The 71,607-nt window shown below is 44.6% G+C and overlaps 5 protein-coding genes across 7 annotated transcripts in view; all 5 read right to left on the bottom strand.

Moving 5' to 3' along the window:
- LOC130293614 (cornifelin homolog) overlaps positions 1–10,236 on the bottom strand; it is a 56,914-nt gene extending 46,678 nt beyond the window's left edge. Inside the window, exon 1 of the mRNA XM_056542495.1 lies at positions 10,066–10,236. The gene's annotated coding sequence lies outside the window, so the exon portion shown is untranslated. The remainder of the gene's footprint in view (positions 1–10,065) is intronic.
- A 13,457-nt stretch (positions 10,237–23,693) lies between these two features.
- On the bottom strand, positions 23,694–27,878 carry LOC130294160 (cornifelin homolog). The gene is made up of 3 exons (XM_056543663.1): positions 27,617–27,878; positions 26,074–26,210; positions 23,694–24,417 (listed from the first exon to the last, which is right to left on the bottom strand). The coding sequence occupies exons 1-3, from the start codon at positions 27,720–27,722 to the stop codon at positions 24,325–24,327; spliced, it is 336 nt and encodes a 111-aa protein (XP_056399638.1). The 5' UTR covers positions 27,723–27,878; the 3' UTR covers positions 23,694–24,324.
- An 8,012-nt stretch (positions 27,879–35,890) lies between these two features.
- LOC130293715 (cornifelin homolog) lies at positions 35,891–46,350 on the bottom strand. The gene is made up of 4 exons (XM_056542741.1): positions 46,218–46,350; positions 40,516–40,627; positions 37,790–37,926; positions 35,891–36,317 (listed from the first exon to the last, which is right to left on the bottom strand). The coding sequence occupies exons 1-4, from the start codon at positions 46,323–46,325 to the stop codon at positions 36,225–36,227; spliced, it is 450 nt and encodes a 149-aa protein (XP_056398716.1). The 5' UTR covers positions 46,326–46,350; the 3' UTR covers positions 35,891–36,224.
- Positions 46,351–54,311: 7,961 nt separating this feature from the next.
- LOC130293716 (cornifelin homolog B-like) lies at positions 54,312–58,029 on the bottom strand. The gene is made up of 3 exons (XM_056542742.1): positions 57,909–58,029; positions 56,423–56,559; positions 54,312–54,590 (listed from the first exon to the last, which is right to left on the bottom strand). The coding sequence occupies exons 1-3, from the start codon at positions 58,012–58,014 to the stop codon at positions 54,501–54,503; spliced, it is 333 nt and encodes a 110-aa protein (XP_056398717.1). The 5' UTR covers positions 58,015–58,029; the 3' UTR covers positions 54,312–54,500.
- Positions 58,030–69,635: 11,606 nt separating this feature from the next.
- LOC130293755 (cornifelin homolog B-like) overlaps positions 69,636–71,607 on the bottom strand; it is a 22,167-nt gene continuing 20,195 nt past the window's right edge. For all 3 annotated transcript variants that reach the window (XM_056542817.1, XM_056542819.1, XM_056542820.1), the window contains exons 3-4: positions 71,407–71,543; positions 69,636–70,228 (exon numbers count right to left, since the gene is read on the bottom strand). In XM_056542817.1, coding sequence (XP_056398792.1) covers positions 70,136–70,228; positions 71,407–71,543 — 230 coding nt within the window. In that variant the 3' untranslated portion in view covers positions 69,636–70,135. The remainder of the gene's footprint in view (positions 70,229–71,406; positions 71,544–71,607) is intronic.

Raw genomic sequence — 71,607 nt, forward strand, 5'->3', positions numbered from 1 at the left:
GAACGCCATTTTGTAAATTTGGGGGCTTCCATTTCTACACAGTGCTTTTTTTTGGGTAAAAATGACACCTTATCTTAATTCTGTAGGTTCATACGATTAAAATGATACCCTACTTATATAGGTTTGATTTTGTCGTACTTCTGGAAAAAATCATAACTACATGCACATGAATGAATACGTTTAAAAATTTCCTTTTCTGACCCCTATAACTTTTTTATTTTTCCGCATATGGGGATGTATGAGGGCTCATTTTTTGCACCATGATCTGAAGTTTTTATCGGTACCATATTTGTTTTGATCGCTTTTTATTCATTCATTCATAAAAAGTGACCAAAAATATGCTATTTTGGACTTTGGAATTTGTTTTTTTATGTGTAGGCCACTGACCAAGCAATTAACATAATATTTTTATAGTTCGGACATTTACGCAAGCGGCGATACTACATATGTTTATATTCATTTTTATTTACATAGTTTTATATATATATATATATATATATATATAACATTAACTATAACATTGCATACTCCCTCTGATTTCCTACACTGAGCACTGCCATGCAATAGCATGGCATTGATCAGTGTTATTGCTGCTCGACTGCTCCTGCCTTGATCTCAAGCACGGAGCAGTCATTCAGCGATCGGACGCGCAGGAGGCAGGTAGGGATTCTCCTCGCGTCTTGCAAGCTGTTCGGAATGCACAGCAGCGGTCCTGAAAAGCACCAGTGAGCTGCCGGGAAGCTTTCACTTTCACTTCACACACGGTCTGAAGGGTTCACACTTCACACTTTGATCGCTGCATCTGAAGGGTTAATAACGGGCATCACCGTGATCGGTGATGTCCGGTATTAGCCACGGGTCCCGGCTGTTGATGACCGCTGGGACCGACCCCATATGACGTTGGGTCACCGTGTGACCTCGCATTATATTGTGGGAGCCGGCGCAGTAAATATACGCCCTACGTCGTTAAGGAGTTTTAACCAGGAGTTTGTGGTATGGGGTGTGATGAGGGCAGATGTTGTTACCCTAGGGGCAGATGGCATTAACCCCTTTTATTCGTGACACCAGGGTGTGGTTTAGCCTAAAACCACCCGAAGGTATACCGCTGGATCCTGGGCTAGGCACGGGGCAATAAAGACTACGAAGCCAAGTTACAGACAACGGTAGCTTTACTGAGGGTAGACAGTTGGTAAAGTCTATACAGTTCAGCCAGGGCCCAAGGAGGTGACCAGTGACGCAGAGACCTTAAGGGCTTGCTGGGACTTGTAGTAGGCAGGGACTGACTTGACTTGACTCAGAAAAATGTGACTTTATCTTACTTGACTTGACTTTGAGGTCTACAACACTCTGGACACACACACTAGGCGACTGCACTGGACCTCAGCAGAAGAGCAGAGCTCAAAGAGAGAGAAGCTCCACCCAGGGCTTATATGGGAGAGACTAGCAGGGAGCCCATAGGTCACATTTGGGATCACCTGGTCACTGATACCTCCTGGGTAACAATCACATGACATAACTCTTAAAGATACAACACATTTTATAATATAATACACCGCAGAACATATGTACAGGGGGAAACAGGTACAAGGGTCTGGGGCAACATGTCCCGTACTGGGCCACCACAAGTTATTGGGGCGGTCAACCGGCCATGATTACTACATATCTCCCTATAAGCAAACAAGAATAAACCTATCGATCAAGGCTGGTGGGGTGGAGAGAGGCCGCTGGGAACCACCATGATGAATCGTGGTTCATGCAACGTGAAAGTGATGACAAGTTCCCTTCAAAGTGGTACTCCGCTTCTAGACATCTTATCCCGTATTCAAAGGATAGGGGACTCATCGCGGGGGTCCCGCAATCTCAGCTGTGGCACCCCAGACATCCGATGCACCTAATGAGCTTCGCTCCGTGCCGGATGACTGGCGATGCAGGGCGGAGGCTTGTGACATCACGGTCACACCCTGCTCATAATGTCACGGCCGCACCCCCTCAATGCCGTCACGCCACCTCCCATAAACTTGCATTGAGCGGGTGTGGCCGCGAGGTCACGAGCGGGGTGTAACCGTGATGTCACGAGCCTCTGGAGCTGCACCCGATGCTCTGAAGGAATGCCGGGTGCAGCAGGGAGATCGGGGGGGGGTCCTCAACAGCAGGACCCCCGCGATCAGACATCTTATCCCCTATTCTTTAGATAGGGGATAAGATGTCTAGGGGCGGAGTACCCCTTTAAAGACTGAAAGGTTATCCTAGTATCCACAGTGGATAGTTATCTGCAAGAAGAGTTTATGATCAGCAGATTAAACAGTTTGTGTTTCCAGCCATAAAATCATCTACAAATCTAATATACAAATTGTTGCCGTGGGATCGAGCAATGTCCGTTTGTGCAATATATGTGTCTTTTTCCCCATTATATACCGGTGTGTGTGATGTAATGACAGGCCCTTTAAAAACCCATTTGTTTAATAATGCGATTACATTGCCTTAGGGTATTATGGGTTTGTCGGCATTACTCATTCTGTAGCCTTATCTTCAATCTTCTTGCGGAAAATGGATAATTATTTAGAGAATAGGACTGACTCTCACTAATCCCATAATTGTAAATGTGGAGCAGGTCTGAAATCTACCACTATTTACCATTCCGGGAGATAAAAGTAATCCTCTAATAGGTCAGTATAGCGAATCAAAGTGTCACAAGAGAAGGGGGGTTGTGTCTGTGTGACCCCCCCTGTCATGGATGTTCAGCTACACCATATGGAATGCTCTGACCTTTTCCTTTTGAAAATCGATAGGGGGTCTGACCCCCAGATGTGACCTTTTGACATGGACTTCACAAGTTAGGAAACCACCATTGCAGCCTGTCACGATGCCGGCTGGCAGGTAGTGGACCCTCTGTGCCAGAGAGGGATTGGCGTGGACCGTGCTAGTGGACCGGTTCTAAGCCACTACTGGTTTTCACCAGAGCCCGCCGCAAAGCGGGATGGTCTTGCTGCGGCGGTAGTGACCAGGTCGTATCCACTAGCAACGGCTCACCTCTCTGGCTGCTGAAGATAGGCGCGGTACAAGGGAGTAGGCAGAAGCAAGGTCGGACGTAGCAGAAGGTCGGGGCAGGCAGCAAGGATCGTAGTCAGGGGCAACGGCAGAAGGTCTGGAAACACTGGCAAGGAACACACAAGGAACGCTTTCACTGGCACTAAGGCAACAAGATCCGGCAAGGGAGTGCAAGGGAAGTGAGGTAATATAGGGAAGTGCACAGGTGAAAACCCTAATTGGAACCACTGCGCCAATCAGCGGCGCAGTGGCCCTTTAAATCGCAGAGACCCGGCGCGCGCGCGCCCTAGGGAGCGGGGCCGCGCGCGCCGGGACAGAACAGACGGGGAGCGAGTCAGGTAGGGGAGCCGGGGTGCGCATCGCGAGCGGGCGCTACCCGCATCGCGAATCGCATCCCGGCTGGCAGCAGGATCGCAGCGCCCCGGGTCAGAGGACGTGACCGGAGCGCTGCAGCGGAGGGAGTGAAGCGAGCGCTCCGGGGAGGAGCGGGGACCCGGAGCGCTCGGCGTAACAGTACCCCACCCCTTGGGTCTCCCCCTCTTCTTGGAGCCTGAGAACCTGAGGAGCAGACTTTTGTCAAGGATGTTGTCCTCAGGTTCCCAGGATCTCTCTTCAGGACCACAACCCTCCCAGTCTACTAAAAAAAAATTTTTCCCTCTGACCTTTTTGGCAGCCAAAATTTCCTTGACCGAGAAGACGTCCGAGGAGCCGGAAACAGGAGTGGGAGGAACAGATTTGGGAGAAAAACGGTTGAGGATGAGTGGTTTGAGAAGAGAGACGTGAAAGGCATTAGGGATACGAAGAGAAGGAGGAAGAAGAAGTTTATAAGAGACAGGATTAATTTGACACAAAATTTTGAAAGGACCAAGATAGCGTGGTCCCAACTTGTAGCTAGGGACACGGAAGCGGACATATTTAGCGGAGAGCCATACCTTGTCTCCAGGGGAAAAAACGGGGGGAGCTCTTCTTTTCTTATCCGCGAACCTCTTCATGCGTGAAGAAGCCTGTAAGAGAGAATTTTGGGTCTCTCTCCATATAATGGAAAGGTCACGAGAAATTTCATCCACAGCGGGCAGACCAGAGGGCAAGGGGGTAGGGAGGGGGGGAAGAGGGTGACGGCCGTACACCACGAAAAATGGGGATTTGGAGGAAGATTCAGAGACCCTGAAGTTATACGAGAATTCGGCCCATGGAAGGAGATCTGCCCAGTCATCCTGGCGGGAGGAAACAAAATGTCGCAAATAATCACCCAGGATCTGGTTAATTCTTTCTACTTGTCCATTGGACTGGGGATGATATGCAGAGGAAAAATTTAATTTAATCTTGAGTTGTTTACAGAGAGCTCTCCAGAATTTAGACACGAATTGGACCCCTCTATCCGAGACAATCTGCGTAGGCAACCCGTGAAGACGAAAAATGTGTACAAAAAATTGTTTAGCCAACTGAGGCGCAGAAGGAAGACCAGGAAGAGGGATGAAATGTGCCATTTTGGAGAATCGATCAACGACCACCCAAATAACGGTGTTGCCACGGGAAGGGGGTAAATCAGTAATAAAATCCATACCAATCAGAGACCAAGGCTGTTCGGGGACAGGCAGAGGATGAAGAAAACCAGCGGGCTTCTGGCGAGGAGTCTTATCCCGGGCACAGATAGTGCAGGCTCGCACAAAGTCCCCAACATCCGTCTCCAGAGTCGGCCACCAATAGAAGCGGGAGATGAGTTGCACAGATTTCTTGATGCCCGCATGACCTGCGAGATGGGAGGAGTGACCCCATTTGAGGATTCCGAGGCGTTGGCGTGGAGAAACAAAGGTCTTTCCTGGAGGAGTCTGCCTGATGGAGGCAGGAGAAGTGGAGATCAGGCAGTCAGGTGGAATGATGTGTTGCGGAGGGAGATCAACTTCTGAGGCATCCGAGGAACGAGAGAGAGCATCGGCCCTAATGTTCTTATCGGCAGGACGAAAGTGAATCTCAAAATTAAATCGGGCAAAGAACAGAGACCACCGGGCCTGGCGAGGATTCAGCCGTTGGGCCGACTGGAGGTAGGAGAGGTTCTTGTGGTCGGTGTAGATAATAACAGGAAATCTTGATCCCTCCAGCAGATGCCTCCATTCCTCAAGTGCTAATTTAATGGCTAGAAGCTCTCGATCCCCGATGGAGTAGTTCCTCTCCGCTGGAGAGAAGGTCCTAGAGAAAAAACCACAAGTGACAGCATGCCCGGAAGAATTTTTTTGTAGAAGAACAGCTCCAGCTCCTACTGAGGAGGCATCAACCTCCAATAGGAAGGGTTTGGAAGGGTCAGGTCTGGAGAGCACGGGAGCCGAAGAAAAGGCAGACTTGAGTCGTTTAAAGGAGTCTTCTGCTTGAGGGGGCCAGGACTTGGGATCAGCATTTTTTTTGGTTAAAGCCACGATAGGAGCCACAATGGTAGAAAAATGTGGAATAAATTGCCTGTAATAATTGGCGAACCCCAAAAAGCGTTGGATAGCACGGAGTCCGGAGGGGCGTGGCCAATTTAAGACGGCAGAGAGTTTGTCTGGATCCATCTGTAGTCCCTGGCCAGAGACCAAATATCCTAGAAAAGGAAGAGATTGGCATTCAAACAGACATTTCTCAATTTTGGCATAGAGTTGGTTGTCACGAAGTCTCTGAAGAACCATACGGACATGCTGGCGGTGTTCTTCTAGATTGGCAGAAAAAATTAGGATATCGTCCAGATATACCACAACACAGGAGTATAACAGATCACGAAAAATTTCATTGACAAAGTCTTGGAAGACGGCAGGGGCATTGCACAGTCCAAAGGGCATGACCAGATACTCAAAGTGTCCATCTCTGGTGTTAAATGCCGTTTTCCACTCGTCCCCTTCTCTGATGCGGATGAGGTTATAGGCGCCTCTTAAGTCCAATTTAGTGAAGATGTGGGCACCTTGGAGGCGATCAAAGAGTTCAGAGATGAGGGGTAAGGGGTAGCGGTTCTTAACCGTGATTTTATTAAGACCGCGGTAGTCAATGCAAGGACGTAGGGAGCCATCTTTTTTGGACACAAAGAAAAATCCGGCTCCGGCAGGAGAGGAGGATTTACGGATAAAGCCCTTTTTTAGATTCTCCTGGACGTATTCGGACATGGCAAGAGTCTCTGGGGCAGAGAGAGGATAAATTCTGCCCCGGGGTGGAGTAGTACCCGGGAGGAGGTCGATAGGGCAATCATAAGGCCTGTGAGGAGGTAGAGTCTCAGCTTGTTTTTTGCAGAAAACATCCGCGAAGTCCATATAGGCCTTAGGGAGACCGGTTACTGGAGGAACCACAGAGTTACGGCAAGGGTTACTGGGAACCGGTTTTAGACAGTTCTTGGAACAAGAGGACCCCCAACTCTTGATCTCCCCAGTGGACCAATCCAGGGTTGGGGAATGAAGTTGAAGCCAGGGAAGTCCAAGGAGAATCTCCGAGGTGCAATTGGGAAGGACCAAAAGTTCAATCCTCTCATGATGAGATCCGATGCTCATAAGAAGGGGCTCCGTGCGGAAACGTATGGTACAGTCCAATCTTTCATTATTTACACAATTGATGTAGAGGGGTCTGGCGAGACTGGTCACTGGGATGTTGAACCTGTTGACGAGAGAGGCCAAAATAAAATTTCCTGCAGATCCAGAGTCCAAGAAGGCCACTGTAGAGAAGGAGAAGGCAGAGGCAGACATCCGCACAGGCACAGTAAGACGTGGAGAAGCAGAGTAGACATCAAGGACTGTCTCACCTTTGTGCGGAGTCAGCGTACGTCTTTCCAGGCGGGGAGGACGGATAGGACAATCCCTCAGGAAGTGTTCGGTACTAGCACAGTACAGGCAGAGGTTCTCCATACGGCGTCGTGTCCTCTCTTGAGGTGTCAGGCGAGACCGGTCGACCTGCATAGCCTCCACGGCGGGAGGCACAGGAACAGATTGCAGGGGACCAGAGGAGAGAGGAGCCGAGGAGACGAAACGCCTCGTGCGAACAGAGTCCATATCTTGGCGGAGTTCCTGACGCCTTTCAGAAAAACGCATGTCAATGCGAGTGGCTAGGTGAATAAGTTCATGTAGATTAGCAGGAATTTCTCGTGCGGCCAGAACATCTTTAATGTTGCTGGATAGGCCTTTTTTGAAGGTCGCGCAGAGGGCCTCATTATTCCAGGACAATTCTGAAGCAAGTGTACGGAATTGTACGGCATACTCGCCAACGGAAGAATTACCCTGGACCAGGTTCAACAGGGCAGTCTCAGCAGAAGAGGCTCGGGCAGGTTCCTCAAAGACACTTCGGATTTCCGAGAAGAAGGAGTGTACAGAGGCAGTGACGGGGTCATTGTGGTCCCAGAGCGGTGTGGCCCATGACAGGGCTTTTCCGGACAGAAGACTGACTACGAAAGCCACCTTAGACCTTTCAGTGGGAAACAGGTCCGACATCATCTCCAGATGCAGGGAACATTGGGAAAGAAAGCCACGGCAAAACTTAGAGTCCCCATCAAATTTATCCGGCAAGGATAAGCGTATCCCAGGAGCGGCCACTCGCTGCGGAGGAGGTGCAGGAGCTGGCGGAGGAGATGACTGCTGAAGCTGTGGTAGCAACTGTTGTAGCATAACGGTCAGTTGAGACAGCTGTTGGCCTTGTTGCGCTATCTGTTGTGACTGCTGGGCGACCACCGTGGTGAGGTCAGCGACAACTGGCAGAGGAACTTCAGCGGGATCCATGGCCGGATCTACTGTCACGATGCCGGCTGGCAGGTAGTGGACCCTCTGTGCCAGAGAGGGATTGGCGTGGACCGTGCTAGTGGACCGGTTCTAAGCCACTACTGGTTTTCACCAGAGCCCGCCGCAAAGCGGGATGGTCTTGCTGCGGCGGTAGTGACCAGGTCGTATCCACTAGCAACGGCTCACCTCTCTGGCTGCTGAAGATAGGCGCGGTACAAGGGAGTAGGCAGAAGCAAGGTCGGACGTAGCAGAAGGTCGGGGCAGGCAGCAAGGATCGTAGTCAGGGGCAACGGCAGAAGGTCTGGAAACACTGGCAAGGAACACACAAGGAACGCTTTCACTGGCACTAAGGCAACAAGATCCGGCAAGGGAGTGCAAGGGAAGTGAGGTAATATAGGGAAGTGCACAGGTGAAAACCCTAATTGGAACCACTGCGCCAATCAGCGGCGCAGTGGCCCTTTAAATCGCAGAGACCCGGCGCGCGCGCGCCCTAGGGAGCGGGGCCGCGCGCGCCGGGACAGAACAGACGGGGAGCGAGTCAGGTAGGGGAGCCGGGGTGCGCATCGCGAGCGGGCGCTACCCGCATCGCGAATCGCATCCCGGCTGGCAGCAGGATCGCAGCGCCCCGGGTCAGAGGACGTGACCGGAGCGCTGCAGCGGAGGGAGTGAAGCGAGCGCTCCGGGGAGGAGCGGGGACCCGGAGCGCTCGGCGTAACACAGCCATAGACACTCTTCTTACCGTGAATACAAGATATTATTTAGGGAAGCAAGATTAGAAAATCCAATAGAAGGGAATTTATTAGGTAGAGGTAAAGGCTTTCCATGAGGTATTCTCGTCCTGGAGAATCCAGTCTGACCATTGATTTCTTGCAATGCTTCTTTTTTTCCTGTGGGGGCACTGCAGTAGAATTGGACACTTACTACTAGGCTAGCTCATGAATTACAGCTGATTCTTGGGAATTCTTATGGATTGACAGCCTGTAATCCACATATTTTGGGAAGACCCTCCTAGCAATAGGTTACAGCTTTTAGTTTTAAAACTCTCAATGGCCTCATATGCCCTATGCACCAGAGGAGGGCCCTGTCTTGGCCATGACACTTAGATAAAGGACTGGGACAGTGAAGATAGCTGAGTTCAGGGACAGCACCGTACTTGTCTATATTCGTCAGGCCCATGGAGTTGATTGAAGTGGCTGTGCATGTCTAACCACTACTCCATTCAAAATGGGGACATGGGGTCCTGTAGTCCCAGCAGTGGAGAATCTAACAATCAGACATTTATCACCTTTCTTGAGTGGGAGATGAGCGCTGCTGGAGGTAAAAAATAAAAAACCCTGTTGGAAAAAAAAACACGGCCTGGTGGCTATTTTATAATTGTTTTATTGATATAACAGCGTTTAAAGGAGTACCCCGCCCCTAGACATCTTATCCCCTATCCAAAGGATAGGGGATAAGATGTCAGATCACCAGGGTCCCGCTGCTGGGGACCCCCGGGATCTACCATGCGGCACCCACCTTTAGCGGCTTCTGGAACCGCTGGAGGTCCTCAGGCTGAGTCCATCTCGCCCACGGGTACGCCCCCTCCCATAGATTTGCATTGAGGGACGGAGTGTGATGTCACAAGGGGGTGGAGTCATGACGTCACGATCTTCCGTACCCGTGGTTGAGATGGACTCAGCCTGAGGACCTCCAGCGGTTCCGGAAGCCGCTAAAGGTGGGTGGCGCATGGTAGATCCCAGGGATCCCCAGCAGCGGGACCCCGGTGATCTGACATCTTATCATGTCTAGGGGCGGAGTACCCCTTTAAATCAGCAAAAATGTCCTTGCTCCTGTTAATAAGCCTCTGAGGCAACAATACACCTAGTTCTGGGAGTTCCGTTACTCCCTATTAGGTCTCATGTATAGCATATAACTCAAGGGAAGATAGCATATGTGGTGTGAGTGTGATGAGGGCAGATGTTATTACCCTAGGGGCAGATGGCATTCTTGTGTTCGTGACGCCAGGGCATGGTTTAACCTCTTCACAACCCGAAGGTATACCGCTGGATCCTGGGCTAGGCACGGGGCAAATAATGACTCACACACCAAGTTATGGAACAACGGCAGCTTTACTGAAATAGACAAGTGTAACAGTCTTAACAGCTTAGCCAGGCCTAAGGGACCAGTGACTTCAGAGACTTTAGGGCTCACTGGGACTTGTAGTAGAATTGGACAATTTGATGCAGGGCCACGCTGACTTGACACAGATTAACCTTGACTGACTTGACTAGACTGACTTCACCCGTATGCTGCTTACCAGGTTTTGACGTTCACCTGTGGGGCAGTAGACTTGTGGATGCGTGGCTGCGTGGTAGGCTTTGGGCCTCCTCACCAGACACTCTCTCTCAGGACTTGACCTTGCTGCACTCTGTAGAGAAGAGACTGTGAGACTGAACTAGCTCCACCCAGGGTTTATATGGGGGAGACTCTGGAGGGGTGCCATAGGTCACTCTATAGGTCACATGGTCACTGGTACCTTCCTTGGTTACAATACTTGACAACAGTATTTAAAGGTATATGACAAGTTATATACATTACATTGAATAACATAGGCACTTAGTACTATTTATGGAACATAGGTAAAGGGGGGGGGGGGGGGCCCAAGGGTCACTGAATGGAGTCGGCCTGACAGGGCAACAAAGGTAGAGGGGTGCAACTCCTGGTGCTTCGGCCATCGCGTCCAAGGTGTTGAGCAAGAAGGTGATCTCAGCTCTTACCATGTCTGTATCTACTATCAAGCTCCACTTTGTATTTTGTATAAAGATATCATGAATCTTCAAGATGAATAAACAAAGAACAAGAAGCGAACCATCTGTATGGTAAGTTACTACCCAGCTGGGTCTTAGAAGTAATGACCTGTGTGGTATATGCTATCTTCCCTCGTGTTGCATGCCCTACATTTATATAGCACCAACATATTCTAAAGAGCTGTACAGAAAATGTCATGATTCATACGAGTCCTTGTCCTAAGTGGGGCTCACAGTCTAAATTCAAAATTGATCCATCACTGTGCTTGTATGCAGGGCTCAAGTCTTGCAAGAACATGTGGGAACTGAGTTACTGCACTTTTTCCACAGCAGGAACACCGTTTCCATTAGCAGGAGTCCTGCAGGACCAACCCTTATGTGGAAGAGTTCCCACACTTATTTTTTCCATGACTTGATATATATTATTGTATATTATGTTTGTATATTATATTTTAGATGTTGTTCTTAGTAGACCTTGGCCTCAATTGCCGAAAAGCAGCAACTATGGACAGCAGCAGCTATTGTCTGCCCCATTGGTCATTATTATGGCCCATTAACCTATGAGTAGCGCACCACATCCCAGATTGATTTTCATACTATAGTGCTTATTTGCATTACAGTCCTGTTCAATACCTATATGAGAGTATTTCAAAGCCTGGGAATAGATGACTGGATAGTAAAGAGGTAAAAAGGTTCTTAACGGTTTATTTATACCACAAATGTACAACCACAAATGAACAGCATGGGACAAAGATGAGATACAGGCAGATGTTACATATGTGGGATTAGTTCTTGGTTTTGCTGTTTGTTTTGTTGTCTTTGTTTTATTTTTCTTAAAGCAACAGTTCTATTTAAATGCACTTGAAATATGAAAATGTTGTTTTTTTACTTTGTTTTTTTTGATAATGAGTAATGGAGCGGAATGTTAGCGCAGCATGTGGTACGGTGTACAGCTTAGGGAACCTGTGATTTATATTGTACTGTGCTTTGTGTCATTGTAATTTATTGTTAGACTTGCAATGAGTGCCGGCCACAGTGGCCTCATATCAAAGCCAGCAAGAGTGGCCCTTCTATATCCGTGACCAGGGCCGGACTGGCTTACCGGGATATCGAAATAATCCCCAGTAGGCTGCTCGCCCCTTGGGCTGGCAGTGGCCGGCCCGTGCTTTGCTGCGCAATGAGACAGCAGTGCGGGCTGGCCGCCGCTTCACTCTATTATCAGGACCTGCGGCCGCAGAGTGGCAGAGCAGAGAGCTATAAGCTCCCAGCCCCGCCGCTCACTCCACCTACCGACGGGAGGCCATGCAGGACGTCCGTGTCATGGCATGGGTGGCGCAATGATATGACGTCATCACGCCGCCTACGCGTTGACACAGACGTTCATGCGCCGGACGGCTCTGCGTGGGTGTGGTGAAAGGTAACTTTTTGCTATGTTTTTTGTGCAGCAAAATTAACAGGGGTGCTAGGTGGGTGAAGCCTGCTAACCTAAGTGCCTAAACGGGGGCACTCTATTTGTCTATGGAGGGTGGAAAGGGAGGTGTTGGTGGCTGAAGCCTGCTTACAACATATCTGCCTGCCTAAAGGGGGGGGGGGATATCTAATAGAAAGAGAAGAGAGTCCTATCCTCACCTTTCTTCCTCTGCACCCCTCCTATCCTTACCTTTCTTCCTCTGCACCCCTCCTATCCTCACCTTTCTTCCTCTGCACCCCTCCTATCCTCACCTTTCTTCCTCAACACCCCTCCTATCCTCACCTTTCTTCCTCTGCACCCTCCTATCCTCATCTTTGTTCCTCTGCACCCCTCCTACCCTCACCTCTCTTCCTCTGCACCCCTCCTATCCTCATATCTCTTCCTCTGCACCCCTCCTATCCTCACCTTTCTTCCTCTGCCCCCTCCTATCCTCACCTTTCTTCCTCTGCACCCCTCCTATCCTCACATCTCTTCCTTTGCACCCCTCCTATCCTCACCTCTCTTCCTCTGCCCCCTCCTATCCTCACCTTTCTTCCTCTGCACCCCTCCTATCCTCACCTTTCTTCCTCTGCACCCCTCCTATCCTTACCTTTCTTCCTCTGCACCCCTCCTATCCTCACCTTTCTTCCTATGCACCCCTCCTATCCTCACCTTTCTTCCTCAACACCCCTCCTATCCTCACCTTTCTTCCTCTGCACCCTCCTATCCTCATCTTTGTTCCTCTGCACCCCTCCTATCCTCACCTCTCTTCCTCTGCACCCCTCCTATCCTCACATCTCTTCCTCTGCCCCTCCTATCCTCACCTTTCTTCCTCTGCCCCCTCCTATCCTCACCTTTCTTCCTCTGCACCCCTCCTATTCTCACCTTTCTTCCTCTGCACCCCTCCTATCCTCACCTTTCTTCCTCAACACCCCTCCTATCCTCACCTTTCTTCCTCGGCGCCCCTCCTATTCTCACCTTATTTCCTCGGCGCCCCTCCTATTCTCACCTTACTTCCTCTGCCCCCTCCTATCCTCCCCTCTCTTCCTCTGCCCCCCTCCTATCCTCACCTCTTTTCCCCTGCACCCCTCCTATCCTCACCTCTCTGCCCCCCTCCTATCCTCACCTCTTTTCCTCTGTCCCCTCCTATCCTCACCTTTCTTCCTCTGCACCCCTCCTATCCTCACCTTTCTTCCTCTGCAACCCTCCTATCCTCACCTCTCTTCCTCTGCCCCCTCCTATCCTCACCTTTCTTCCTCTGCCCCCCTCCTATCCTCACCTTTCTTCCTCTGCCCCTCTCCTATCCTCACCTTTCTTCCTCTGCACCCCTCCTATCCTCACCTTTCTTCCTCTGCCCCTCTCCTATCCTCACCTTTCTTCCTCTGCACCCCTCCTATCATCACATCTCTTCCTCTGTGCCCCACGTAAAGTGATACATAGGCGCTCGGTGGCCGTTTGCTGGCACAATGACACAGTGCTGTGGGGCTGGTATGCAATAATTTCCAGGGCTGGTTTTCATTCCCAATCCGGCCCTGTCCGTGACAGTGTCCCCACATATTAGGGACATTGTGTGTTAGTGTGTTGACTGCAGTAAATAATGTTTCTCTCAAAGATATGGTTATGCTGGAATTTTTCATTCTTGTAAAAACACTTTCTGCCATATTTGATTAGGCTTCTGCCCCCAATTTTCCAGGCCAGTCTTACAAATTTGGCCAATAGGACACATGTTGGTTCCTGTCGCTATCAAATAGTACCAGTGTACTGGTAATCAAAGCCCACTTATTTTTAGGAGCCTGGGATAGGGGATAAGTGTTAGATCCCAGGGGGTCTGACAACTGGGACCCCCCACCATCTCCTGCACGGGGGCACTGGCTCTCCCTGTGAGTGTGGTGTGTTGACCCCCGCATGAAGCGGCGGCCAAAACTCCCCTTCCATATATCTCTATGGAAGAGCCATTCCTCTATCTTTAGCTCTCCCATAAAGATATATATAGAGAGAGCTTGAAGGCCGCCGCTTCGTTCGGGGGTCGTGATGCTCTGTTCCCGAAGAGAGCTGGGGGCCCCATACAGGAGATCCCAGGGATCACAGCAGTCGGACCTTCCCGCAATCTAAAACTTATCCCCTATCCTTTGGATGCAAATATTAGTTCCCATTCAATATTAGTTTCCATTCAATATCGGCATGCAACGACCTTGACAAAGGTGGGTAATCTATATATTTTTTTGCAGTTAAATAAGTGTTATCCAAGCAAGGCTGTTCGGGCATGCTGGGAGTTGGAGTTTTGCAACAACTGGAGTCAAATAATGCTAAAAAACTGCAGTAATGAACAAAACCCAAGACTGTCAATAAAAATGACAAAGATCCATGCACTCTATTGGTGTTCTTGAAATTTCCCATCAGCCATCTTGGAGTTTATTATGGCTACTGAACTTTATATGAGGAAGAGAATTTTATAGCAATGTTGTGGACGCAAACTCGTAAAAATGGGACTGCTTTCTGAGAGCCTGGCTTCCCTCTAGGTTATACGTCAATTACCCATGTCCTGTGCATATGGATCCCATTTCCTGCTCCACATGGTTTTACTTAACATACATGAACTTCTCTGCTCTAGTTTCAAGGAGGACCCTGTATATATCATGTATGTGTATATATATATATATATATTTATTTATATATAAAATTTCACGTATAGAGTCTCACATACTATATTACAACTACTACAGTCCCCTCTATCTGATTGTGAATATATATATATATATATATATATATACATATACACATCCTCAAAATGTAGGGGTAAGGGGGCCCTTTAGAAAATCCCCAAGCATTCTTCACATGAGTCACCCGTGAGTCAGCCCTCCGCCCAGTATTGCCTTAGGACTTATTGTAATTTCTTCAATGGAATGAACTGATGGGACTGTTTGTTGTTTTTTTTTTTCCACTAGAGACCTGCATTAGTTTCCATGTTGAAAGAGAGAAAAAAAAAATCTAAATTAAATAGTGACGACCTAGATGGCTGCCCTAAAAGTTTTGTGGCCTTTGGCAGGTAACAAACATGCCAAACAAAATTTGTGACTGTTCATAGCTGTAAAATTATTGGAAAGATGTTAGAAAATAAAAAAGAAGGCTCAAAACCTTCCAAATAGCAAAGAAATCAAAAAGTTTGAGACTAAGTTTGCCTGTAAAAATTAACTTTTGGGAGGATCAAAATACTTTGTGTCTGCGTAGGGCCACACCCAATGGTAATGTTCCATTGTCAATGTATTCATGTATTTCCAGGAAGAATAGCAGAGGAACAGCACAAGATGGAGTTCAAAGAAAAGATGCTCCATTTTTGTTATCTTTTAAAAAGTTTTTAATGAGACAGATTGTGTCAGGAGATCAGACAGGTCTTCTTTAAAGGGGTACTTTGGGGGAACTAAACCCATAGCCCATCCTTTCCCTCTCACTAATCTATTTAATTGTCTAAATATCATTCATTAGCTATATAGAGCAGTTTCCCCTCTTTGATTGTTACTTACATGTATGACGTGAGGGAATGATATTAACCAGCCATCCACTCTGTCTCTGTCCAAATCGCTCTCTGAAAGCAGCTCCCACCAATGTGGGTTCTGCCCTGCACTGTTGAGTCAGTTCTCTCTTTAGTTCTGAAAACTGGGAGGTGTGTGCCGCCTTAGCCAATCAAACACTGAACCTATTTCTGCTGCACAGAGCAAGAGGGTGAGTTGGCTCGCAGAGCAGAGCTGCAATGATTGGCAAGAGGAGAGAAGGATGGCAAAGAATAGCAAGCAGTCAGAGAAGACAACAGGGGCCACAGGAGCCATGCATATCAGGCAAGATGGTTTACAGAGAATATATCCTGGTAGTGTGGTGGCTATGGAGCTTTTAAAAAAAAAAAAAAATATATATATATATATATATATATATATATATATATATATATAGACATGCAGTCTTGGCCCTGGGCAGGTGAATTTTTCAGGCCCTTAGTCCTGCATCACACAAGCAGGGCTGGACCTGAAAGCCCCCGACAAGCACGATGGCGCTCAGAGGGGTGTATGGAGCGGGCTTTGGACTCCTGACCGCTCCATACTCTGCTGTTTTCAGTAGCTGGGGGCTGTTGCTAATAGCCAGCACACAGCGATAACCGCGGCCGGCTACTAACCCTTTAGATCGCCGCTGTCAAAGCTGACAGCGGCGTCTAAAGGGACATATGAATGCTCCCTGGTGGTGGTGGGGGGCGATCCACTATAGACGTAGCCAGAGGGCTTACCTCTGTTCCCTGGTGTCCTTGGCTCTGTCACTGATAGAGCCTGGCTGGAGTAGACTCTATCAATAGATCGCAGAGCACACAGATCAATAGAGTTCAATAGAACTCTATTGATCTATATGAGGAATCTAAGATCCCCTAAGGGAACTTACATTCCTCAGATGCCGCGATTTAAAAACGGCAGTCCCAAACAGCTCTGTTGAGCTAACCGGCAGCATATTCTCCCGTTTTAGATGCCGCAATCAACTTTGATTGCGGCTTCTAAAGGGTTAGTACTGGACATCAGCCCGATCGGCTTCTGAGCGCGCTTCATAGACCAGGAGCCGGCCATGGACAAAAATATACGTCCGTGGTCGTTAAGGGGTTAAAGGGGTACTCCACTGCCCCAGTGTTTAGAACATTTTGTTACGAATGCTGGGTGCAGGGGTCGTGACATCATGGTCACACCCAGTGATTACACCATGCCCCCTCTATGCAAGTCTATGGGAGGGGGTGTGGTGGCTGTCACGCCCCCTCCCATAGACTTGCATTGAGGAGGTGTGGCCGTGACATCATGACCCCAGCAGCCAGCGTTTTGAACAAAATGTTCCGAAAGCTGGGGCAGGGGAGTACCCCTTTACAGGCTGAATTTTAAGCCTTTATAAAGAGCCCTGAGCTCCACCCTCATCATGTTCCTTCCTCGGGTAGGACAGGTGAAGCTCTATGTTACTGGAAGTAATCTTTATGTGTTTTTTTATTGCAGTCTCTTAGGAGAGAGAAATGTTTGTTCTATTTTTAGCATAGGTTGTGGTGACTGGCAATACGTGTTATCCTTAGTGTGGTTTTCTCTGAGACTGGATTCACTCTTTTAAGTAATATATAGATATATGTGGTAGCGGGGTTTGATGAGGGCAGATGTTGTTACCCTAGGGGCAGAGGGCATTAACCCCTTGTATTCGTGACGCCAGGGCGTGGTTTATCCTCAATACCACCCGAAGGTATACCACTGCATCCTTGGCTAGGCACAGGGGCAATAAAGACTCTGACGGCAAGTTACAGATAACGGTAGCTTTACTGAGGGTAGACAGATGGTAAAGTCTATACAGTTCAGCCAGGGCCCACGGAGGTGACCAGTGACGCAGAGATCTTAAGGGCTTTCTGGGACTTGAAGTAGGACTGGACAATTGAATGCAGACCACACTGACTTGACAGACTTGACTCATAAAGCTGTGACTTTATCTTACTTGAATTGATGGCGGCTGCAGGACTGAACTTTGAGGTCTCCAACACTCTGGACACTCACACTAGGCGACTGCACTGGACCTCAGCAAGAAGCAAGAGCTAAAAGAGAGAGAAGCTCCACCTGGGGCTTATATAGGGGAGACTAGCAGGGAGCCCATAGGTCACTCTTGGGATCACCTGGTCACTGGTACCTCCTGGGTAACAATCACATGACATATCACATTACATTCTATAACACTTTACATGGTGAAATATGTATAGGGGGGAAACAAGTGCAGGGGGCCTTGGGGACACTGAAGGAGGCTGCCTGACAGGACAGCAGGAGCACAGGGTAACACCTCCCGTACTGGGCCACCACACTATATACTGTACAAGTGTAATATAGAGACACTGTATAGACTGTGCTAGTGTCACTAACACAGTATATACCATCCCTCCCTTTCAGTTACACCAGATCTTGCACTCCTTTGGTGCAGTAAATGTTCAATCTCCCTCCCTAGTCTGGTACCTTTCTAGTCCATATGCTTCCAGCCATAACTCAGCCCCAGCATGTGAATGGGATACTCTGTTATGCCATTATGCCTCCCGTTAGGCTCCTTTACAATAACGGACGTTAATGGCCAAAAAATAAAAAAGAGAGCCTTAAAGGGGTACTCCGCCACAAACATCGTATCCCCTATCCAAAGGATAGGGGATAAGATGTTAGATCGCGGGGGGTTCTGCCGCTGGGGACCCCCACGGTCGATGTACCGGCAGCAGTGGCGTCAGGAACACGGAAGCTTGCAACTTCCACGTTCGTGACATCATGCCAAGCTCCCTCCATTCATGTCAATGGGAGGAGGTGTGACTGCTATGACATAGCAGTTACGCCTCCTCCTATAGAACTAAATGGAGGGGGTGTGGCGGCCGCATCGCCAGTCATCGGGCACGGAGCGGAGTTCGCTCCATGCGTGGAATGACTGTGTGCCGCGCTGGAGATTGCAGGGGTGCCCAGCAGCAGGACCCCCGCGATCTCAGATCTTATCTCCTATCCTTTAGATAGGGGGTAAGATGTTTGCGGCGGAGTACCCCTTTAACGTCCGTTTGTAACGGGGCTTTATCTATAGTATGAAAGTAGCCTTAGCTGACTACTATTAGAGAGATTTATGAAAAGCTGTCCTGAGGAAAAGTTGTCCAGTTGCCCATAGAAACCAATCAGATCGCTTCTTTAATTTTTTTAAAAAGGGCTGTGAGCAACTGGGCAACTTTTCCTCTGAACCGGTTTTGATAAATCGCCCCCTGTGTGGACACAGCAGGGTGAAGAAATACTTAATGCGTTGTGCATTGACTAGATAGGCATATGTGGTGGCCCAGTACCGGATGTTGTTCCCCCTTGCCTTTCCTGCCCTCTCCAGCAGTGTCCCTCAGTGTCCCCAGGGCCCCCTGTAGTTGTTTCCCCATTTGTACATATGTTTTGTATTATAAGATGTGTTATACCTTTAATAAAATGTACCATGTGATTGTTACCCAGGAGGTATCAGTGACCAGCTGACCACAAGGATGACCTATGGGCTCCCTGCTAGTCTCCCCCATATAAGCCCTGGGTGGAGCTTCTCTCTCTCTTGTTGCTGAGGTCCAGTGCAGTCAAGCTGTCTCGGTGTGTGTGTCCAGAGCATTAGAGACCTCAAGCCAAGTCTGTAGCCACAGTCAAGTGTAAGTAAGCTATAATAATTGTCAGTCACCAGTCAAGTCAAGTCATCTGTCTAGTCAAGGTGGCCTGCACTAAAATGCCCAGTCCTACTACAAGTCCCAGTGAACCTGCAAGGTCTCTGAGTCATTGGTGACCTCCTTAGGCCCTGGCTGTATAGACTTTACCATCTGTCTACCCTCAGTAAAGCTACCGAAACTTGTGTCAGAGTCTTTATTGCCCCCGCGCCTAGCCCAGGATCCAGTGATGTACCTTCGGCTAAACCATGTCCTGGCATCACAAATACAAGGGGTTAATGTCATCTGCCCCGAGGGTAACAACATCTGGCCTCATCACACCCCGCCACCACACATATGCTATGTTTGCCTCTATTCTGTTTTTAAAGAACAATAAAACATTGAACTTGAAGCAGTTTTTGGCCTGTGGCTCACCTGGTGCATTCAATCTCTATGTTAGCACAGAAGGAAAACTTTGGTGTATATTTACCACGGCACTTCAAAAAAAGTAACCTAAGGCGAAAGTAAAAAGTGACTTGATTTTCTAAATAGTACAAATTTCTCATGGGCCTTAGGCGAGGTTTTACGTAGTGAGAGTTACTAGTATTTTCAATGAAGAAGACAGCGGTCATTGAGTACGAGATTGGACTCCATGTCACTCAGGTTAAAGGGATGGTGGAAGCTGATGTGTCTCAGACAGCAGTATCCTGAGAGAGTAGGGGGTTGTTATCTACTTTTATTTAGGCTTATCATAGCGTTACCTTCTGTTGTGTAAAAGTAGGGTGTGTGTTGGCTTCCTCCATGCATTCTCTATGGGAGAGCAGGTGATAAATGAGCGATGTACTTGGGTATCTCTGATGCTCCCATAGTGGATAGATATAAGGTAGAGAGATAAATAGGTAGACATACCTTCAGCATACCTTCGATAACTTTCAATTTGACATCTAGAAAACTGAGTTCCAAACTCCCAAAATCGGAGGTAAATAGTATGCTATTATCAAAGGTATGCTGACCACCCAGGGATATCGCAAGAGTATTGCTCGCAATTCCCTGCTTCACTTCCCAATCACGTTAAACACAGTATCACTTATTCTCAATTTTTACGTTTAAAGAAAATAAATAGTAACAATGACACTTTTTTGACCCAAGCTGCTGACCTGACTCTACCGACAATACTCAACTAAGATTATTGACGATAGTCTTGCGAGGGCAATGACAGTCCGACGTTCTGACGTGCTACGCCCAAAATCAAAACATAATGAGAAACCGAAAAGATTAGTTTTTTTCTCTTGCCAACTCTAATATGAATAGTGTCATAGCCAACACTATCCGCAGACACTGGTATATCCTGGAATCCGATCTCGATTTGAGAGAAGTTGCCATTAATTCTCCTTTGGTTACTTATAGAAAGAATCATACTTTGGGCGATACACTCAAGAAAACAGGCACTCCGAACCAGGTTGTGGCATCAAGCGGATGTGATTGGCTAACTAACACTACACCCCAGGGGAATTTTTCGTGTGGAACATGCTCCTTTTGCCCCCAAAACTTATCCACCAAGAAGATACAACTGGGGGGCTATTGCCATTACGTTAGGGATTTGATTACTTGTCGTACTACTTACCTTGTATATGTCATCTTATGCCCCTGCGGTTTCCTTTACGTGAGCAAGACGATTCGGCCCCTCCATGTCCGCTTTCGTGAACATGTTCAGTCGATTAGGATGGGAGCAGGTGCTCCCAGATTGACTGCCTACATAAAGGAAACCAATGCAGATGACCCCAGTGTCCTAAAATCTTCTGGCCTAGAGAGGGATAAGTAGCTCCCAAGAGACTGTGATCGGCATACCATTTTATTACGTAAGGAAGCCTATTGGATTCTCAAACTTGAAGCAGCAGGAGTTTTGGGACTTAATGATCGGATTGAATTGGCAACATTTCCATAAATCCTTTATACTACTTCTAACACAGTTTATCCCTAGAGTCAGCCTTAGAGACACATGCATATATAATGTTATTGAACTTAATAGCATCAGCCTGCTACATGTTGCCTTGGTTTTTGTTTTCAGTTTGAGTCACATGATTTCACACCATGTGCCCCGTATGTTGGTCACATGTTCACTTTGTTTGACTTTTGATGATGACGCAGATGACCGTGACGCCAATTTATTACGTCACGTTTTATGCGGAAGTCGCACACCGGCTTGAAGAAGCACTGTGAGAGCGTGAAACAGTCTGTCCCGGTTACGTCCCCCGCTTCTACCACTGCACCTGCCCATTACTACTGGAATGCTTCAATAAAGATCAGTTGAATGGTGAGTGCTGTCCTGTCTTCTATACTTACAGTGTATCTTGAATTCTCCTGGACATTGCACCGCCGACATCAACTTCACTCTGGTTGTCACCACCGCACTCTACTATTACATATATCCAGACAGCCTTAGTCTTGTTAGTGCCGGACCACCCTACTCTTTCCTACCTACCCTATCTGCTGCTAGCTGTGGATATAAGGGAAGTGTTGGTTTTGTAGTAAACTGTAAGGGACCTTTTTTTGTACAAAGTGAAGAGGAAGTCCAATCTCGGTGAAAGCGAATAGGTTTATTACAGGGTTAACTCAGAAGACAACAAATATGCATAGCTTACACATGATTACTATAGCTGAAGAATTGTCTGTCTTTAGGAAATCATCACTGGGTCATAAACCCATCAGTAAAGAATAAATCATTACTGAGCATGACAGGAAGTTCTTGTTAATGGGGTTGTAGAAAAACCCTTATCTATCTATGGCCTTGAGAAACAATAACATTGCAAGAATTAGCAGTACAAGAAGTTCTATTTTGGTCTGTTCTAACCTCCGACCTCTTGTATCTCATTTGACAATATGCCTTTATTGTACAGGTAGCCTGAAATGTATATTATAAAAAGTATAGATTAGCAACAGGATGCTGACAATATGGGGAATTTAACAGAAAAATTACTCTAACACATACCTTGTTCATTCAGCAGTACAAGGCCCCCATCCTTATTCTTTAGTTAGTTAGATGGTGCTTGTCGATGGCCTTTATATAGGCCCAGACTTCATGCATTAAAATTCCACCAGTCCTATCAGCTTGTGGGTGGAGAATTTCCCCACATGTTGTGCTGCTGAATAGACTAAGGGAAACAAGAATAACTCCAAAACTGACACTTTTACACCGATTGAGCTTAGAAAATTTATATTAAATATATGGCCCAATGTTTTTTGTTAACAGCATACAAGACGAGTGTCGTCTAAGGTTTTCCCAGGTTGCAGTGCAGCCCGAGACATTACATCACTGGTCTGGTGATAAAAGGGAGCCTGTTGTTGCTTCAGGGAGGTGGAGCAACCACAGGGTGGGAGGAAGATCATTCTTCAAGGAATTGTAGTTTTGCAACAGCTGGTGGGAGCTTGGTCAGAAAACACTGGTCTATTGCATGGAAGGGATCACTGGTGTGTTTCACTGGATGGAGTGGCTGATGTGTGGGAGGAAGAAAAGTGACCTCACACTTACAACCAAGGAATCATGGAACTTGAAGTTGGAGAAAGAGAACTCCAACAGGAAATAGCCAGTTTACAAAAATAAAGCCCCAGCGTTATTGTAATTTCACAACATAGCCATTTGGCCCCAAGACAAGTGCAGATTCTTCATTCTGTCTGGCAGGTAAACATTAAAATCACCTTATGGTGGATAACCCCTTTAAAGGGGTACTACCTTGGAAAACTTTTTTTTTTAATTCAACTGGTGCCAGAAAGTTAAACAGATTTGTAAATTACAGTGCTCTCTGCTGACCTCTGCTGTCCATTTTAAGAACTGTCCAGAGCAGCATATGTTTGCAATGGGGATTTTCTCCTGCTCTGGACATTTCTTAAAATGGACAGCAGAGGTCAGCAGAGAGCACTGTGGTCGTGACATAAGAGAAATCCAAAAAGATAAACATTTCCTCTGTAGTATACAGCCCCTAAAAAGTACTGGAAAGATTAAGATTTTTTAATAGAAGTAATTTACAAATCTGTTTAACTTTCTGGCACCAGTTCATTAAAAAAAAAAAAAAAGTTTTCCACGGTAGTACCCCTTTAATACTAATCTCCTTATATAAATACCCCTCCATGAACACAATTCCTGTAAAACTTGTCCTGAGCTCAAAAGAGATTTAACAAAAATCTTTATCCTTGTTATGTGAAAAATCACATTGATGCAAACCCTTGTGATGTCCTACATGGAAAATAAATTACATTTCATTCTTTAATCTGGTTGCCCCGAGGGGCCATACTACTATAGTTTATAGTAGTTGAACAATTATATATATATATTTTTTATTTTTTTTATATAAATAACCAAATAAATGCAGCACTTCTTCATCAGTTGACCTGCAGGGTGCCAGCGCCCCTGACTCAATCAAAGTCCTTTCAGATAATCCAAAAACAATGGTGCAACACTCCGATATCAGCAAACAAAATGTGGATTTATTCACTAATGTCACAACAACGTTTCAGTTCCTCTGTGGAACCATTTTCGAGCATGTTTACTATTTTTTTATTATGGTATTTTATACAATGCAAATACACAACATTTCACAAAAAGTAACAAAAATAGAATCGCAAAAATTAAACAAAGGGAACACATCTTAAAGGGGTACTCCTGTGGCCCAGCCTTCTGAACATACCAGCCTTCTGAATGGCCAAGCCCCCTCGTGACAACACGTCACGTCACACCCCCTCCAATGATGTCTATGGGAGGGGGCGTGTCGACAGTCAGGCCCCCTCCCATAGACATCAATGGAGGGGGCGTGGCGGGAGTACGCCTTTTTAGGACCGCTATACTGCAGGCTAATGTCACACATAGGCTTCATGGAGAGATACAAGGAATTTGGAAAAAAAATATATATATGGGATATATATCATCAAATGCCTCAGGGCTGATGTTGTAATGTAGGGTACAGATCCTATATAGTATAATGCTGCTGCTTATTCCCGCACTGGAGATGTGTAAAGATGAAGTGGTCAGTGGTCACGTCACACCAACTCTCTTTCCAACTCCAACCAGAGAAGATTGTGAAACATTTTGTCTTGTAAAATGTGAACAGTCCTTTGATGGTCGCCATATCTCCGAAAACCCTTTGTACAGTCTTAACGTTTCCTCTCATTCAGCTCGCGGGCCATCTGACAGAGCGTGCAGGGTCCGCAGAACGTGAGACACACACAGTCTTCGCAGATACTTCCCTATAATGAAGAAGAAGAGACCATTTAGATAGGGGGGGGGGGGGGGGTTGTACATCGAATTGAGATACAACACCACATACATGTACACAGGTGTGACACTGTTTCTTCAAGAAAGCAACCATGTTTTTCCAGTCCTGTACATCCCCATTTCAATAAAATGTCAACAATTATAGCTACATAAAAAAAAAAGCTGAGCCATTTTGTATGTACTTTGCTTTACTGGTTTTCTATCAATTTTAAAGCATTCCTGTCATAGAGCCAAAAAAAAAAAAAAAAAAAAAGTGATATGTTACTCAGTACCTAATCCTGATAATGTACATATAACTTTGTCTAGGACCTATATATCCTTAATAAATATCATTTATATGTTGCTCACTTGCTTTGTCTTCTTGCCTTATGGAGGGGGCGTGTTCCTCTCTCTCCCTCACTGTGATGACTCATCTGCCCTAAGTCTGGGAGCAGCCTGACAAAATCCCTGTAGTTTTTATGCATACATTTTCTATCTGTTCCTAGTAAAGCTGGATGCTGATCAACATAGCTCTCACTATGTGTGTGTCATTTAGCTTTCACAGACTCCTGAATGTCTTATCAGCTTCTTTGTCATTCAGGAATCAGAGAAAGCTTTGGCTGTTCAAGCATGCTGGGAGTTGTAGTTTTGCATTACAACAGCTGGAGCTGCAGTGTTTATAAAGCACTGTGTTAGAGCAATGTTACCTTTAGCTGTTGAAAAACTACAACTCCCAGCATGCCCACACATCCTTTTTTCATTTTGCAAGAGCTGGAGGCACACAGCTGGAGAATACACAGCTCTAGCAGAGTTTTACAAAGATTGTACCCCCAGCTGTTGCAAAACTACAACTCCCATCATGGGAGATGTAGTTTAGGAACATCTGAAGGCTGTAGTGGTGCAATGGTAATTTCCTATACTGTATTCCAACACACTTTACGGCCAGTATCCAGTATGCTGCAAAATACAGAGTAGTCTGTCTGCATAAAGATAGATGACCTCTAGTGGTGGCTATTGTCATTTTTTTTTATTTTTTAGTAAAATTAAAAAATTTTCATTCATAAATTTATATTGAAAAAAGTCATCTTATCAGTAGCACTACAAAATCTAAAACGTCTTTCATAATGACAGTGCCTCTTTAAGTTATTTTGTGTTGCTTTTTGTGTTTTTTATGCAGAACTGCTTTCAAAATTCTATTTGTTGCCCTTGGTAACAGACTACGGATTGGTACCATCTAGTTTTCGGTCAAGGCTCTGACACAATTATGGGTTCAATAGATCCAGAAGAAGACAATCCTATTTGAGTCTTATATTTAAGCCCTGCCCTGGAAACACCCAGAAATGCCCACTTTAGGTGCAGTTTGTGCAAACCGATCCCTTTGTGGTCTAGTTTATGGGATTGTCCAGCCAACCAAACTTAGACTTCCAACAGTCAAATTTTTAAGGGGTTGATTTAGAAATGATAGTTACCATTATCAATAAGACCTGATTATTACTACTGCAGTATAGCGCCCTCTGTTGCAGTTATAGAACATTCAAAAAAATGTCAACCAATGAATTAGTAAACAGCACACAGCATAGCCTAATGCTTATGATAGATTTCACAGGTATGTTAGCCACCTAAGAGACATTTGTCTAAGTAAAACTTACCGGGATGTGATATCTTTCCCTAATGCCTGTCCTCAAAGCCAGTATAGTGCCCCCAAGGCATGGCAAGCAGAAGCACTCGCCATAGTCTGACGCCACTTTACATGCAAGACTACCAGGGAAAAATGTTCCACAAAGACCTAAAAACAGACAAAAAAGGAAAAATTCATACAGGTGAATCTCGAAAAATTAGAATATCGTGCAAAGTTCATTTATTTCAGTAATGCAACTCAAAAGGTGAAACTAATATATGAGAGAGACTCATTACATGCAAAGCAAGATAGTTCAAGCTGTGATTTGTCATAATTGTGATGATTGTGGCTTATAGCTCATGAAAACCCCAAAGCCATGTCATCTGCTGGTGTTGATCCACTGTGCTTCATAAAAGGGGTACTCCAGGGAAGTTAGGAACATAAAAATGCCCCAAAGCCACCACAATACCTGTTCTTTGTCCCTTGAAGCTCCTTTGGCCCCTGATGACTCCTAAATACCTTTTCCTTGTTTGAAGCACAGACTATTACTCCCAGAAGTCAGTGCAGCTCTGTGTAATGGCTGCCAGCCAATTGCTTTCACTATCTGTGCTCATGTTCACACTGCAACTCACACACTGTACATGTCTTTTCTTTTAGACTATCCTTCCCCCAGCAATAAATCATTCTGTGCTCAGAATAGCAGAAGTCAGTGATTAGATCTTCAGCTATGTGCTCAGTTGTGATTAAGAATCTTCACTGCTCTTCTCTCACAGCTCACAAGCTCCTCACACAGGGAGGAGGGGGGGGGGGGTGTGTGGCTGTACAGCCAGATCTCTAGACCAAACAGAAATCAGGTGGTGTTGTCTTGAAGGGAGGGGGCTAGGTCTCACTGAGGAGACAAAGTGGATCTAAAAATGATGTTTTTCTCTCATATGCTGAATGTAAGTGACAGCTGAAAGAGAGAAACTGCTCTATATAGCCAATGAATTATATTTAGACAAATACATAGGTTGGTGAGAGGGAAAGCATGGGCTATGGGTTTATTTCCCCGGAGCACACCTTTAAGTCTAGGGTCAACGCATCCGTCTACCAGGAGATTTTGGAGCCTTTTGTGCTTTCTTTCTTTTTAAGTTGCATTAATGAAATACAATGAACTTTTGCTCGATGTTCTAATTTTATGTAAAGTGAGATAAGGGAGTGTAAGTTGTAGATCCAGGCATAAAAATTGAAAGGCCATGGGCATCTTGGGAAATTTATTTGTTACTTTTGTCCTGAATTCTTGCTTTTTTAGATGTGTAGTTAAGTGAGTTATGCTCTTATGATGTACGGCACGTGAGGTCTTCCATATTTACCTTCTCTTCTCAAGGTGCCCACATCAGATATCTCCAACTCGAAACTTGGTGGATATTTACTCTATGGACTACTATGTGGTGTTCATCTCCCAGTCTATGTACTATACTTTAATATTACTCCCTATATATTTAATACAATGTTTATAACCAAATGTTTATCTTTTACAAGAAAATGTTTTACTTTTTTTTTATTATTTAGAAAATTCACCCATGAATACTTACAGACTCCCATGTCTTCACAACAGTCAAAGACTTCGGAGTGCCACTGGCTGCCACTGGAGGCATAGCCTTGCATGGCTTGGGGTTGAGAACCAATTGGGTAAGACATTGTGATCTGTAAGACAAGAACATACAGTCCGTGAATGGACAATAATCATTACAGGGCAAGTTTGGCACACGCCACCGATCCCGCGGGATAGAGCGCTCACAACAACACAGACTTCATTCCAGGAACATCTAAGATCTGTTATTACTCCAAGTCCCAATGGACGTCTAATCCACCTGCCTAACGTCAGTGGAGTTGCCCCTGGTTTCTATACTTTCTATAAACAAAATGTTATTTTTTTTAATCAAGAAAAAGATGGACTGTCCATCTGTACAGTAAAGACCAGACATCTCAGAGCTAATGTCTGCTGTCACACAGCAACCCAGTCCACGTCTACAACCCAGTCAAGTCTAAAGTCAGGTCTAAAGTCAAGTCTAAAGTCAAGTCTATTATAGTCAGCGTGGCTGAACTTAAGTCTATCAAAGTCACTACAAGGCCCAGCAAGCTGCGAGGTCCTTCTGTGTTACTGGCCACCTCTCTGGGATCCTGGCCTAGCTGTAAAGACTATTTTCATCTTTCTACCTCAGTAAAGCTACTGTTAACCCTTATCTGATCTTGGACTATTATTGCCCTGCATAACATTGGGATAGCGGTTCTGCCGTTCGGGTGGTTACCGGGAAAACCATGCCCTGGCATCACGAACATATAGGGGTTAATAACACCTTGCCCCTGGGCTACAACATCTGCCCCCTACACCACACCATCGCACCTCATCACACCCCATGGCCCACCACATATAAGTCGCTCAATACTGGAAGGCTTCAGTCCAAGTAAAGAAGAGAAAATGGCAGATGAGCAGGTGTGTTGGGTTTTAAAAAAATATGCATGCCAGGGCCACACCTAGGCACCGGTGGAGGAACTAAAGTGGGAGCTGTCTGTTATGAGAGAATATCCCCTGTAAACAAGGTTACACAGGTCCTCAGGATGAATGGGGGGCACCGATACACTAAGAGCTGCTGACATAGATAGACAAAAGATTCAGACCCCCAAAGCCCTATTAAGACCACTGAGACCCCCCATGATCCCTGGCAGTCCGCAGGAAGGGGGCATGACCGTCCCCAGCAGCCGACATAGAGATACATGGAGGGGGCGTGTCAGCCGCCGCGTCATGTAGGGACGGAACACTCCCTTTCTGCGAACTGCCGGGGCCTCATACAGGAGATCGTGGGGGGTCCCAGTGGTCGGACCCCTCCCCCCCATACACTATCTATAACTTATCCCCTATCCGAAGGATAAGTTATTTTCCACTACAGTACTCCTTTAGGTGAAATATTTGCCTGTTTTTTGGCTGTCTTCACACATCCAAGTTTTGCGCCTCATATTGTGACAAGATACACACAAAGGTTCCCCTAGGTGGGTTAGGGATCCCACTAAAAGTATTCACACAAACCCAGGGCCTAAGCCCGGGGCACTAAATCCCTATAATTAAACCCCCCCAAAATGTTATTTATTTTATTATTTTATTTATCATATTGTGACAAGTGGCATAAAATTCCCACAAAGTTTTGAATACGTCCTTATGACTGTGTCCCTATTTCCTTTACAACAGGACACAACGAGAAAATGACTATCATGAGTAATATTGTCCAATTACAATTGTACCTAATGGTTTTACCTGCTAACACTTCTTAATTGTCAAAAAATAAATAAAAAAAAAGATCTTACCGCAGAAAAATTCTTCTTATACGGTAAAATCTAAAACTGGAATACAATGATGGGAAGGAAAAGCGGAGCGGAGGTCGATACCGACCAAGCAGGTCGTAGATCTTAAAATAAAAAGGACTTTTGAAAAATGGTCTGATATCTGAGATAAGATATCTGAGTACTTGGTTGGTTTAGCAACTGCTCCAATTTTGGCAAATTTCCCCCAAATTCTCCAAAAATCCAAACAGCAAAAACCTTTCTGGAAAATCCACAATCCCCGATCCGGAGTCTTTATCCGGGGATCCTAGTACAGTGATCCCTCAACTTACAATGGCCTCAACATACAATAGTTTCAACATACAATGGTCTTTTCTGGACCATTGTAACTTGAAACCAGACTCAACATACAATGCTACAGACAGTCCAGATCTGTGAAACGTGTCAATGACCGGAAGAACTGACCAATCAGAATGGGCATTTTACTGGTAAATCACCTCTATTGCTGAATTACATGCACTGACTGGATGTCTGATAGCGCCCCCTACAGTACAGGTAGGAACTACATGTTCTGTACTACTCCTTACCTGTGCCAGGGTTAGCTGCTCCTTTGGACGCCAAGTAAGGGCGGCTCCATTTGGGACACTGTGTGTACTGTATAGGACCCTGAAGAAGCTCCTGTCCTCTACATAAACCATTGTTTCCCAACCAGGGTGCCTCCAGCTGTTGCAAAACTACAACTCTCAGCATGCCCGGACAGCCAACGGCTGTCCGGGCATGCTGGGAGTTGTAGATTTGCAACAGTTGGAGGCATCCTGGTTGGGAAACACTGACATAGACAGTGATTACAGCTCCCAGCAGATCTTTCTTACTTTTATATGTGAGGATTTGCTTTATCTATATTAGTTATCTACTTATTTTTCTTTAATCCTCACTTTTTCCTATTTTTGGATGACATTTTGGTGGCTTCAGAACCAATTACCAGGTTTCCATAGAGTTATGGTCTCAACATACAATGGTTTCAACATACAATGGTCGTCCTGGAACCAATTAATATTGTAACTTGAGGGACCACTGTATAGTACACTATAGAAGAGAATTGTGAGATAATACAATGCTGTAAGGCGGTGTTTTCCAACCAGTGTGCCTCCAGCTGTTGCAAAACTACAACTCGCAGCATGCCCGGACAGCCGTTGGCTGTCCGGGCATGCTGGGAGTTGTAGTTTTGCAACAGCTGGAGGCACCTTGGTTGGGAAACACTGCTGTAAGGAGTCTTACATTCAATGTAACCAGTGAAGACCAGAGCGATAGGCAGAGGACAGTGGCCTGAAGAGCTGACACTTACTTGTGCTGCAGAGCTGTATCAGGGAGAAGATGCTGCGGGAGCTTTGACAATTCAGTTCAACTTCCGATATTTATACAGAACCTGAAATTATGGCCGGGAGGATACAGGTTACTGAGAAATGACATTATTGTCACCTTTCTCTTGTTTTTTATGTCATTTTCCTTATTGTTCTGTATCGTTCACATTCCTGCCACTCCCTCCTTCCATTTCATTACTTTTACTAGGCTTTTTTTTTTTTTTTTTTTTATAACTCTTGAAACATAGAATGTGTCGGCAGATAAGAACCATTTGGCCCATCTAGTCTGCCCAATAATCTGAATCCTATGAATAGTCCCTGGCGCTATCTTATATGAAGGATAGCCTTAAACCTATCTCTCTATCTTATATGAAGGATAGCCTTATACCTATCTCTATCTTATATGAAGGATAGCCTTATACCTATCTCTATCTTATATGAAGGATAGCCTTATGTCTATCCCTATCTTATATGAAGGATAGCCTTATACCTATCTCTATCTTATATGAAGGATAGCCTTATACCTATCTCTATCTTATATGAAGGATAGCCTTATACCTATCCCTATCTTATATGAAGGATAGCCTTATACCTATCTCTAGCTTATATAAAGTATAGCCTTATACCTATCCCTATCTTAAATGAAGGATAGCCTTATACGTATCCCTATCTTATATGAAGGATAGCCTTATACCTATCTCTATCTTATATGAAGATAGCCTTATGTCTATCCCTATCTTATATGAAGGATAGCCTTATACCTATCTCTATCTTATATGAAGGATAGCCTTATGCCTATCTCTATCTTATATGAACAATAGCCTTATGCCTATCTCTATCTTATATATAGGATAGCCTTATACCTATCTCTATCTTATATGAAGGATAGCCTTATACCTATCTCTATCTTATATGAAGGATAGCTTTATACCTATCTCTATCTTATATGAAGGATAGCCTTATACCTATCTCTATCTTATAAGAAGGATAGCCTTATACCAATCTCTATCTTATATGAAGGATAGCCTTATACCTATCTCTATCTTATATGAAGGATAGCCTTATGCCTATCCCTATCTTATATGAAGGATAGCCTTATACCTATCCCTATCTTATATGAAGGATAGCCTTATGCCTATCCCTATCTTATATGAAGGATAGCCTTATACCTATCTCTATCTTATATGAAGGATAGCCTTATACCTATCTCTATCTTATATGAAGGATGGCCTTATACCTGTCTCTATCTTATATGAAGGATAGCCTTATGCCTATCCCTATCTTATATGAAGGATAGCCTTATGCCTATCCCTATCTTATATGAAGGATAGCCTTATGCCTATCTCTATCTTATATGAAGGATAGCCTTTTGCTTATTCCATGCATGTTTAAACTCCTTCACTGTATTTGCAGCGACCACTTCTGCAGGAAGGCTATTCCATGCATCCACTACTCTCTCAGTAAAGTAATACTACCTGATATCCCTTTTAAACCTTTCCCCTCTAATATAAAACTATGTCTCTTGTTGTAGTTTTTCTTCTTTTAAATCTCCTCTCCTCCTTTACCGTGTTGATTCATTTTTTGTACATAAAAGTCTCTATCATATCCCTCTGTCTCTTCTTTCTTCTATTCATATTAAGGTCCTTTAACCTTTCCTAGTAAATTTTACCCTGCAAACCATGTACTAGTTTAGTATCTTCTCTGAATTCTCTCCAATGTATCTATATTCTTTTGGAGATACAGTCTCCAGTACTGCGCACAATACTCCAAGTGAGGTCTCATCAGTGTTCTGTACAGCGGCCTGAGCACTTACCTCTCTACTGCTAATACCTCTCCCTATACATCCAAGAACACCACCCTCTCTACTGCTAATACCTTTCCCTGTACACCCATGAGCACTTCCCTCTCTTCTGCTAATACCTTTCCCTTTCCATGAGCCTTTCCCTCTTTATACTGCTAATACCTCTCCCTATACATCCATGAGCACTTCCCTCTCTACTGCTAATACCTCTCCCTTTCCATGAGCCTTTCCCTCTTTATACTGCTAATACCTCTCACTATACATCCATGAGCCCTTTCCTCTCTACTGCTAATACCTCTCCCTTTCCATGAGCCTTTCCCTCTTTATACTGCTAATACCTCTCACTATACATCCATGAGCCCTTTCCTCTCTACAGCCAATATCTCTCCCCATACACCCATAAGCACTTCCCTCTCTACTGCAAATTCACCTTTTTATACATCCATGAACACTTCTCTCTTTTTACTGCTAATACCTCTCCCTATACATCCATGAGCACTTTCCTCTCTACAGCTAATATCTCTCTCCATACACCCATGAGCACTTCCCTCTTTACTGCTAATTCATCTTCCTATACATCCATGAACACTTCTCTCTTTTTACTGCTGATACCTCTCCCTATACATCCATAGGCACTTTCCTCTCTACTGCCAATACCTCTCCCTATACATCCATAGGCACTTTCCTCTCTACAGCTAATATCTCTCTCCATACACCCATGAGCACTTCCCTCTCTACTGCTAATTCATCTTTCTATACATCCATGAACACTTCTCTCTTTTTACTGCTAATACCTCTCCCTGTACACCCATGAGCACTTCCCTCTCTACTGCTAATGCCTCTTCCTATACGCCCAAGAATTCTGCTAGCATTTTCTGATGCTCTGTGACATTGTCTGCCTACCTTTAAGTGTTCTGTAATAATGACCCCTACATTTCTTTCCTCATATACTGAGGTTAGGACTGTACGACACATTCTATACTCTGCCCTTGGGTTTTTAGGCCCAAGGTGAATTATCTTGCACTAATCCACATTACATTTCAGTTGTCCGAGTTCTAGACTAAATATGGTTGTGTTAAGTAACTTTACATGTGTGATGTCTCATTACAGGACATGGTCCTGTACTACCCTTAGGCCCTGTCAGGTTGAGACCCTCTGTGACCTGGGGGCTCCCCTGCATGGTCTCCCCCTGTTGTTCCATAATGTTGTGAATATCACTTTAATGCCTAGACGGTATCCTCATGTATAGCTACAGCAGAGGACCTGTGGGTGGTCTCAAGGACCGGTGTGAGTCTGTCACATGTTATGTTATCAAAGTTTGGAGAGGTATGCACCCGTCTCTGCTGAGGATCGCAGTGCAGCACTGCAGGGAGGCTGCCTGTCACAAAATCACGGAGGGCAGCGGAGATAAAATCAAGCAGGTTTATTGATTAAAAGGTCTAAAGAGACAACGCGTTTCTCAAGGAACCCCTTGCTTCATCAGGTCTGGAGTACTACTGTATGGTAAGGCTTTAAATATTTTTTTTTTAAATGCAGGAGTGTTACAAAACGGGAGTGACGTCACAAATTGTCTCAGTGACATGCGCATTACAGGTGAGGCACAATTGTGGTTACATAACATTATCATCTTGCATACAGATGTGTGGACATATGTGTGCATGCATATGAGGATGCCCTTCTCTGTAAGTGGTTTCTTAGTATTTTTGTGGCGTTGGTATTTTTCTACAGTGATTCAAGGTATTTCGGGTGCTCCGGTATTTTCGCTCGCTAAAATGCGTCTGACAGCTGTAGCAGGATTCGAGAGGATCGGTCCATACAGTAATCATTGTGGACGTGAGCAGGATGGGTGGCATATCAGAAGGTGTCACTATTTTATTTTGTGCCGACATGAAGAGGAGGCAGATATTGTTGCCATTCACATTTTATTTTCCAGTTGTACGGAAGGTGTTTGCGGTGTTGATGCAATGTATAAGGAGCCTTGAGTATATTGTTGCCGTTCACTTTCAATTGTTCTTGCAGTAAATATGGTGCTCATATGCATGCTGACAAGCAGAGGAGAGGAGATGGGCACTTTCGTTTTGTTTAATTCTCTGGTTGCCTGGACGGTGCTCGTAGTATTAAATGGATTTTTGGGTATGTTGTTTTTATTCATTTCTAGTATACTTTCCAGCCATAATTTGCGGCGGACCGATGGTTAGATAAAGTTAGATAAAAGTTAGATAAAGTTATGTTATGTTGTCACATGATTTGTTATCACATGTTCTCCTAGAGAGCACCAGCTTAACCTATGACCCGCAGCTTGACCAATGGGCGTTAGTCCAGCCCCTCACTATATAAAGTGGCGGCCATTACAATTCACTCTCTTGTACCATCACTTCTACACCAATAAAGCTTTATTTACGCAAAATTAGAGAAATCATTTAAGGTGAAAGTAAACACATTATTTAAATAATTCGTAAAGCGAATTTTTATCGTGAATATCGGCACTTTGCGATTTCGCGAATACTTAGAATATAGTGCTATATATTCGTAATGCCGATTTTTTTTTCACATGCAAATTTTTCTGCAAATTTTTCATGCGAATTTTCACATGGAAAAAAAAGTGAACGAACATAGCAAATATGCAAATTTGGCAATCATAGGAGGAATAATCGTCAATATATTCGCGAAATATCGCAAATTCAAATATGGCCCCTACCGCTCATCACTATTCAGGACTAGGTCATTTTTGGCCTTAAAGGGGTACTCCGGTGGAAAACATTTTTTTTTTTAATAAACTAGTGCGAGAAAGTTATACAGATTTGTAAAGGACTTCTATTAAAAAACCTTAATCCTTCCAGTATTTATCAGCTGCTGTATGCTCCAGAGGAAGTTGTACAGTTCTTTTCTGTCTGACCACAGTGCTCTCTGCTGACACCTCTGTCCATGTCTGGAACTGTCCAGAGCAAGGAGAGGTTGGTATTGGGGATTAGCTTCTACTTTGGACAGTTCCTGATATTGGACAGACATGTCAGCAGAAAGAACAACTCAACTTTCTCTGTAGTATACAGCAACTGATAAGTACTGGAAGGATAAAGATTTTTTTTTTTTTATAGAAGTAATTTACAAATCTGTTTAACTTTCTGGAGCCAGTTGATATGATAAAAATTGTTCTCTACTGGAGTGCCCTTTAAATGTGGTTACCACGAGGGCAATACAGCTTTTAGAAAAATATAAGAAACATATATATTTTTTTTTAGTAATTTATAGTAGTTGGACAATTTAATATATACTTTTTATAATATGATATTTTATTCAGTGCAAGTCACAAAACATATCACACAAAAAATTTACCAAAAATAGAATTGCGAAAGTATCCCTATAAATAATGTGAGTAATGATATCTGTAACATGAAATGCCAAGGGGCTGGTGTTGTACGGTATAACTCCTATATACAGAAGAATCTCCCAATAGCGGACACTCACTCGAATAAAAAAAAATGTCCGCTATTGAGAGATGTCCCCTATTGGGGAAAAAAGTCGTAGTCTAAGGCTACTTCTTATTCCCGCACTGGAGACGTGTAAAGATGAAGTGGTCAGTGGTCACGTCACACCAACTCTCTTTCCAACTCCAACCAGAGAGGATTACGAAGCATTTCATCTAGTAAAAATGTGAACAGTCCTTCGATGGTCGCCATATCTAAGAAAACCCTTCGTACAGTCTTAATGTTTCCTCTCCTTCAGCTCGCGGGCCATCTGACAGAGCGTGCAGGGTCCGCAGAACGTGAGACACACGCAGTCGTTGCAGATACTTCCCTGTAATGCAGAAGAAGAGACCATTTAGATAGGAAATGGAGGAAGAAGGGGTATTGTACATCAAAATAAGGTCCAATACCACATACATGTACACAGGGGTGACACTGTTTCTGGAAAAAAGCAGCCATGTTTTTCCAGTCCTGTACATCCCCCATTTCAATATAATGTCGCTAATAAAGAAAAAACAACTGGAGGCACCTGACCCCCCCAAAAAACTAAAGTAATCAATGGAATATGTAGAGAGCGACAGCAAAAAATCACAGTGGTCCTAAAAATTTAAGATAATATAATCCAAGAGGCAAATAAAACAGTAGCAAAAAGAAAAAGTCCAGCAACTCACCGCAACCGAGACTCAGTGTTGAACAGCCGCCATGGATAACCGGGATCTTACGGGAAGCTCAGAGGCTACAAACCGGTGAGTTTCGTGCAATCAGCACTTCTTCCGGCCCCATGATGGGGCCGGAAGAAGTGCTGATTGCACGAAACTCACCGGTTTGTAGCCTCTGAGCTTCCCGTAAGATCCCGGTTATCCATGGCGGCTGTTCAACACTCAGTGTCGGTTGCGGTGAGTTGCTGGACTTTTTTCTTTTTGCTACTGTTCAATATCATGTCACCAATTACATCTACATAAAAGCAGAGCCACTTTATATACTTTGCTTTGCTTGTTTTCTTAAGTTATTTGGTGTTGTTTTTTGTGTGTTTCTATACAGAACTGCTTTCAAAATTGGTTGCCCTTGGAAACAGACTACGATTTGGCTCCACCCAGTTTTCAGTCAAGACTCCGACACAATAATGGGTTCAATAGATCCAGAAGAAGACAATTCTAGTTGGATCTGACTTTGGAGTTAAAGCGGTATTCCGGGTTTATACATCTTATTCCCTATCCAAAGGATAGGGGGTAAGATGTTTGATTGCAGGGGTCGTGCTGCTGGGGACCCCCATGATCTCGGTGCAGCCTCCGGCATTCTGTGCCGGGGCGCTGCCTCCGAGATGGGGACGTGATGTCTCCCCCTAGTGACGTCACGCCACGCCCCCTCCATTCATGTCTATAGGAGGGGGTATGATGGCCATTACGCCCCCTCCCATAGACATGAATTGAGGGGGCATTGCGTGACGTCACTAAGAGTGTGACCGTGATGTCACATCCCTGTCTCGGAGGCAGCACCCGGCACAGAATGCCGGAGGCTGCACCGAGATCGCAGGGGTCCCCAGCAGCGGGACCTCTGCGATCATACATCTTAGCTTGCCAACCATTGTATAAGTTACAGGAAACAGCCCACAGAGAGTCTAATTTTATGATAGGTTTGACAGGTATTTTAGCCACCTAAGGCTATAATCACACGGCAGAATTTCCGCACATCCGCACCAATTCTGCATTCATTTGGGTGGTTTCTGGCTTGCGCGGATTTCATGCAGAAATTCTGAAGTGTGAATTGCCTAAGAGAGACTTGTCCTACTTAAAAAAAACTTACCGGGATGTGATGTCTTTCCCTAATACCTGTCCTCATAGCCAGTATAGCGCCCCCAAGGCATGGCAGGCAGCAGCACTCTCCATAGTCTGACGCCACTTTACATGCGAGAATACAAGGGACAAATGTTCCACAACAACCTAAAGACAGACAAAATAGGCAAAATAAATACTTGGATGAATGAATAGTCACATATAAGCTATATGGAAACAGGAAAAGGAGAAGAAAAAAGGAGGTTATGAACGAGCGCTACTGCTTTTAAGAAAGGGATTCAGGACGCCACTGTAGCACAGGACAGTTTATTATGGTTCAAAGCGATAGGTCAACGCGTTTCGGCACTAGCATGTGCCTTCTTCAGGTCCACAAAACAATTACTAAAAGGATAGCAAATGAATACAAAGGTACAAATGTCATTTCACATGAAGTAGAGGCACTAAAAATAAGATATTGGTTGTAAAAATATATGAATATGTTGGATAAGAAAATCCAAAAGGATATTAGTTAAAAAAAATACATATGTTGGATAAGAAAAATAAAAATGTATGATGTGAGGAAAGTGGACATTACTCTAGTAGTAAAATGACGGGCACTCGCAGCAGTATAAAGTATATATACTATAGGGGATGTCGGTATGTATATTATAGGGAACTAGGTGGATCAACCATAGTTCCTGTGCTGGATGTGTATACTGATAAATAGTTTAAAAAGTTAAAAAAGTGTAGCTGAGTGCCCAAGCTATGTATAGTTTAGGTATGCGTCCACATCTGATAAAAAAAAAGCCCTCACACCAGAGGATAACAGTGACAAGAAGGGCAGGACATTTGTACCTTTGTATTCATTTGTTATCCTTTTAGTAATTGTTTTGTGGACATGAAGAAGGCACATGCTAGTGCCGAAACACGTTGTCCTATAGCTTTGAACCATAATAAACTGTCCTGTGCTACAGTGGCGTCCTGAATCCCTTTCTTAAAAGCAGTAGCGCTCATTCATAACCCCCTTTTTTCTTCTCATTTTCCTGTTTCCATTTGTTTCCGTACCCTTTGGGGATGTGGATAGGGGTTTTGAGCTGCACAACTGCCCCGGCCGCCTTCCACTCAACCCACTCCCCAGGTGAGGTGCTGTCGCTGCTGATAACCCCAGCGGGACATCACATTACCTTGGGTGCAGTGGTTTTTTGCCGTCCAACTACTTCCCCACCGCACATGAGAGAGCGCCCCAACCTTTTTTTTTACTTCTTTCTCACATATAAGCTATATGGAGTTGCTGAAGCTTATAGGTCATATACACAGCGATCCCTCAAGTTACAATGGCCTCAACATACAATAGTTTCAACATACAATGGTCTTTTCTGGACCATTGTAACTTGAAACCAGACTCAACATACAATATTACAGACAGTCCAGATCTGTGAGACGTGTCAATGGCCGAAAGATCTGACCAATCAGAATGGGCATTCACTGGTAAAACACCTGTATTACTGAAGTGCATGCACTGACTGGTGTTTGGTAGCGCCCCCTACAGTACAGGAAGGTATTACATGTTCTGTACTCTTTACCTGTACCAGGGTTAGCTGCTCCTTTGGACACCAGGTGAAGGCGGCTCCATGTTACTTTTTTAGGACACTGTGTGTACTGTACAGGACCCTGAAGAAGCTCCTGTCCTCTACATAGACAGTGATTACAGCTCCCAGCAGATCTTTATTACTTTTATATGTAAGGATTTGCTTTATCTATATTAGTTATCTACTTTTTTTTATCTTTAATCCTCACTTTTTCATATTTTTGGATGACATTTTGGGGCTTCAGAACCAGTTACCAGATGTCCAACATATTATGGTCGTCCTGGAACCAATTAATATTGTAACTTGAGGGACCACTGTATATGGAGTCGTTAAACCTTCCAACTACATCCTATCCTTGTAAAGTGAGATAAGGGAGTGTAAGTTGTAGGTCTTGACATAAAATCTGAAGGGCCATGGGCATCTTGGTACAAGTATCGGCACTTTTATTGGTTACTTTTGTCCTGTAATCTTGTTAAGTGAGTTATGCTCTTATGATGTACGGCACGTGAGGTCTTCCATATTTGCCTCCTCTTCCCAAGGTGCCCACGTCAGATATCTCCTCCTCGGCGGATATTTCCTCTATGGACTTCTCTATGTCCATTAACCTAAATCCTTATTATGTGCTGTTAGGCTCCTGAATTACTTACTATACTTTACTATTACTACATTTATTCAGTATGGTGTCTATAACCAAGTGGTTAAAGGGGTACTCCGCACCCAAACATCTTATCCCCTATCCAAAAGATAGGGGATAAGATGTCTGATCGCAGTGGACCCGCCTCTGGGGACCCCCACGATCTCCCTGCTGCACCTGTTGTAGAGCGTCAGATGCAGCGCCACAGGCTCATGACACCACGGCTGCGCCCCCTCCCATAGACTTACATTGAGGGGGCGTGACTGTGACTCCAGGATCCTCCGTCCCACATCGCCAGTCATCCAGCACAGAGCGAAGTTCACTCCGTGCACTGGATATCTGGGGTGCCGCAGCTGAGATCGCGGGGGTCCCCAGCGGTGGGACCCCCGCGATCAGACATCTTATCCCCTATGCTTTGGTTAAGGGATAAGATGTCTAGGTGCGGAGTACCCCTTTAAGCTTTAAAAGAATAACCCCCCCCCCCTTTTTTTTTTCTTTTTTTTTTTTTTAGAAAATCCACCCTTGAATACTTACAGATTCCCATGTCTTCACAACAGTCAAAGACTTCAGAGTCCCACTGGCTGCTACTGGAGGCATAGCCTTGCATGGCTTGGGGTTGAGAACCAATTGGGTAAGACATTGTGATCTATAAGACAAGAACATACAGTCTGTGAATGCACAATAATCATTACAGGGCAAGTTCGGCACACGCCACCGATCCCGCGGGATAGAGCGCTCACAACAACACAGACTTCATTCCAGGAACATCTGAGATCTGTTATTACTCCAAGTCCCCATGGAAGTCTAATCCACCTGCCTAACATCAGTGGGGTTGCCCCTTGTTTCTATACTTATATAAACATAATTGAATAATTTTTTAAAGGGGTACTTCGGCGGGGGGGTGGTTATCCACCATAAGTTGATTTTCATACATACCTGGCAGACAGTAATGGACATGCTTAGGAAGAATCTGCGCTTGTCTTGGGGATAAATGGCTATGTTGTGAGATTACCATAACACTGTGGCTAGCTTTTTGTGAACTGGTATTTCCTGTTTGACTTTTCTTTTTTTTACTACAAATCCCACAATTCCATTTTCCTCCCTCCCACACATCAGCCACCCCACCCATTGAAACATAAATGAGCTTCATCCATTAAAATCAGTGTGGTTTTCAATCAGGGAGCCTACAGCTGTTGCAGTTTGATCTCTCAATTGGTAAAAAAAAAAAATTATTGGAGTTAAAATCACAGAAGAATTGTGAGAAAACCCTCACATACAGGTACAGACACTATATTATGAACTACACTAACTTTACAGCCCCTATAGCACAGTCAAATAAAAAAAAATCCTGGAATACCCCTTTAATCCTTCCAGTACTTATTTGCTGCTGAATACTACAGAGGAAGTTCTTTTCTTTTTGGAACACAGTGCTCTCTACTGACATCATGACCACAGTGCTCTCTGCTGACACCTCTGAGAAAATACCCAGAGAAAACATATGCTGCTCTGGACAGTTCCTAAAATGGACAGAGATGTCGGCAGAGAGCACTGTGCTCATGATGTCAGCAGAGAGCTCTGTGTTCCAAAAAGAAAATAATTTCCTCTGTAGTATTCAGCAGCTAATAAGTACTGGAAGGATAAAGATTTTTTTAAAGAAGTAATTTACAAATCTGTTTAACTTTCTGGCACCAGTTGATTAAAAAAAAAAAAAAAACGTTTTCCACCGGAGTACCCCTTTAAATTTAAAAAGATGGACTGTCCATGTTGTTATGTTGTGTATAGGATAAAATGGTGTCTCTATACTGGAAGGCTTCAGTCCAGGCAAAGAAGAAACACTCACATATGAGCAGGTGTGTTGGGTCTGTAAGTATATGCATGTTAGGGCCACACCTAGGAGGAACTAAAGCAGGAGCCTTCTGGTATATGAGGAGCACCCCTGTAAATAAGGTAACTGGGGTACTCATGATAAATGGGGGGGGGGGGGTTAATGAACTAAGAACTGCTAACGTAGATATAAAGAAGGTTCTACCAGACCCCCCTCCCCTTCCCTCAAACCCTGTTAATCCACTTTAGGTTACGTTCACATGTGCATATATGGTTCAAACTTGGCCCAGGCTGTGTTTTTGGCACTTTATTAGCGGTACTGTAGCGGTACCACATTTCTATTTGCCACGTTTTTACTTAAAAGGGGTTACTCCGCTGCTCAGAGTTTGGAACAAACTGTTCCTAAAGCTGGAGCCGATGCCGGGAGCTCGTGTGTAATAGCCCCGCCCACTCATGGTGTCACGCCCCACCCCCTCAATGCAAGTCTATGGGAGGGGGCGTGACGGATGTCACGCCCCCTCCCATAGACTTGCATTGAGGGGGTGGGGCGTGACGTCATGAAGGGGCGGGGCTATGAAGTCACAAGCTCCCGACACAGTTTGTTCCAAACGCTGAGCAGCGGAGTACCCCTTTTAATGGACTTAAATTATGGCCAAAATGGCACATTTTTTGCTCAGTTTGCATAATCGGCAAAACCTACATTGCAAAAATCTTACTGTGAATACGGAAAATTTCTGTAAAAATGTGACCTAAGGCGACAGTACCACTGATAAAACGCCACGTGTGAACACAGCCTCAGGGAGGTGATATTAGAAAATTGTATTTTCAGTTCATAAGGCGGGAATGCTTGAAAAATGTATGAAAAATCAATTTCAACTTTTACCCATGAAAAAATAAAAATAACACTGCATCAACTATTAGCAATGACCATCTACAAAAACTCTACTGCGCATGAAATCCAACTAGGCAAATGCAAAAAAAGAAGACCAAAGTAGATTCATCTAAAACATAAGTATCGGAATCCAATAGTGAAGTGCGTGAGAGCGCGTCTACGAAAAACAAATGCCAAATAAGTAAAAATCCCTCCCAATTTTTTTTTCCATATGTTGAAAAATATATATTTATTGAGGTTAAAGGGGTACTCCAGTGGAAAACTTTTTTTTTATGAACTGGTGCCAGAAAGTTAAACAGATTCGTAAATTACTTCTATTAAAAAATCTTAATCCTTCCAGTACTTATTATCAGCTGTATGCTACAGAGGAAATTCTTTGAATTTCTTTTTTGTCTTGTCCCCAGTGCTCTCTGCCGACACCTGATGCCCGTATCAGGAACTATCCAGAGCAGGAGAAAATCCCCATTGCAAACCTATGCTGCTCTGGACAGTTCCTGACACGGACAGAGGTGTCAGCAGAGAGCACTGTGGACACGACAAAAAAGAAATTCAAAAAGAAAAGAACTTCCTCTGTAGCATACAGCTGCTGATAAGTGCTGGAAGGGTAAAGATTTTTTAATAGAAGTCATTTACAAATCTGTTTAACTTTCTGGCACCAGATGATTTAAAAAAAAATTTAAAAAAATTTCCAGCGGAGTACCCCTTTGAGCACTTGTTCCAATTTTGGTAAATTTTCTTCAAAGTCTCCAAACAAGGCAAAAATTTTTTTTGTGTGCAAAAATCCACAATCCCCGATCCAGAGTCTTTATCCGGGGATCCTAGTATAGCAGTTATCCTTGTGCCTGATCCCAAGAGTTCAGTATATATATAATACTATTGAAGAGATAATACAATGCTGTAAGGCGGCGTTTCCCAACCAGGGTGCCTCCAGCTGTTGCAAACTACAACTTCCAGCATGCCCGGACAGCCAACGGCTGTCCGGGCATGCTGGGAGTTGTAGTTTTGCAACAGCTGGAGGCACCCTAGTTGGGAAACACTGCTGTAAGGAGTCTCACATCCAATGTAACCAGTGAAGACCAGAGCGATAGGCAGAGGACAGTGGTCTGAAGAGCTGACACTTACTTGTGCTGCAGAGCTGTATCAGGGAGAAGATGCTGCCGGAGCTTTGACAATTCAGTTCAACTTCCGATATTTATACAGAACCTGAAGTTATGGCCGGCTCCAAACAGGTTAGTAAGATGTGACATCACTACCCCCTCCATCTTAGTCTTTTGTGTCCTTTTTCTTATTGTTCTGTATTGGTCACATTCCTGCCACTCCCTCCTTTCACACCACTAGTTTTACTTGTCTACCCCACCCATCCGCCCCTTCTTTTCTAGTCTAGTGGCTTTTTTTTTTTTTTACTCTGGACCAAGTATGGTTGTTTTAGGTGACTCTACATTTATTCGCCATGGCATTCTGGTGTTAACTAAAACCCACTTTAAACGCTATCTGGATGTGCTGCTGTGATATTTAATGTGAATATTATAGAGGTTGTTGGGCCAAGCCATTCAATAACTGACGCCCTATCTAGACTTTTTTGGTTGTACTGCTCCTCTTCGTATTTTTAATATAGATAGATATGAGATAGATATGAGATAGATAGAGGGACCGCGATGGGTACCCAAGTGGCCCCATCACATGCAAACCTCTTTATGGGGTGCTTTGAGGCTCAATTCATTATGTGTAATCCATTATTCCATTACCATGTCATTATCTATAAAAGATATATTGAAGATTTGTCCGTTCTATGGAGGGGAACCATTGAACAAATTAATACATTAATCCAACAGATTAATGCAAACGACTGGGGTATATCCTTCACCCCTAACTATTCACGAACCTCAATCGAATTTTTAGATCAGAAGACAGTGACATAATCACATCCACTTTTTTAATATCTGTGGACTCTAATAGCTATGTCTATATTAATGGTAAGTGTGGTGAGCAATATGTAAGAAGCACCACTCAACAATTACATAGACATCTGAACCAACACCTCAGCAATAATAAAAAGGATATACGCATCATAGCTTATCCAGACATATTGTTACTTCACATAAAGATGAAGAAAATGTTATTTCTATCATAACTATCGATTTCATTCCTCCACTTGTGAACAATAGATTTGAAACATTAGCCAAAAAAAGAGATGTTCTGGATATACTCCTTGTATTCCTTACAACCAGAAGGCCTCAATGAGGCCACTGAATTAATTCACTAAACTGTACATCCTAACATATACAGTAAACACACTCCCCTTTCTGTGGTATTAATCTTCTCGTTTCATATGTATATTCCTATTTGTATTTACATTCATATTTATTATTTATACTGAGAGATTGATCTCAATTACAGTATATTTTATTTATTTATTGCATGGCCGGTATTTTTAATATAAAATTACCATCAGGGTGGCCAAAAGGCTGTGTCGGTGTAGTGAAGAATTGTGTGTCTTGAAGCGTTCTGTGTATACCCCCCAAGTGGCGACCCTACTTTTAACCCAGAAGATATAAAGATGGACATTGGTTTATTCCATATTTAAATCTTTGAATTTGGCATCACCGCCAAAGGAGGTGCATAGGAAGTTGAGGGCGCAGGAGCTTTAGGGTCAAGTTTCTGTGTGGAGCCCATACTTAGAAGCAGGAAAAATGCTGGCCAATGGCCAAGAAGGTTGATTTAAGGCAATAGTGTAAGGTTGGCTAGTAAATCCCCCAACCAACACCTAGGCCCTGCTGTATTGATTCATACATAGGATCACTTTTTTGCTTTGTCGCTAGTAAGAAGCAGCTATGTTTAGCACTACTTTAGAGGGGATCAGGCTTATTTCTAATGGAGATGGCAATCACACTTCATGTTGGCGTCTTTTAAGACCTCCTTTACATATATATCAGGCGTTTGGCACTATTTCAATGCGGTGTGCACCGGAGGGAAATTGATAGCAGAACTGATCTTATTCTTTTGAATGAGACAGTTCACAATCATCCGGCGTCTCCGTTTGGACTCGCCGAACCGGCACCGGAAAGGGAAATGCATCTTGCTGCGTTCCCCCGTCCTGCGATCAGAAAAATTGGACTCCGGATGCTACACAACTGATGACAACTGATGCATCTTTTTATCGGTTGTGGCATAAGTTGCGTCGAGCTTTAGGCTGGGATTACGGATGCCAGAAAATGAACATATGTAATCTTAGTCTTACAGATATGAATTGAAATTACGTTTTATAGGCGCTCCATTTTGTTTTGGTAATATTGGCCTGGAGTATAGTATGGTTCGGTGGACACTGATCTGCGCCACATTACTATTACTTAGGATCTCGGTTGGTGAGATGTGACATCACTGCCTCCTCCATCTCAGTTTTTCGTGTCCTTTTTCTTCTGTATCATTCACATTCTTGCCGTTCCTTCCTTCCATTCCATTCACCTTTACTTAACTTCCCCTCCCCAAATTCCTTTTTGCCTCCGCTCTTTGTTGGTGATACCTGCTGCTCCTGAGGACCAGTAAAACTTGACTTTCGACTTTGTAAACCAGATGGAAACACAGTGGAGAATTTATTTTCACGTATTTCTCGATGGTCACATATGTTCATAGAAATTTTCTGGGAAGAAAACCTGTGCAGAGGAATCATTGACCAGTTGCCCATAGCAACCAATCAGATCACTTCTTTCATTTTTTAAAAGGCCTCCGTGAAATGAAAGAAGCGATCTGATTGGTTGCTGTGGGCAACTGGACAACTTTTCCTCTGGACAGGTTTTGATAAATTTCCCTAATATTCTCTATATCAGTGGTCTCAAACTGTGGCCCTCCAGATGTTGCAAAACTTTAGCTGTTGGCTATCCGGGCAATCTGGGAGTGGAAATTTAGTAAATTCTGGAGGGCCAAAGTTTGAGATGATTCCTCTACATGTTCATATACATATTCTGAGAAGAAGAGGGTTTGCCAACAATGGCCCTGATTACTGTTGTAAACTCGACCTGTTTTTCGGGTTGTGCGCCAAATTGTGTCGCATTCCTAGCCTTTTTGTACTCCATGTACTGACCAGTATGAATTCCCAGTGAAGTGCATTGGTACACTTGTTTCAGTCTAATATATATATATATATATATATGTATATATATACACACACACAGTTTTTTTCCGCCCTATAGGACGCATCGGCATATAAGACGCACCCAATTTCAAAGCTGCAAAATCTAGAAAAAAAAAGATTCTGAACCCAACAGTGATCTTCAACCTGCAGACCTCCTGATGTTGCAAAACTACAACTCCCAGCATGCCCGGACAGCCATTGGCCTCTTTCTGGATATATATATATATGTATATATATATATATATATATATATATATATATAAAGAACAAAGAGGTGGACAAGCACTGTGAAGGACTTTAGTCCCAGCGGGTCCTCAGCTCCAGGGGGTTTGACTCACAGTCTCAGTAGATCCAAGGAATAGTAGATAATAAGGCAGCACTCCAACAGGATTCAATCTAAATATTGTTTTATTCACTCATATACATATACAAATGTCCTTATTTTTAGATATCTAAGCAGGATTCTGCTGTTAAAAGAGACAGAGAGGTGTAAAATACTCTTCTTTTACCTTTGAGACAAAGCTGAATGATAGTGCTGTTGTTTAAAGGGGTACTCCTGTGGAAAACTTTTTTTTTTTTTTTTATCAAATGGTGTCAGAAAGTTAAACAGATTTGTAAATTACTTCTATTAAAAAATCTTAATCCTTCCAGTACTTTTTAGGGGCTGTATACTACAGAGGAAATGCCTTTCTTTTGGGATTTCTCTTCTGTCACGACCACATTGTTCTCTGCTGACCTCTGCTGTCCATTTTAGGAACTGTAAAGAGCAGGAGAAAATCCCCAATAGCAAACATATGTGTTACGCCTAGCGCTCCGGGTCCCCGCTCCTCCCCGGAGCGCTCACGGCGTCTTTCTCCCTGCAGCTCCCCGGTCAGTCCCGCTGACCGGGAGCGCTGCTCTGTCATGGCCGTTGGGGATGCGATTCGCACAGCGGGACGCGCCCGCTCGCGAATCGCATCCCAGGTCACTTACCCGTTCCCGTCCCCTGCTGTCATGTGCTGGCGCGCGCGGCTCCGCTCTCTAGGGCGCGCGCGCGCCAGCTCCCTGAGACTTAAAGGGCCAGTGCACCAATGATTGGTGCCTGGCCCAATTAGCTTAATTGGCTTCCACCTGGTCCCTGACTATATCTATCCTCCTCCCATGCACTTCCTGGCCGGATCTTGTTGCCCTTGTGCCTAGTGAAAGCGTTTTGTGTGTTTAAAGCCTGTGTACCAGAACTTCTGCTATCTCCCCTGACTACGAACCTTGCCGCCTGCCCCCGACCTTCTGCTACGTCCGACTTTGCTTCTGCCTACTCCCTTGTACCTCGCCTATCTTCAGCAGCCAGAGAGGTGAGCCGTTGCTAGTGGATACGACCTGGTCACTACCGCCGCAGCAAGACCATCCCGCTTTGCGGCGGGCTCTGGTGAAAACCAGTAGTGTCTTAGAACCGGTCCACTAGCACGGTCCTCGCTATCCCTCTCTGGCACAGAGGATCCACCTCCTGCCAGCCGGCATCGTGACAGTAGATCCGGCCATGGATCCCGCTGAAGTTCCTCTGCCAGTTGTCGCTGACCTCCCTACGCTGGTCGCCCAGCAAGCTCGTCAGATCGCCCAACAAGATCACCAGCTGTCGTACTTGACCACCATGACACAGCAACTCCAGTCACAACTACAGCAAGTACAGTCACAGCTACAGCAGCAACAACCATCTCCTCCGCCAGCTCCTGCACCCCTTCCGCAGCGAGTGGCCACTCCTAGCCTCCGCCTGTCCTTGCCGGACAAATTTAATGGGGACTCTAAGTTTTGCCGTGGCTTTCTTTCGCAATGTTCCCTGCACATGGAGATGATGTCGGACCAGTTCCCTACTGAAAGGTCTAAGGTGGCTTTCGTAGTCAGCCTTCTGTCTGGAAAATCTCTGTCATGGGCCACACCGCTCTGGGACCGCAATGACCCTGTCACTGCCTCTGTACACTCCTTCTTCTCGGAAATTCGAAGTGTCTTTGAGGAACCTGCCCGAGCCTCTTCTGCTGAGACTGCCCTGCTGAACCTGGTCCAGGGTAATTCCTCCGTTGGCGAGTACGCCATACAATTCCGTACTCTTGCCTCTGAACTATCCTGGAATAATGAGGCTCTCTGCGCGACCTTTAAAAAAGGCCTATCCAGCAACATTAAAGATGTTCTGGCCGCACGAGAGACTCCTGCTAACCTGCATGAACTCATTCATCTAGCCACTCGCATTGACATGCGTTTTTCTGAGAGGCATCAAGAGCTCCGCCAGGAAAAAGACTTAGATCTCTGGACACCTCTCCCACAGTCTCCACTGCAATCTGCGCCTAGGCCCCCCGCCGAGGAGGCCATGCAAGTGGATCGGTCTCGCCTGACCCTGGAAGAGAGGAATCGCCGTAAGGAAGAGAATCTTTGTCTGTACTGTGCCAGTACTGAACATTTTTTGGTGGATTGCCCAATCCGTCCTCCACGTCTGGGAAACGCACGCTCGCACCCAGCTCTCGTGGGTGTGGCGTCTCTTGATGCTAAGTCGGCTTCTCCACGTCTCACGGTGCCTGTTCGGATTTCTACTTCAGCCAGCTCTTCCCTCTCAGCCGTGGCCTGCCTGGACTCTGGAGCTTCTGGGAATTTTATTCGGGAGTCCTTAGTGAATAAATTCCGCATTCCGGTGACCCGTCTTGTCAAGCCACTCCACGTTTCCGCGGTCAACGGTGCCAGGTTGGATTGCACCGTGCGTTTCCGCACGGAGCCCCTCCTAATGTGCATCGGACCTCATCACGAGGAAATTGTATTTTTGGTCCTTCCTAATTGCACTTCTGAAGTTCTCCTTGGACTACCCTGGCTTCAACACCATTCCCCAACCCTGGATTGGTCCACTGGGGAGATCAAGAGTTGGGGCCCCTCTTGTTCCAAGGACTGCCTTCAACCGGTTCCCAGTACTCCCTGCCGTGACCCTGTGGTTCCTCCTGTATCCGGTCCCCCTAAGGTCATTAAGGACTCTGCCTGCCACAGGAAATGCCTCTCCCCCCCTCCCAGTCCCATCAGGCAAGCCCCTGTGTCCCCGCATGGCCCTCGTCCTGGTGTCACACTGCCCCGTGCCAGGTCTCGCCCTCTGCCCTCTCTCCCCATTCCTACTCCTGCTGTTCTGCCTGCCGTTGAGGAATCCCTCCATCCTTTCCCGGTGTCCTCATCCCAGGGGAGGCAGTTACCGGATAAAGAGAAGGGGAGACCTAAGGGGGGGGGTACTGTTACGCCTAGCGCTCCGGGTCCCCGCTCCTCCCCGGAGCGCTCACGGCGTCTTTCTCCCTGCAGCTCCCCGGTCAGTCCCGCTGACCGGGAGCGCTGCTCTGTCATGGCCGTTGGGGATGCGATTCGCACAGCGGGACGCGCCCGCTCGCGAATCGCATCCCAGGTCACTTACCCGTTCCCGTCCCCTGCTGTCATGTGCTGGCGCGCGCGGCTCCGCTCTCTAGGGCGCGCGCGCGCCAGCTCCCTGAGACTTAAAGGGCCAGTGCACCAATGATTGGTGCCTGGCCCAATTAGCTTAATTGGCTTCCACCTGGTCCCTGACTATATCTATCCTCCTCCCATGCACTTCCTGGCCGGATCTTGTTGCCCTTGTGCCTAGTGAAAGCGTTTTGTGTGTTTAAAGCCTGTGTACCAGAACTTCTGCTATCTCCCCTGACTACGAACCTTGCCGCCTGCCCCCGACCTTCTGCTACGTCCGACTTTGCTTCTGCCTACTCCCTTGTACCTCGCCTATCTTCAGCAGCCAGAGAGGTGAGCCGTTGCTAGTGGATACGACCTGGTCACTACCGCCGCAGCAAGACCATCCCGCTTTGCGGCGGGCTCTGGTGAAAACCAGTAGTGTCTTAGAACCGGTCCACTAGCACGGTCCTCGCTATCCCTCTCTGGCACAGAGGATCCACCTCCTGCCAGCCGGCATCGTGACAGTATGCTGCTCTGGACGGTTCCTAAAATGGACAGCAGAGGCCAGCAGAGAGCACTGTGGTGACTGAAGAGAAATCCAAAAAGAAAAGCAATTCCTCTGTAGTATACAGCCGCTAAAAAGTACTGGAAGGATTAAGATTTTTTTAATAGAAGTAATTTACAAATCTGTTTAACTTTCTGGCACCAGTTGCTGGAGTCTGGTGTTTAAATCCTGTTCTGATTTTTTAGCACCAAAAGGACGGAAGTGCGCCATTTTATTGCTCTGCTTCTAGACCTACTAACCCTTCTGACAGATTTTGTTATTCCTCCGTGTAGAATTGAAGGACTAGTTTTAAGGGGTTTCCCCCTACTTGCAGAGCCTCAGACTAAAACCCTATGGGTTGTCAAGTCCTTTTTAGAATCCAGGGAATTAACACATTAGCACTGAGCCACGCTATTGGTTCATCTACTAATGCTTACAGGTGATTGAAATTTCAGAGCACACCATTGGTGCTGTCCACTTAAAGGGGTACTCCGCTGCTCAGCGTTTAGAACAAACTGTTCCGAACGCTGGAGCCGGCGCTGGGAGCTCTTGACGTCATAGCCCCGCCCCCTAATGAGGTTTCCTGGAACTACTCACCTACTATTACCTGTCTATTACCTGGAACTCCAAGCCTTTGAAGCCTTCAAAGAAATAGATGTATATGTGTTGTCCCATTACAGGTACATAGTCCTGTATTACCTGTAGGCCCTGTCAGGTTGAGTCCCTCAGTGACCTGGGGGCTCCCCGGCAGCGACTCCCTGTGTTATCTTGCTAATTTATTAAGTGTGGTATGTATTGCTTTAACCCCTTAAGGACTGAGCCCTTTTCACCTTAAGGACTGAGCCCTTTTTTTGCAATTCTGACCACTGTCACTTTAAGCATTAATAACTCTGGGATGCTTTTACCAATTATTCTGATTCCGAGACATATTCTACTTTAACACAGTGGTAAATTTTCTTCGTTACTTGCATCCTTTCTTGGTAAAAAAATTCCCAAATTTGATGAAAATTTTGAAAATGTTGCATTTTTCTAACTTTGAAGCTCTCTGCTTGTAAGGAAAATGAATATTCCAAATAAATTATATATTGATTCACCTATACAATATGTCTACTTTATATTTGCATCATAAAGTTGACAAGTTTTTACTTTTGGAAGACACCAGAGGGCTTCAAAGTTCAGCAGCAATTTTCCAATTTTTCACAACATTTTCAAAATCGGAATTTTTCAGGGACCAGTTCAGTTTTCAAGTGGATTTGAGGGGCCTTCATATTAGAACTACCCCATAAATGACCACATTAATAAAACTGCACCACCCCCCCCCCCCCCCCCAGGTATTCAAAATGACATTCAGAAAGTGTGTTAACCCTTTAGGTGTTTCACAGGAATAGCAGCTAGGTAAAGGAGAAAATTCTACATCTTCATCTTTTAAACTCGCATGTTCTTGTAGACTCAGTTTTGGAAATTTTACAAGGGGTAAAAGGAGAAAAAGCCCCCCCCCCAAAAAAAAAAAATTGTAACCCAATTTCTCTTGAGTAAGGAAATACCTCATATGTGTATGTCAAGTGCTCTGTGGGTGCACTACAAGGCTCAGAATGGAAGGAGCGACAATGGGATTTTGGAGAGTGAGTTTTTCTGAAATGGCTTTTTGGGGGGTATGTCCCATTTAGGAAGCCCCTATGGTGCCAAAACAGCAAAAAATAAACAACATGGCATACCATTTTGGAAACTACACCCCAACAATAACGCTATACTACACTATAAGCGCTATAGGAGAAAATAGGAGAAAATGCCCCCCAAAATTTGTAACCCCATCTCTTCTGAGTATGGACATACCCCATGTGTGGATGTCAAGTGCACTGCGGGCGCACTACAATGCTCAGAAGAGAAGAAGTCACATTTGGCTTTTGGAAAGCAAATTTTGCTGAAATGTTTTTTTTTGGGGGGGGGGGGGGGCATGTTGCATTTAGGAAGCCCCTATGGTGCCAGAACAGCCAAAAAAACACAAGGCATACTGTTTTGGAAACTACACCCCTAAAGGAACGTAACAAGGGGTCCAGTGAGCCTTAACACCCCACAGGTGCTGGACAATTTTCCGCTAAAGTTGGACGTGAAAATGAAAAATTAGACTTTTCTCACTAAAATGCTGGTTTAACCCAAATTTTTCATTTTCACAAGAAGTAATTGGAGAAAAAGCCTCCCAAAATGTGTAATCTTTTGAGTATGGGAGCAGGTTGCGGGAGATCCCACATGGGGATTTATCCCAGAAAAACCTTGGCGTGTGAAAGCGCTTCTCCGTTGCGAAAATAAGGTGGCTGGAAACTTCTTGGATTAGAAGGGGGGGGGGGGGGATTTATTGAACAGTTGGGTTTACAAAAATAATAAATAAAGAACACAAACGTAAAAATAAAAAGCAAATAGGATTGGACAACGCGTTTCAAAAGGGTATCCCTTTCTTCTTCAGGTCCACTGGCATAATGTAACAAGTATGCTTATATACAGTGTGAGGGGTGTTACACTGTATATAAGCACACTTGTTACATTATGCCAGTAGACATGATTTAGTAAAATGAACTATTTATATATAATATCCATTTTTTATTATGGTATTTTATACAGTGCAAATACATAACATATCACAAAAAATTACAAAAAATATATTTGCAAAAGTTAATCACAGGTAAAAATATAACTTTTTATTGCATATTTGTGTTTTTTTTATAGTGCAGCAATGCTCTCTAATTTGCGGCTTCCCTGGTATTTAGAAACTACAACTCTTAGCATGCTGTGTCAGCCACAGGTAATCAGGGTATGTTGGGAGTTGTAGTTTTCTAACAGATTGAGACCACTACACTGTAGGTGATTGATACACCTAGGTTATATGGAGAGTTACCAGGAAATTAGGAATCTTTCAAAATATCCTTATAAATGTAAGTACCGTATATACTCGAGTATAAGCCTGGTTTTTCAGTACAATTTTTCATGCTGAAAACGCCCCCCTCGGCTTATACTCGAGTGAACTCTCCGCTGGTCAATGCCTTCTCAGTGGTCTTCAACCTGCGGACCTCCAGATGTTGCAAAACTACAACTCCCAGCATGCCCGGACAGCCATCGGCTGTCTGGCATGCTGGGAGTTGTAATTTTGAAACCTCTGGAGGTCCGCAGGTTGAAGACTACTGCGGCCTTCGTCATCATTCAGACACCTATGACTTGCCCTCCCCACCGGACGGTCCCTGCATCATAGATGGCCGGACCAGCTCACCCTTCCTTCCCACCGAGGGGAGGTGAGTTGAAAACTAAAAAGGGGGTGTCTGAATGATGACAAAGGCCGCAGTGGTCTTCAACCTGCAGAACTCCAGAGGTTTCGAAACTACAACTCCCAGCATGCCAGGACAGCCGATGGCTGTCCGGGCATGCTGGGAGTTGTAGTTTTGCAACATCTGGAGGTCCGCAGGTTGAAGACCACTGATGAAGATATTGACAGGCGGTGATGATGAAGGAGGGGGGGGGGATGATGACGGGGGTCTGGATGATGACAGGGGGGATGATGTATTTCCCACCCTAGGCTTATAGTCGAGTCAATAACTTTTCCTGGGTTTATGGGGTGAAATTAGGGGCCTCGGCTTATATTCGGGTCGGCTTATACTCGAGTATATATCATCAAATGCCACGGGGCTGGTGTTGTAGGGTGTAGATCCTATAAAGTATTAAGCTGCTTAATTCCTCTGTTTCAGCTCGCGGGCCATCTGACAGAGCGTGCAGGGTCCGCAAAACGTGAGACACACACAGTCGTTGCAGATACTTCCCTGTAATGCAAAAGAAGAGACCATTTAGTTAGGAGGGGGGGATTGTACATCGATTGAGGTTTAATGCCAATTCATGTACACAGGTGTTTCTGCAAGAACGTCGCCATGTTATTTCAGTCCTGTGTAGATATTGGGGGAGATTTATCAAAACCTGTGCATTGGAAAACTTGCCCAGTTGCCCATAGCAACCAATCAGATTGCTGCTTTCATTTTTATGAAGGCCTGTGAAAAATGAAAGAAGTGATCTGATTGGTTGCTATGGGCAACTGGGCAAGTTTTCCTCTGCACAGGTTTTGATAAATCTCCCCCATTGTCACCATTTAAATCTACATATAAAGTTGAATCTCTTTGTATATACTTTGCTTTACTGGTTTTCTAACAATTTTAAGTTATTTTGTGTTGTTTTTTGTGTTTCTATACAGAATTGCTTTAAAATTCTATTGGTTGCCGTTGGAAACAGACTACGGTTTTGCTCCGCCTAGTTTTCGGTCAAGGCTTTGACACAATAATGGGTTCAATAGATCCAGAAGACAATCTCATTTGGATCTGACTTTGAAGTTAAGCTGTGCCAATATTTTAATCAGCAATAGCAGGATAGTTAGAGGGGTACTCCGCCCCTAGACATCTTTTCCCCTATCCAATCTCCGCTGTGGCACCCCAGACATCCGATGCACGGAGCGAACTTCGCTCTGTGCCGGATGACTGGTGATGCGGGGCGGAGGCTCGTGACGTCACGGCCGTGCCCCGCTCGTGACATCACGTCATGCCCCCACCTATAGACTTGCATTGAGGGGGCGTGGCCGTGACCTCACGAGCCTCCAGCACTACACCACCAGATGCTTTAAAGGGGTACTCCGGTGAAAACCTTTTTTCTTTTAAATCAACTTGTGGGTGAAAGTTAAACATATTTGTAAATTACTTCTATTAAAAAATCTTAATCCTTCCAGTACTTATTAGCTGCTGAATGCTACAGAGGAAATTCCTTTCTTTTTGGAACACTGATGACATCACGAGCACAGTGCTCTCTGCTGACATCTCTGTCCATTTTAGCAACCATGCATAGCAGGTGTATGCTAAGGGCAGCATGGTGGCTCAGTGGTTAGCACTGCTGCCTTGAAGTGCTGGGGGCTTGGGTTCAAATCCCACTAAGGACAACAATAAATAAAGTGTTATTATTATTATAAGAACGTCAGCAGAGAGAACTGTGCTCGTGATGTCATCAGAGAGCATTCCAAAAAGAAAATAATTTCCTCTGTAGTATTCAGCAGCTAATAAGTACAGGAAGGATTTAAGATTTTTTAATAGAAGTAATTTACAAATATGTTTAACTTTCTGCCACCAGTTGAATTAAAAGAAAAAAGGTTTTCACCGGAGTACCCCTTTAAACAAATGCCGGGTGCAGCAGGGAGATTGCGGGGGTCCCCAGCGGCAGGACCCCCACAATCAGACATCTTATCCCCTATCCATTGGATAGGGGATAAGATGTCTAGGGGTGGAGTACCCCTTTAAGCCCTGCCCGGGGAACACTCGGGAACTTTGAGTGGAGTTTGTGCAAACCCCTCCCCTTTGTAGTATAGTTTATGGGACTGTCCAAGCAAACTTCCCCAACAGTCTAATTCCTTATAAGTTGATTTAGACATTATAGTGATCAATATCAATAAGGCCTGATTATTACTAGTGCAGTATAGCGCCCTCTATCGTAGTTTTAGAACATTAAAAAAAGTCACATCTTGCCAACCATTGTATTAAAGGAAACGGCACACAGAGCCTAATGCTGATGATAGATTCCACATGTATGTTGGTAACCTAAGAGAGACTTATCTAAAACTTACCGGGATGTGATGTCTTTCCCTAATGCCTGTCCTCATAGCCAGTATAGCGCCCCCAAGAAATGGCAAGCAGCAGCACTCTCCATAGTCTGATGCCACTTTACATGCAAGAATACAAGGGACAAATGTTCCACAACAACCTAAAAACAGACAAAATAGGCAAAATAAATACCGTATTTTTCGCCCTATAGGACGCACCGGCGTATAAGACGCACCCAATTTATAGGTGCAAAATCTAAAAAAAATTAAGATTTTGAACCCAATAGTGGTCTTCAACCTGTGGACCTCCAGATGTTGCAAAACTACCACTCCCAGCATGCCCGGACAGCCGTTGGCTGTCCGGGCATGCTGGGAGTGGTAGTTTTGCAACATCTGGAGGTCCGCAGATTGAAAACCACTGCATAGGAGGTAATACTCACGTGTCCCCGCCGCTCCGGACCCATCACCGCTGCCCTGGATGTCGCTCCATCGCTGTCGCCGTGTCCCCGTCGCTCCGGAACGTCTCTGCTGCCGGACGGGTATCCTCGCTCTCCGTCGCCGCCATCACGTCGTTACGCATGCTGACGCACGTACGCGACAACGTGATAACGAGGAAGGAGAGCGCCGGCCATACAGGGGATCCCTGAACGGAGAAGACACCGAGGAGGCAGGTAAGGTCCCTCCCGGTGTCCTGTAAGCACTAACCCGGCTATTCAGTCGGGCTGTTCGGGACCGCGGCGGTGAAATCGCGGTGGTCCCGAACAGCCCGACTGAACAGCCGGGTTAGTGTCACTTTCCCTTCAGACGCGGCGGTCAGCTTTGATCGCCGCGTCTGAAGGGTTAATACAGGGCATCACCGCGATCGGGGATGTGCTGTATTAGCCGCGGGTCCCGGCCGTTGATGGCTGCAGGGACCGCCGCGATAGGGGTGTATTCGCCGTATAAGACGCACCAACTTTTTCCCCCCAGTTTTGGGGAAGAAAAAGTGCGTCTTATACGGCGAAAAATACGGTATATGCTATATATCTATGAACAGTTACATATATGGTATAGGGAGTTGCTGAGGCTTCCAACTACATCTCTTCCTTGTAAAGTCAGAGGAGGGAGTGTAAGTTGTAGATCTGGGCATAAAACTTTAAAGCAGAAGTCCCATTGGGAAAAAAAATTCTAAAATGCCTGGGTTACCTTAAAATAGAACAATAAAGAGGACTCACCTGCCTCCGCTCCCCAAGTGTTCCAGGATCTCGCTCCTGGTCCAGGTGTACATCACATTGCTGGTCAGCAAATCACGGCCTGCAATTTGCTGACCACAGGAAGTAGACACCAGTGGAGGAGCAGAGATACCCGGACACCAGAGGGAGCAGAGGCAGGTCAGTCCTTTTTTTTTTTTTTTTTTTGTGTAAGGCAGCCTGGGCATTATAGATTTTTTTTCCAATGGGACTTCTCCTTTAAGTACCTTGGGCATCTTGGTACATTCATTTTTCCAAAAAATCCACTCATGGATACTTACAGATTCCCATGTCTTCACAGCAGTCAGAGACTTTGGAGTTCCACTGGCTGGTGCTGATGGCATTGCCTGGCATGGTTAGGGGTTGAGAACTGATTGGGTAAGACATTGTGATCTGTAAGACAAGAACATACAGTCTGTAAATGCGCAGTAATAATAGCATGACAAGTCCGCCACACGATATAGATCTCTTTAGCAAAGTTGATAACAGCGTCTAAAAGCACCAAAATCAGTTCCCGGCTGCTCAGGAGAGCTGATCATAACCATCTGGGGGAAACCGCGTTATCCCAATCAGCTGTAAGAACGTAGGGAAGTCTCTTACCTCCTTCCCTGCCATCCGATCGGTGCTCCTATGCTGCAGCCAGCCATTGCAGGCTTTAACAATTGAGCACCGATAACACTGATCAATGCTCTCCTATGGAACATCATTGATCAGTGTAAGCAATCTGTTGAATAAAGTGTTAAAAAAAAGTTAATAAATATGAATTAACACCTTCCCTAATAAAAGTGTAAATAACCCACCTTTTCCCATTTTTTAAATAAAATTATGTAAACAAAAATAAATATAAACATATGTGGTATCGCCACGAGCGTAAATATTCCAACTATTAAAAAAAATGTAAAAAACATTTAAAAAAAAGTAAAAACTTAAAAAAATATCAAAGTCAAGAATTGCGTATTTTTGGCCACTTCCTATACCAGAAAAAAAATTTTATAAAAAGTGATCAACGAAAAAAATTAAAAAGCCATAGTGGTCAAAAGAGGACAATTTAAAAAAAATAAAATTCATAGAATAATGTATAATTTTTTTAATGTAATAAAATAAAACAAAACCTAAATTGTGTATTATTCTAATTGTATGGACCTACAGAATAGACATAACATGTCATTTGTACCGAAAAGCACGCTGCATAAAAGCGGAAGCCCCCAAAAGTTCCTAATTTGCTTTTTTTCTATTTTTTATTTCTTCACACAAATATTTTTTTTCTTCATTTTTCTGTAGATTTGGTGGTAAAATGAGTGAGGTCATTCCAAAGTACAGTTGGTGGCGCAAAAATCAAGCCCTTTTATGGGTCTGTAGGTGGAAAATTTAAAGCATTACGGGTTTTCATAGACAAAGAGGAAAAAACTAAAGTGCAAAAATAATTTTTTTAAAACCCATATCCTTAAGGGGTTTAATGAAAAGCAAACTGGTTGCGATAGAAAGAAATCAGATTGCAGCTTTTAAAATAAAAAGAACTTAAAATAAGCGCTGATATCTGATTGGTTGGTTGAGCAACTCCTCCAATTTCGATAAATTTTCCCCAAAGTCTCCCAACAATCCAAACTGCATAAACCTTTTTTTTTTTTTTGCAAAATCCACAATCCCCCATCCAGAGTCTTTATCCGGGGATCCATATATAATACTATAGAAGAGAATTATGAGATAATACAATGCTGTAAGGCAGTGTATCCCAACCAGTGTGCTTCCAGCTGTTGCAAAACTACAACTCCCAGCATGCCCGGACAGCCGTTGGCTGTCTGGGCATGCTGGAAGTTGCAGTTTTGCAACAGCTGGAGGCACCCTGGTTGAGAACACGGCTGTAAGGGGTCTCACATCCAGTGTAACCAGAGTGATAGGCAGAGGACAGTGGTCTGAAGAGCTGACACTTACTTGTGCTGCAGAGCTGTATCAGGGAGAAGATGCTGCGGGAGCTTCGTTCCAGGTTCAGATATTTATACAGAACCTATGACTGAAGGAATCCTGGTTGGTGGGATGTGACATCACTGACACCATAATTTAGTTTTCTTTGTGTCCTTCTCCCCCTTGTTCTCTATCATCCACATTCCTACCACTCCCTACTTCCATATAATCACCTTTCCATACCTCCCCCACACTACCGAAAATTAAGGGGGAATCTGTCAAGAATGTCAAGCTAGTGCCTGCCCCCTAGGTATAAAAAAAAAAATCCTGACTATTAGGGAATGGTCACACAACAGAAAATGAAGGCGGATTCCGTGTGGAATGTCAGCATTAACTTCCATGCGGATCCCACCTTCTATCAGACCCCCATTGACTTCAATGGGTTCTCCGCTGCTCTGTGCGTATGGTTAAAAATTTTCGATGCTAAATTTTTTCTGCTCCATAGAATTTTGAGGAGGAAATTTTACTTGCTGAATTCTGTAGTGGGAACATAGCCTTAGAGCAGTGTCTCCCAACAAGTGCGTCTCCAGCTGTTGCAAAACTACAACTCCCAGTACGCTCAGCCTTTGTCCTTCTCCCCCTTGTTCTGTATCAGTCACATTATTGCCTCGCCCTCCTACCGTCCCATCACCTTTCCTTATGTCCCCCTCCGCAGCCGTCCCAGCCCCATCGTCTACTTTGCTGCGTCTCTGTCTGGTGTACACGGAGACGCAGCAAAGATTTTATCCCAGCTGTTTTCCTAGTGGTCACATTGTACTTATGTATTCTCTTTATGTTCATATGCATATTCACACGGCGCAATTTCTGAGATTCAGCTCAGATTCCGTTCTGCCAAGCTGGCAGCTAATTTTTTGCAGTTTTGTGGATTCCGCTCAAAATGTGGGCAGAATTCGCACAGAAATTCAGCACATTTCTTCTGCCCCTTTCTCGCCTGTAAAATTCGACTTTCTACTTTGTATTTGTAGGGTTACATGTAACATCCGCAGCATATTTTACGCTGCGGATCCGCCAGTGACCCGACCCATTTTGTGCCTCCAACTGTTGCCTCCCCCCTTCCCCCGCTTCTTCCCGCCTCTGGTCTGCTTGCAGTAGCAATCCGCTGCTACAAGCAGCCACACAAGCGGCCTGTGAGTCGCCAAGTGCACTCTGACATCGCGGCTGCTCCACTACTTGTAGTGGTGAATTTCTCCTGCCAGCAGGCCAGAGGCGGGACAAGGCGGGGTGGCAACAGCTGGAGGCACAACACGGGTCAGGTCACCTGCGAACCGGCAGCCTAAAATATGCTGCGGATCCGTTACATGTGACCCAACCCTTAGTAAGACTGCATTTACATCAGAATTTGCACCTCATTCAATTCAATGGGATGAACTCGGGTCGGCTCATTTTTGGACCGTATCAGTTTTTTGGACCATCACAGCCGGTCTGAAAACCGTGGTCTGCTGTGGTTTCAGCCCGGCGACAAAAAGTGATACAGTCCAAAAATGAGCCCACAGGATTCACTATCTGACACCTTCCGGCTCATTGAAATTAATAGGGTCCGGCAGGGATTCGGCAGCAGTCAGTTTTCAGATTCTGCCGTACCCCTATATCGTGGTGTGAATGCACCCTAATCCAGAAGGAGACAGAGATTTTCTCCTAGCAGTTTTTCCAATGGTCACACTGTAATTACATTGGTTGGGGGAGATTTATCAAAACCTGTGTAGAGGAAGAATGGTGCAGTTGCCCATAGCAACCAATCAGATTGTTTCTTTTATTTTTTAGAGGCCTTATTAAAAATAAAATAAGTAATCTGATTGGTTTCTATGGGCAACTGCACCACTCTTCCTCTACACAGGTTTTGATAAATCTCCCCCATATTCACTATGGGGGAGATTTATCAAAACCTGTGCAGAGGAAAAGTTGCCCAGTTGCCCATAGCAACCAATCAGATTGCTTCTTTCATTTTGCAGAGGCCGTTTTAAAAATTAAATAAGCGATCTTATTGGTTGCTTTGGGAAACTGGTCAACTTTTCCTCTGCACAGGTTTTGATAAGTCTCCCATCTATATGCTCATTTACCTATTCTGAGAAGAGGGTTGTATACAATGGGGAACATCTATTAATGTTGGTGTACGGTAGTAAAGATTTTACCCCTTTGCTTGGTGTGTTGTTTGCACAGTTGCTCAAAATATACCAAAAAGGTGCAAAGGACTTGATAAATTTTGCTCACTTATAAAAACCAGTGAGCTTCAGAGCGAGGTTTTAGCTTTGTGCTCTGGCATCTGACACTTTTGTACGTGTCCTATTGGGTGATGTAGGTTTGAGCCCAAAAAGTAGGCTTTGCACAAAAAAAAAAAAAAAATGTTAAATTTTTACAGCTCCTCTGCAAAAAGTAGTGTACGGTGCACCAAACAGTAGACAACTTTGAAAGATGTTTTACTGAAAATTGTGCAAAAAAATTGTGCAAAAAATGCAATTGTGCAAAATTTGCAGGGACATTTAGAATACTGAAGTAGTGTAAAGGCAATGATAAATGCCCCCCTACGGTGTCCATTTTAAGACATTGTCAGTCATCAGCCGTAACTCCGTCCTCCGTCAGGTGAAACGGCGTCCCGCCTCCTCCCTCGGGCCAATCTCTGTCAGGCATCAGCCACAACTCCCTCCTCCCTCCTTTATCATCCTAAAGTCTCTCATCCGAAACGCCGTCATCCCTCAGATGAAAAACTTTCCTGCCGTGTAGCAGATCCGAGTCAGTGTTGGCTCTCTGCTATACGGGTTCTGCTGTACACGATATTCAGTGTCGGCTCTGCTATACCGACTCTGTAGCACATGTAGTGTCTGTAGTACACATGCAAGTTTCACAGTTTCGACTCTGCTATACATGCTGTGCAGCGTCGGCTCTGCTATGCGGCAGGAAGTTGCGTCTGAGGGAGAATCGGCAGAACGCCGTTTCACCTGATGGAGGACGGAGTTGCGGCTGACGACTGACGGCGATTGGTCCGAGGGAGGAGGTGGGACGACGTTTCACCTGACGGAGGACGGAGTTGTGGCGGACGACTGACGGCGATTGGTCAAAGGGAGGAGGCGGGACGCCGTTTCACCTGATGGAGTTACGGCTGACGACTGACGATGTCCTAAAATGGATACCGTACCCCGCCAATGTGTACTGATGCTGGTACCAGGGGTGCACCATGAAGTTTAGACATGGGGGAGGGGGGGCAACAACCTTTTCCCTGGGTGAAAAAAATCCTGACTATGCCTCTGATATTCTCTACATTGTTGCTGTCATGATGATTAAAAACACTGTGCACATGGTGGAAACCTAATTCCACACCGATGTCTGTTCTTTCTGCAGATTTTGCTTGGAAAAGCATTGCTGTCTATGAGAGCATTTCTGAGCGGTCCTAGCACCCGCCAAAACTTTCAAATGTGCGGAATATCCACAAATTCCCCATATTTTACTACCCATATTCGTCACCAGTGTATTCACCCCCAGACTGGTACGGGAGCATAGACATCCAGTGTAGTCACCCACAACAGTGCCTGTGCTTTGGTCACTATTTAGTATGTTTAGTAAATGGGGAAGAAGATATTCAATAGACCCTAAAGGACTCTCGTAGGATTTGAATACAGTATCAGTATAGATTGCTTTCCTATTCTGCCTGGCACAGATGTTCCTGCACAGAATGTGTCCCCAGGAGACCTGATTATTGTGGATACAAACAGAAATAACAATATCCACAGGGCCGGATTAACATAGGGGCTGATGGAGCTGCAGCTCCAGGCCCTACCTGAAAATATGCCAAACTGGCACCCCCACCCAAAAAGAGAAGAAAAAAAGTGCTGAAATATATAGGCGTGGTTCCAGAGAGGGGCGTGGCTACATGGAAGGGATGGGGCTTGCTATGAGCACATCGGGAATTTGGACAATTGTTGAGGTTAGTAAAGTTGGAGTGCTCCATGGTGGGAGTTGTTGTTTGGGTCAACTGCAGAGCCATAAGCAATATCAGAGCATGCTGGGAGTTGTACTTTGTAACTAACTGCAACTCCCAGCATGCCCTGACACAGCCTATGGCTCTGCAGCTGACTGCTGACCCAACCCAAAACTACAACTCCCAGCATGTTGCATTATATGGTAGTATAATATAAGTTATAGTGCAACATGCTGGGAGTTATAGTTTTGGTTTGGGTCAGCTGCAAAGCCATAGGCTGTGTCAGGGCATTCTGGGCATTGCAGTTAGTTATTAACTACAACTCCCAGAAAGCCCTGATACAGCCTATGGCTCTGCAGCTGTCTCAAAGCAAAACTACAACTCCCAGCATGTTGCATTATATGGTAGTATATTATAAGTTATAGTGCAACATGCTGGGAGTTGTAGTCTTGGGTTGAGACAGCTGCAAAGCTATAGGCTGTATCAGGGCACTCTGGGAGTTGTAGTTAATAACAAGTTTGAAAAAAGGGTGGAGTCTCCGCATGATACCTGCAGCAGATTTTCACCAGCGGAATCTTCACTGTTGAAAATTCGCCACAGATCCTATTGAAGTCAATAGGGTCTGAGGCAGATTTTTAATAGCGGAGATTTCGCAGGCCAAAAATCTACTGTGGGTAGCATGCAGAGACCTCACCCCTTTTCAAACTCGCAGCAGGAGATATGCAAGTTTGTGAACAGGTTGTGTCTGGTATTGCAGATTGGGCTCCCAAGGGTTTCACTGCATCTCCTCAACTCTAATCTGTGCTGTGAGGATTGTCACATCTACTCCTGCCTAAGTAAAGACAGTTATCTGTAACCTGGCATTGGTGTATTTCTTATTCTGCGCCGGGGCAGGGGAAGCTGTCTTATCCTTGGACCGTGTAGGTTAACGGTGCCCTGGGGTTACGAAATGATACATTTCAACTCCCCGAACCACCATCTTGCACCTCAGACAGTAACACTAGTGCGCCATCACACAGCGTTCGGGTATCTCAGGCTCTCCCATAGAGATGCATGGTCAACACACACCATTCATTCAAAGAGCTGGGGTGTTGGGCAGGAGATCGCTGTGGTCCCAGTGGACCTTCAGGACACCCCGCGATCTGAAACTTATCCCGTGTCCTGTGGATTGTTATACTGGACTACTCCTTTAATCCTGGTTTCCACTACCCTATGAGGGTGATATGTGTATTACCTATATGCTCCAGTTGAGCAGTATACATAAACCACTGGTTATTTTACTTACTTATGTGTTCCCCTTTTTTGGTTTTCTTCTATTATTAGAATTTGGGAGTAAAGCAAATAAAAAGCTTTTATTTAGTAAAAATATTAACAAAAACTATATAAATTTCACACCACTGTAATCGCACTGGACCATAACGCAACAGCCTCCCACGTTCTCTGAATGGATCCATCAATAAACTTCATTTACAACAAGAGAACAAATGGTGAACACTGGTAAAGAATTGTGCGAAATTTCTAGAGTTACGGGAAAAGCCAAGCTGCGTCTAATGTTACCTGAAAGGAGCAGAACCTCCATTGTTATTGGTGATATTCGGCACCCTGGAGGAGTCACCACCAACAATGTCATTGTTATTGGTGAAAGATCAAAGACTATTCCCACCTCAAGACATAATCCCCCTATACACAGAATAGGGTATAACAGACGGGAGGGTGTTTTTTTTCTACAAAAATTTTTTTTTACAAAAAATAAAATAAACACTGAGATTGAAAAGGGACAAGGGTCTTTGGGGCCCCAGCTAAAAAGAAAAGCTTGACAGGAATATTTTAAAGGAGTTTGTTTCCTAAACAGTTTCAATTGGTCGTCAAAGCAGTCAGGGCACCAAAGCTTGCCTGGTAAAAAAAATATTTGTTTACTTTGCGTAAGCCTCCCCAATGGTTGAAGATAATTAAAAAAACAAAAACCAACCAAATAAACATATTTACCATTGTGTTTGGGTTTTTTGGATGAGTCTTTTCTTGTGTATTACAGAGAACTAGGAGAGTCAAACTGATTTTAGATGCTTCCATAAATCACCAACTAAAAGGATCCACTGAGGGACTTGGGGTCCCCATTAACTCATTTATGCCATTTTTTCCCCCACCAATTAAAATAGAGGCAGACAACTCATGCACACTACAGATTTTCCGTAGGGAAAACTCTGCTTTGAAATTCCGCTTGGAAATTCTGGTGCAGCAGAGTCCCATTGCTGTCGATCCTAAAAAAAACATAAATAGTGCTCCATGGTGTAGAGATGCCACTATAGTGCAAATAAAATCGGAGAGGGTCACTTACCGGATAGAGTTGTGTGAGGTCATATCCCGTGGACATGCAACAATTAAAAGACTTCTCCCAATTTAGGAAATTGGCAGTGCAGACTGGGTAAAAGGTTTGGGATATTGGAAAAGAACTGTGTGTGTTCATAAAATATCTATTTATTGTAGTTATGTGACGCATTTCCAGGTCATTCCAACCTCTTCATCAGGGGTTTACAAACTAGATACGAACACGCGGATAAATAGAAGGACAATACCCCCTCGCCTCTGATTGACCCGGGAGAGTTCATTGGGTGTTCAGATCATAACCAAAAGTGTCCATTCAAGTAATAAAAAAAAATACAAAAAATAAATATATACTAATAACAACAAAATAAACATTAATAACAATAATTTTATATTCATTCAGTGGGTAATGATTTAGTTCAATGAAATCAGTTGACTATAAAATGTTCCCTACGGGCAGCATCTACGTGTCCAATAAATACTGTACTGAGGTTGATTTTATTAGACGTTCACATCATTTATTTCATTATTTTACGGAGAAGGGTAATATGTATCTCATTCTTTTAATAGAACCTGCTCCTTGAAACAAAAAGACTTAGCTGCCCCTAGGACGAGGAGGATTACTCCGGATACCTCACTTATTAAACATAATTTCATCACCAATTATAATTGTGCCTCAAGGGAAATTAAGGAGATTCTTACTAAACATTGGTCTATAGATAAAAGTGATCCCATCGTAGAGAACGGGCATAGTGCAGTATATCTGTAAGGGTCGGGGACTGTTACTACCTATGGGGTGGGGGTTAATAGCATCTACAGGGGGCTGATATTACCTATGGGGGGTTGCTACTACATACAGGGGGGCTGGCACTACCTACCGGGTGGGTACTATTATTACCTACGGGGGGGGGGGGCGTTTACTACCTACAGGGTAGACTATTATTTTCTACAAGGGGGGAGGCTGTGACTACCTAAAGGGGTTGTTACTGGCACTGCAATATACAGGGTGGGGTGGTACTAACAGGGGACTACTACTCTTCACAGGGAGCTGCAACTACCTACAGGTGGACTGTCACTAACTGGGCGATACAACTATCTACAGTGGGGTTGTTACTACACTTGAGGGGCTGTTACTAGCAGTGGGGCTACTTCTTTCTACAAGGGGGTTATTACTAACAGGGGGGCTACTACTATCCACACGGAGCTTCTACTTTTTACAGGGGGGGGGGGCTTATAATAACAGGGGGATACTACTATCTATATCGGGCTTGTTACTACCAATAGGGGAGCTGCTCCTACCCATGGGAGGGGGGCTAGGACTTAAAGGGGTATTCCAGGAAAAAAACTTATATATATATATATATATATATATATATATATCTCAACTGGCTCCAGAAAGTTAAACAGATTTGTAAATTACTTCTATTAAAAAATCTTAATGCTTTCAATAATTATCAGCTGCTGAAGTTGAGTTGTTGTTTTCTGTCTGGCAACAGTGCTCTCTGCTGACATCTCTGCTTGTCTCAGGAACTGGACAGAGTAGAAGAGGTTTGCTATGGGGATTTGCTTCTAAACTGGGCGGTTCCCGAGACACGTGTCATCAGAGAGAACTTAGACAGAAAAGAACAACTCAACTTCAGAAGCTCATAACTACTGAAAGGATTAAGATTTTTTAATAGAAGTAATTTACAAATCTGTTTAACTTTCTGGAGCCAGTTGATATATGAAAAAAAGTTTTTTCCTGGATAACCCCTTTAAGAGTAAAGGTCTCTCGGTAGCTTTTATTCTCTTTGTTATGCCGTGCTTACCCCACCACAGTTTAGGTTAAAGGGGTTACTCAGCATTAGAAAAGCGTAGCTGCCTCCTTCCAAAAACAGTGCCACACTTACCACATGCAAACTGAGGACAGGAGTGGCGCTGTTTCGTGAAGAAAGCAGCTCCGTTTTTCTAATTCTGGATAACCCCTTTATTATTACGTTGTAGAAAACCGGAAATTAGGGCGATTATTTAATCAATATGGCCTGTAATGATTGTGAAATACCGTAAGTAGATCTACTAATAGGATTTTTTTTTGATACATTAAATGTATGGATCTTGCGTGCCATGGGATATTTCTTTGTCTGTGTGCCCCGCCCGGCCATGATGGTGGCCATGGATTCTTTGTGAGTTCCAGTTAAGCCCGTGTTCCACACCTAATCCTTTGCTCATGGCTTGTTGAGGCTGTACAGCTACTGCTTTCATACATCACCCAACTCCATCCGGCTGATCATGTGATGCTTCTACCGATTTGGGACAACCAGCCATTCATTCATATTGACTAGAGATGAGCGAACTTACAGTAAATTCAATTCGTCACGAACTTCTCGGCTCGGCAGTTGATGACTTTTCCTGCGTAAATTAGTTCAGCCTTCAGGTGCTCTGGTGGGCTGGAAAAGGTGGATACATTCCTAGGAAAGAGTCTTCTAGGACTGTATCCACCTTTTCCAGCCCACCGGAGCACCGGAAAGCTGAACTAATTTATGGAGGAAAAGTTATCAACTGCCGAGCCGAGAAGTTCGTGACGAATCGAATTTACTGTAAGTTCGCTCATCTCTAATATTGACTATATAGAGTAGCGTGCTACATGGGCTCTGATGCTATATAGTTTCCATGAGTCATAACAGGATGTAACGGGATGTATCCAAAGTCATCTCGTCAGATACCTTCAGATACCTCAGATACACTTTGTGGGAGATTTATCAAAACCTGTCCAGAGGAAAAGTTGCCCAGCTGCCCATAGCAACCAATCAGATCGCTTCTTTCATTTTGCAGAGGCCTTGTTAAAAATGAAAGAAGCGATCTGATTGGTTGCTATGGGCAACTGGACCACTCTTCCTCTACACAGGTTTTGATAAATCTCCCCCCTTGGGGAGTTGTAGTTTTGCAGCAGCTGGGGGCATCCTGCTTGGGAAACACTGGATTAGACTCTTATCGCCTATGCTGTAGATAAGTTGTAAAGTACCAATATTCCCCTTTAAGTGTGCAGCAGCACGTTTCACTGCCTCGCCAGTTGTCGCTACTAACTCATTCGCTCCATTATAGTCTATAAGGAATGAGTCAGGTTTGAGTTTAAGCAGGAAAGTAAGGCGTTCACTGCTGCACACTTTACCCAGCTGTAACCCACTATCGCAGCGGGTCTCAAGAGTGAGAATCAGAGTATTCTAAACAATTGACACTTAAAGGGTAACTCTCATTAAAAATGTTTTTGCTATTGCACTCCTTATGGTAAAGAAAAAATATTTCTAATATACTTTGTTTAACAAATATGACGTTTTCTATATTTTATTTGTGCTTAAAAAAAGCTCAAGAGCACATTTTTCCCCCATCTTATACGCAGACTTTGGACCGAAGCCCAAACACAGGAAGTGCAGCCTGGAGTGCTGAGGGGGGTGTGTCCAGCCTCATCCAATCATAGCTCCTCTCCATATGCTGTTGGTTGGACACACCCCCCTCAGCACTCCCTGTGTTTGGGCTTCGGTCCAAAGTCTGTGTATAAGATGGGGGGAAATGTGCTCTTGAGCTTTTTTAAGTACAAATAAAACATAGAAAACTTCATTTTTGTTAAACAAAGTATATTAGAAATATTTTTTTATTTACCATAAGGAGTGCAATAGCAAAAAAAATTAGTTTTAATGAAAGTGCCCATTTAATTTCTTACGAATGCAACCTTTTTTTTTTTTTTTTTTTCTAGTCTGACAGGTTTTGCGCAGAGCAGAAGATCAGTTGGAGGTATGCATCAGGGGGTAAAGAGTGACTCCTTAAGACTGGAGAACAATTTCATATATACATACATACTTTATTATAATATTTTATACAGTGCAAATACATAAAGATATCACAAATAATTAACAAAAATAGAATTGCAATAATTAGACAGTGCAGTAATGCTCTCCACCCTGCCGCTTTCCAGGTGTTGCGAAACTACAACTCCGAGTATGTTGGGAGTTGTAGTTTCAGAGACACAGCTTGAGACCACTACACTGCAGGTTATATGGAGAAATGCCAGGAATTTGGGAATCTTTTCAAATATCTTTGTAAATGGGATATGTATCATGAAATGCCTCGGGGCTGATGTTGTAGGGTATAGATCCTATATAGTATAATGCTGCTTCTTATTCCCGCACTGGAGATGTGTAAAGATGAAGTGGTCAGTGGTCACGTCACACCAACTCTCTTTCCAACTCTAACCAGAGAAGATTACGAAGCATTTCATCTCGTAAAAATGTGAACAGTCCTTCGATGGTCGCCATATCTAAGAAAATCCTTTGTACAGTCCTAACATTTCCTCTGTTTCAGCTCGCGGGCCATCTGACAGAGCGTGCAGGGTCCGCAGAACGTGAGACACACGCAGTCGTTGCAGATACTTCCCTGTAATGCAGAAGAAGAGGCCATTTAGAGATGTATATCAACATAAGGCGCAACATCACATACACGTACATACACGCAGGAAAGCAGCCATGTTTTTCCAGTCTGGTACAACCCCACTACAATAAAATGTCACCGTTTACATCTACATAAAAACCTGAGTCACTTTTTATATACTTTACTGGTTTTCTACCATTTTTAAGTTATTTGGTGTTGCTTTTGTGTTTCTAGACAGAACTGCTTTCAAAACTCTATTGGTTGCCCTTGGAAACAGACTACGGTTTGGCTCCATCTAGTTGTCAGACATGTTACCTGACAGGTCAGAATTATGGGCACTATTATTGGCTAAGCAAAGTTTTGTTCGCTTTATTTTGTTCTGTCAAAAAACGTTCTCATTGGCCACACAACGAATAGGTGAAGTGCGGCTGATGGATAATGGCAGTGCAGGACAAACCTGTAGTATCCCTCACTATAAAGGTGAAGGGAGGGAAGTAAAGGCTGTCTGGTCAAACAGTAAGGGCAGAGTCAGTCTTGGCCACCAAACAATCCTCCGGGGACACGATAATGGGTTCCATAGATCCAGAAAAAGACAATTCTATTTGAGGCTGACTTTGGAGACAAGGCATGCCAATATTTTTGGCAAAACCATGATATTTAAACAAACTTGAAGAAGCGCCGTTTCCGGCGTGAAACAGCCTGTCCTGGTGTACGTCCCCCGCCTCCCTCTATCCACCTGCAATAAAGCTCCGTTGCCATTTGCCATTGGTGAGTGCAGTCTTACTTCTTTGATTTTGTATCCATTGGTCTACACACGGACTTTGCACCCATACGGGGTTACACATCCACTCTACCACAGCTTCATACTACTGAAATCAAAGGATACTGAAACCAGGAACACCCCGGAACACCCCAGATGCTCTCTTTAGGTGGAGTTTACACAAACCCCTCTTCTTTTTTGGTCTGGTTCATGGGATTGTCCAACCAAACTTAGACTCCCAATACTGTAGTCTTATTCCTTATGGGTTAGTTTAGACATTATAGTGATCATTACCAATAAGACCTGATTATTACTCTACATCTCTAGGGCCCCCGCTGCCCGACATGCTGTCAAGGAATAATGGTGGGTTGAAGAGCCTTATGATAGGTGGCTAATATGCCGGTGAAATTTAAGAGACACTTACCGGGATGTGATATCTTTCCCTAATGCCTGTCCTCATAGCCAGTAAAGCGCCACCAATGAATGGAAGGCAGCAGCACTCTCCATAGTCTGTTGCCACTTTACATGCCAGAATGCAGGGGACAAATGCTCCACAGAGACCTAAAGACGGAAAAACAAATTAGACAAAATAAATATATACATCTGAGCTATATGTAAGGTCTTG

This window comes from Hyla sarda, chromosome 10, assembly GCF_029499605.1.
Source record: "Hyla sarda isolate aHylSar1 chromosome 10, aHylSar1.hap1, whole genome shotgun sequence".
Taxonomy (NCBI): Eukaryota; Metazoa; Chordata; class Amphibia; order Anura; family Hylidae; genus Hyla; species Hyla sarda.

Coding starts and splice junctions, on each gene's coding strand:
- LOC130294160 (XM_056543663.1), bottom strand. CDS start 27,722: ATGTCTTACCCAATTGGTTCTCAACCCCAAGCCATGCAAGGCTATGCC. Junction 26,211..27,616: donor TTGTGAAGACATGGGAGTCT/GTAAGTATTCAT, acceptor GTCTGTTTTTAG/GTCTTTGTGGAACATTTTTC. Junction 24,418..26,073: donor GGGAAAGATATCACATCCCG/GTAAGTTTTACT, acceptor TCTTCATTATAG/GGAAGTATCTGCGAAGACTG.
- LOC130293715 (XM_056542741.1), bottom strand. CDS start 46,325: ATGAACATATGTGACCATCGAGAAATACGTGAAAATAAATTCTCCACT. Junction 40,628..46,217: donor CTGGTCCTCAGGAGCAGCAG/GTATCACCAACA, acceptor CTTGTCTTATAG/ATCACAATGTCTTACCCAAT. Junction 36,318..37,789: donor GGGAAAGACATCACATCCCG/GTAAGTTTTTTT, acceptor TCTGCATTACAG/GGAAGTATCTGCAACGACTG.
- LOC130293716 (XM_056542742.1), bottom strand. CDS start 58,014: ATGTCTTACCCAATCAGTTCTCAACCCCTAACCATGCCAGGCAATGCC. Junction 56,560..57,908: donor CTGTGAAGACATGGGAATCT/GTAAGTATCCAT, acceptor GTCTGTTTTTAG/GTTGTTGTGGAACATTTGTC. Junction 54,591..56,422: donor GGGAAAGACATCACATCCCG/GTAAGTTTTAGA, acceptor TTTGCATTACAG/GGAAGTATCTGCAACGACTG.